The following is a 72089-nucleotide window of genomic DNA, read 5'->3' as shown; positions in this document are numbered from 1 at the left end:
TTTTTATAGTGGTCAAAATGTTGAAGAAGCATTTCTCGAAACTGCACGTAAAATATATCAAAATATACAAGAGGGCCGTCTCGATTTGAATGCTTCCGAATCGGGCGTACAACATCGACCTTCACAACCGGGACGAACTTCGCTAACAAACGAAGCACCCAATACGAAAGATCAATGTTCATGTTAAATTCGCATTTTTTTCATTCACTTTACTTTCCTCTTTTTTGTGTATTATTATATTTTCCCCTTTCTAATATTAAGTTTAATTATTACGAGGCAAAATGATGTGTAAAAACAAAACAATTGCTATTATCTAAGTAAAAAATTATATATACACATAAATGATAATTATTACAAAAATATATATACATATATATATATATACAGACGTTTATTAATTAGTAAACGTAATATCGAACAATTTGTAGCGAATTATAAACAGTTGGCAATGCTGAGTATGTAATGTGAAAATTAGTATTGTTTAAAACAAAAACATATTAAAGCGTGTATGCGCATTATAGAAAACTTTGTGTATTTCAATATACCTACAAACATACAACTGTGTGCGTGTATAGAAAAATAATTAAGAAATTCCCAAATTCACTTTTAGCCAATATGCAATTTAATTGATTTCTTTTTTTTTTTGTTAAGTGTAGGAACTTTTGGAAAAGAAGTTTTTCTATATTTTAAAATCATTAGCATAGTGTGTACAAGCAAATGAAACAATATCGCAATATGCGTAAGTTAGTTCAAACAAAACGATCGATCTAGATATATTAGTGTGTGAGTTAAATAAAGTAATTAAATCTGCAATTAAGCATAATTAGATAATATCATTGATATATACATATTCACATTTTAAAATATTGAGTTGAGTATAAAATTGCAAGGAAATTTTGAAAATTTGTAGGTACAAAAACGTAAATTTTAAACCTTTGCCGCAATTCAAATTCGTTAAATATGTTAATTAAAATATATGTGGATACTTATATTGCAATTAACTTGCAGAAAACATATTTAAGCTCGTTTATCAAGACCTGCGAGTGTTGCCGTGTATTGTGCTAATTAGAGTAATTAAAAATTGCAAATCGAATCTGTCTAAGAAAAAACATTCAGAAAGTTTTTCTCAAATTTTCACACGTACAACATTTTTTTAATATAGAATAAGAATATATTTCAGTATAATTCACCACACTCATTACTACCACTAAAAAATTATGAAAATGAATTTTCCAAAATTTCACCCCACCTTAAAGTAAACAAGTTCCGCCCAGAGAGTTTTCTACCTCTCCGTGTTGTTTAATTTTTAAGGCAAATTTAAAGCGTTACGTAATCAGCGTGGTTTTTTTAAGTTTCACTGGACACTTGCAGAGTGGTGAAAAATTTTTTTAAGTCTTCACACCCACATATGGATCAAATAAATTAGATTTTTGTCATCAAATATATTAGACTTTTTTCATATATCTGATTACTCCTGTTAAGATTTTTGGAAAAATTTCCTGCTTATATTTTTCACTTTCCATCCTTTCCGTCGTTTTTATTTATAAGATGTTTAAAATTCCATAAAAATATCAGGTGTTTTATTGGAAAATAATATAAATCTAACCTTCATTTGTTCGTTTTTTGGTCTTCTAAATAAATTCCTTGGCTCTTCAGATTTGTCGTTTTCATGTTTTCCATTTGCTTGCATGATACATAATAGAAAAATTTAATAAAAAACAAACGTGTGGCGCTACGCCCAACCGTATTTAAAAGAAATACTATGTATAGTATATATATATAGAGGTTTTATGAAGAAAATACATTTTTAGTACATACAAACCAAACGTAAAAAAGACACGCAATAAAATGGTATTCTTAAATCACATAAAAATAACTTCTTTAATTATTACTCGTTTTATATGTATGTATTGAAACTTACATAATCTGTTTACATATTTTATGGAATACAATCTATGTTTGTCTTTTTAAATTTTCACTCTACACTTATGAACATATAAAAATAATAATTATTAAAAATATGTAGCGTTTGAAGCGAATTACATTCGTTACTCTAAACGACTTATTACGGTGTACATACAGCATAAGCTTAATTAACTGGGCTTAAACGATTACAAGTAAGTATATGAAATAAAATGTCTTTACACTCATTTTAAAATTAAGAAAAGTTAGCAGACTCCTGTTAATACATATAAATAAAGATTTTAGAGAGCACTTGTAGCCTTCAATAAGCATTAAATTTTTTGTGTGCTTCGAATTTGTCAAATTTAATTTTTTAACTGGCAAACATTTTTTTTACAAGTTTGCTACAGCTGCCAAATATTTGTTCTCATGTATTGACTTTATGTTTTGTTTACACAGATTTTATCCTATAAATATGGTTGTATAATAACTATATTGCTGCAGTAATATCAGTCTATAATTACGGTTTGCACAACTTATGGCGCCTGACATGTTTTTGTTCGTGTTTTCGCACATCACTCTCAGTGTCGCAATTCATTTATTTTCCATTTAGGCATATCTCACGACGCCTCTTCCACTTTAACAATATCCCATGCACTGGCGTCATCCTTAGAGCATAAATCTAATCCAATACGTGCACCGATGCTTGCACTTTTGGCGCGCATACAGGTTCCCGCGGCCATATTGTAAATGGGACTGTGTTCGGTGCGCGTATGACGCCACTGCTGATCTCCTAGCATTTCATGACATTTGTTAATGTGCACTTGAGCATCACCATACGATTCCAGACACAACAGTTTATCCAATACTATTTCAGCTTTATCTGTTTCGAACCAAATTTGATTGCGTGTACGCATGCATGCTTGTAAAATTAGTGGACTGCCTTTCTTAAGGAAACCTTTTACTTTGGGTGCCACCACCGAGGCACATAAGTTAGTGCCGCTTAAACGTATCATGTACGTAGCGATATAATTACGTTTTCTAGAGTGCCATGGCTGGTAAACACTTGCAGATGCTGATTTTTTAGTTTCCTGTCCTGGTAGCTGCAATTCAGGGTACACATTTTTCATGTACCAGGAGAAGTCGTGGCATTTCAAACGGTTCCGCAACTCCACACGTGTTGATATGTCACCATAATCCATATCACGCGCAGAATTTGTTTCTTTCAGGAAGTACTCCTTAAATTCATCCATCCATACGTGGGCTGCACGCAGTGAGTTCCGCTTCATTGTATCCTTGCCATCAGGCGCCGAATAAGGACGTCGTTTGCGAAAGATATGTCCTATGCGTGAGCAAGGATATATCTTAATGGCACCATGGCATTGCCAGACACGGAAGGAAATTTCGATATTCTCACCACCCCAGATATCCATTCCCTCATCATACTCGCCGATGTGTTTGAAATATTGCCGATTAATTGCAAATAAACCACCGGCCATTGTGGGTGTTTTGAATGGACCTTTAAAATCTTCGTCTTTCTTTAAAGTGCCTTTCGGCAATGTTATCCATTTATAATGTAATCCCCAATTGAAACCTCCACGCACTAATGGACTGGAAGTGTATTCAAAAGTATCAGGACTAATAAGATCCATAACTGGCACAGCGATAGTTGAATTTTCTTGCTTAACAGCACGCACAAGTGGTTCTGCCCACTGTTGATTAACTTCAATGTGTGAGTCCAGGAAGACGAGTACATCACCTTCTGCAGCATGAGCGCCTGCGACGCGAGATCTTATAAGACCCTCACGCTTCTCATTACGTATATAATGTAGTCGGTCATAATGCAGTTGCGCGTGCAAATCACTTAACAAATGAAATTCCAATTCGGGAAGATCGCTAAAATCGTCCACAAGAATAATTTCTTTTAGGACATGTTGAGGCGTGCGTTTAATTACGGAATTTATAGAACGTATTAGCGTCATTTTGTGTTCATTATAAAAGCACATAATAACTGAAATTGTCGGCAAATTTTCTTTTGGATCGGTGGGTTCACGAGAGCAAACCTTATGCCGTGTGTCAGGTACCTCACGATAAGGTCCAATATTGTTTGAAATAAGTGCGTTGAAGGCATGATTTTTAAAGCCAATGTCACGTATGTATTTATCCTTCTTATCTCGTAGAACTCCCAGCATTTTTAAAGGATCTGTGTCTTCTTGGGTTACGCCTCCCTTCAATTCTTCCTTACAACAATCCTCTACGCGATTTTTAAACAAAAATTGAGGGTTTGGCGTATGTGTCTCATTTGAACTGGGCATCTTCCATCCACCTTCAATAATTGAATTGTGTTGGTAGTACATGTAGTATGTAAACGCTAAAGATGCAAGCAATGTGAAGAATATTGTGCTCGAGGTAAATCGCCGGAGGTGACATCTTCTCAACATCATTTTGAACCCGTTTTGATACGATGGCAAACGTGGAATATTTTTTGTTGAAACTTGAGTTGCTTCGAGGTCACTGTTTACTCAATATGAGTAATAGAAGAAGTTATTAATTTATGCAAAAATGAGAACCTTCAACATTTTCTTGTTCATAGACCACTCTTTTTTGTTTATTAATTAAATGCAAGTCAAACAATTCTCAATAATACCAAATGTGTCCATTGTAGATGGGATAATTTGTATAGACAAATTAAATAAAAGTCTAAAAATTAGTTTGGTATTGGTTATTAGAAAATATGTAAATACAAATATTTGTATATTGTACTTCATTTCTGGATCATAAAGATGATTAACTTATAAATTAAATTAAATAAATTTTACTGAAAATCTGCCAGTCAATGTCATTGTGATTGTCATATTGCCTTTAGAAAAAAAAGAAGAATTTGCTCAAGGCGCGCGAATATTGCAAAATAAATTATTTTCAAACATCACAGAAATATTGTAAAAATGGAAGTTATAAATGCTAATAGACAGGAGCCACAGTTAAATCTTGGTAGGTAAATTAAGAAAAGAATTATGTTTTCAATTAATAGTAATTTTTTTAGATATTAATGGACAACGTAACTTCATCAAGTACTATGCAAAATTGGAGGAAGTAAGATTCTAAAAATATATATAACATATATGTATATGTTTATTTTTAATAAATTAATTACAAAATAACTTTCATAGAAACCCGCGACCACTGTGCGCTTCTTCGATCGCATTGATTTTTATTCTGTGCACGGCACTGACGACTGCGAACTCATTGCAAAGCTTGTCTACAAGTCGACCGCTTTTGTGCATCACCTTTTGCCAGATGAACCCGAAAAACTCAGTTATGTTACGCTATCAAAGGCCAACTTTAATATGGCTGTGCGAGAGTTATTGCTAGTGCGCAATTTCCGCGTAGAAGTTTATGTACGGCCGCCTGGAGCTTCAGCTGTCAACAATAATTGGAGCCTTGAATACCGTGGTTCACCTGGCAATTTGCTACAATTCGAGGAAATTTTGTTCGGCAATAAAGAGATACTTGTAAGCAATAATTTGTTGTCATTGCAAGTACGCTTAGTTGAGGGTAACCAACGGCGCTTAGGTGTTGCTTTTGTGGAGCAGAACGATTGCCAGTTTCATGTATTGGAGTTTGTTGACAATGATTTCTTCACCGAACTGGAAGCAATGGTCGTGCTGTTGGGACCAAAAGAATGTTTGTTGCCTGCAGGTGACGGGGAGGTATGTTTTTATTATAATTTGCGTCAATTAGCAACACACTTTTTATTTAGTTTTATTTACGGATTGTAGTATGTAGCCGTCAAACAACTACTAGAGCGCAACAATGTGGGCGTTACTGTACCGAAGCGTTCTGCTTCTACACCCGCTGAGAAAAACGACTTGCTGCAGGACTTGAATCGGTTGATACGTTTTGCGAAGGGACAACAGGAAGATGCATTAACGTTGCCGGAAATGCAACTTACTATGGCCATGGAAGCATTGCGTGTGGCTATTAAATATTTAAATCTCGTTAATGACGCCAGCAATTTAGGTCATTACAAAATGATGCAGCTGAATCTTAAGCGGTAAGCTCATAAATTAAACAATGCCATTTTTTATTGTTTTCGGTCCTATGTCTTACAGTTTTGTACACTTGGATTCAGCAGCTGTTGCAGCGCTCAACATTTTACCCAAACCCGGTACGCAACCCAACTCTCCCGGCTATCACTGGCAGAGCATATTGGGTGTCCTCGATCATTGTCGCACTCCACAAGGACATCGCCTTCTGGCTCAGTGGATAAAGCAACCGCTCCGTAGTATTGAAATTCTAAACGATCGCCATGACATTGTACAGTGCTTGCTCGAATCACCTAGCACACTAACTTCCCTTCACGATGACTACTTGAAACGCATACCTGATGTGCTAATGCTAACTAAACGTCTGCTACGCCAAAAAGCTACCATGCAGGACCTCTTTCGAGTCTACCAAGTTATTTTGCGTACTCCACGCATAGTAAACACGCTACTGAGTCTCGAAAATGCCACTGTGAAAAATGTGCTGTGTGTTACAATGAAATCGCTCTTAGAAGATCTGTCCGGTTTGAAGCAATTAGTTGAGCAAGTGGTGGATTTTGAAGCCATCGAAGCAGGAGATTACCTTGTGAAAGCTTCCTTTGATGAACAGCTGCAGGACATGAAGAATGATATGTCACGTATTTTAGCTAAAATGGAACGCTTACAGCAAAAAGCTGCAGATGACTTGAATATGGAGAAACCGCAAGTGCGTCTAGATAATGTTGCAAAAATTGGTTACCACTTCCGTGTGACTTTGAAAGATGATTCCGAGTTGCGTAAAAATAAGAATTATAAAATTTTGGACGTTGTGAAGGGTGGTGTGCGTTTCACCAACGATAAACTGTCCGAGTATAGTGAAGAGTATGGAAACTTGTGTGAGAAGTATGAAGAGCAGCAGAAATCAGTTGTGGAAGAGATTATCAAAGTGGCTATTGGGTACGCGGAGCCACTTAGCTCATTGAATGGCGAATTGGCGCAACTGGACTGTCTGGTCAGCTTTGCATTGGCCGCAATGAGAGCACCAACACCCTATGTACGACCGAAAATGTTAAAGGAGGGAGCTGGTGTGCTCTCCTTGAAGGACTTGCGACATCCTTGTTTGGAATTACAGGAACACGTAACATTCATCGCCAATCACGTGACATTCGAAAAAGGTGAGTGCAAGTGAATATATTGTGTGTATTTTTTTATATATACGTGAACTTTTAGATGTATGCAACATGTTCATAATAACGGGTCCTAATATGGGCGGAAAAAGTACATATATACGTTCTGTGGGCACGGCTGTCTTAATGGCGCATGTTGGTGCTTTTGTGCCATGTAGCGAGGCGATAATAACTATGGTTGACTCAATATTGGGACGTGTGGGTGCCAGTGACAATATAGTGAAAGGTTTAAGCACATTCATGGTTGAGATGATTGAGACTTCGGGCATTGTTCGGGTAGGTGAAAGTTTATTTTTAAATTATGTGTGGGACACATATTTGATAATTTATATTAATTCTACAGACTGCCACCGAGAATTCTTTGGTGATTATAGATGAACTTGGCCGCGGCACATCTACATATGAGGGTTGCGGTATAGCTTGGTCCATAGCTGAGTATGTGCTCAATTATTACATTTTAATGATTTAATTCAAACTTTTTTTATTATTGTTCTAGACATTTAGCGAAACAGACTAAATGCTTCACCCTCTTCGCAACACATTTCCATGAGATAACCAACCTAGCTGAGTCTGTAAAAACCGTTAAGAATTGCCATATGGCCGCCGTTGCAGATGCTGAAAATTTCACTCTGTTATATCAAGTACGTCCTGGAGTAATGGAGAAAAGTTTTGGCATACAAGTGGCACGTTTGGCCAACTTTCCCGAAGCTGTTGTACATACGGCTCAACGTATTTATAGCGAGTTTGAAGATGAATACACCGAAAAGCAAGTTCAAAGTGATAAGGAACTGTTGGATAAAATTGATGCAGCTGTAGAGCGGCTAACAACAACGGGTAATGACGTTGACATCGATGAAGCGGAATTAAGTGCATTGGTTGAAAATTTCGCTAGGGACATTAAACAACTAGATAGCGAGTATTTCCGTGCTGTACTATCGGTGGAAGGAAACTAAAACGTCTAGTATTTGTAAATTACATTGATTCAGTATTCTTCCTTTTTATATCGAGTTGTAATAAAAATGTTGCTAATTCTTTGTTAACAATTTTGTGTTTCTTCTTAATGGTTAGAGTTATAAATAACGGAATGCCTTTTAAAAGCTTGTATTTTGCGGATGTCTACTTAAATAACACATTTTTTTGAAAATATATAGTTAAAAACAAAATTTTTAAATAATAAAGTATATCATAAACCCGGTTACTTGTGAAACGGTTAACTGTTATGATTGAAACAGCTGATTTGGTTTATTGTGAAGTGTTGCTAAAAGAAGAAGTAGAATTCATTCCATTCTTGGTTTTTCGAAATGAAAACATATTATTTATCACAAAATAAATTAACATTATACGAATTTTTGTTTTGATTATTGGTTAAACACTGCACAAATTGCTAAGTGAAATGTGTGTATAGTAAAGTTTATAAATTGTATAGTGACAACCATAACATATAGACCCAATTGTAATTTTTCTTCAGATTTGCGCAACAATAAAACTAGGAGAAAATGTCCTTGTTACGACAGTGTGGCGCCAGTTTGCGGCGTCAGAATGGAGTGCAGCAGTTGCTGTTAAATTCCTTAACGACTGGTGGCGGCCAGCGAAACTTCAACCAGCTGCTACTTCAGCCCGCTCCTAGTACAACAAATAAGGTTGATTCGGTGCGCGGATATAAAAAATTTGGACACAAAGAGGAACCCACACCGCGGCTAACAAGATATTTTCATGTATTTGTGGGCACACTGTTCTTCATAACTATATTGGACTGGAAGAGGTATGTATGTGAACGCATAAATATATTATGCTTACTGGAAATAATTTTTTTTTAAAAGCATGTATTAATTATATATAGTATGTATTCTAAATTTAGGTTAAAGCGCGCATTAATGCCGAAAGTTGATGCCGACGCACCAAAGCCCAAAGATAATCCGCAGAAAAATAAAGTAAAGAATAATGATGATAGCGATGCGGAAGAATCGGATGGTAAAGATGAACCTGCTATTTGCAAGGAAAGGCGTTCTGTGAAGGAAAAAATGGGTTTTCGCGAACGCAAGGTATGGATATTTTGTAAAGGTGGAAGGTAGGCGTTTTATTGGCTTAATCTTAGTTTAAGCTTAATCTCTGAAAGGTCATTTTTATTTATTAAGTCAATTTATTTTACATTTTGTATATATAATATATTTCTTTTTTAGCTGTTCACTGTTGTAAATTAAATTAATTTTCTTTTAATTTCATGTTACATGTGTTTAAATTGCCTTTTTGTTAACCAAATATGCACAATATGCACAACCCATGCATTTGATTGCATACATTTTGTTCATATGCACTGTGTTCATATAAATAAATGAATGGATCGTGCAATTACCCTTGCCCTGGTTAAAGATCATTGAGTATGAAAACCGTATACGCGCCTATTCTACACCGGACAAAATCTTTCGCTATTTCGCCACAGTACGTCTTACCACAGCTACAAGTACCGAAGTCTGCATGACGCCTGATGACTTTCTGCGTTCGATTTATCCTGGCATGATGCAGCCCGAGGGTATGTTTCATTCGACTATAACAAAATTAGGGCAAACGTACAAAAAGTTGTCTACGGTTAAATATACAACGTCCGTTTAAATGTTAAAAAACTGTATATATAATTTATGTGATTATTTATTTTTAAATTCCGTTAATTATTTTCACTTTTCCTGCTTAATTTCACTATGTTCTTATGCGAAAATGTTTTTCTTTTAAATTCCAATATGTGTTTGACATATCATTATGTATTACGCGCATAAATAATATTCTGCATTTCATGTCTGGCCAGATTATCGAATACGAAAATCGTATACGTCAATTTTCGACACCTGATAAGGTGTTCCGTTATTTTGCCACTATACAAGTACCGACATCAGATGATCGCTATGAAATCTTTATGACTCCACAAGACTTTCTAACTAGCATGACGCCAGGCATGAAGCAACCAGAGGGTATGTCGAATTAACAAAAAAATAAGTAATCTTATACAAAGAAAAAGAAAAATAATTTGACAAATCATTTTTTGTACATTTTTATCTAACATATATATTTTTATATTATTGAAAATTAATGTCAGTCTCTCTAATAAAACTTATTTTTGCTTATAGGTTTGGGACTTGACCAATATCGCCGTTACGATCCGAAGGTATATATTTTTCGTATATAATACATTTAAGGATTGGGATCTAAAAATTGAAATTTTGAAAATTTAAAGTGAAAATTACAAAAAAAAAAAAAAATAAAATAACTTTAATATATAATAATATAAAATATAAATATGACAAAATATTAAACGAAATAACCTAAATAATAAAAATATATACATATTTGTATATAAAAAAACTTAAACAATTAAAATGAAAATAATTAGAAACAAGAAGAAATGTTAACTGCGGCTGTATCGAAGTTGTCATTCTCTTAACAAGCATTTATTATAGCATAAAAGTGTATAAAATGATCTTGATCTAAGTTTTGAGCGGCCAGTTTGTATGGCGGTATAGAGATCCAATTTAAACAATTTTTGCGGATTGTTGTGTGGCCTTGGAAAATAATCTATGTCGAGTTTTGTGAAGATTATTTGTGAAATTAAAAAGTTTTTCATACAAAAAGTTGATTTTGAGCGATCGGTTTCTAAGGCAGCTATATGATATAGTTATTTAATCTAAACAATTTCTTCCGAGAGAGTCGCGTTGCATTGGAAAATGCTCTGTGTCAAATTACGAGAAGATTATTTGTGAAATTAAAAAGTGTTTCATACAAAAAGTTGATTTTGATCGTTCAGTTTGTATGACAGCTATACGCTATAGTGGTTCGATCTGAACCATTTAATTTTATATTGTGTTGTTGTTTTGGACAGTGTTCTTTGCCAAATTCCGTTAAGATTATTTGTGAAATAAAAAAGTTTTCCACACAAAAGTTGTTTGAAGCGGTCGATTTTTATGGCAGCTATATGCTATAGTGATTCGATATCGATGATTCCGACATAAGAGCATTTTCGCGGAGAGAAAATACGGTGTGCAAAATTTCAGAAAGTTATTTAATAAAATGATGGACTAGTTTGTGTATATACAGGCAGACATCGCTAAATCGACTCAGCGCGTCACGTTGATAATTTATCTTTATCAACTATTAAAACAATCATATAAAAAAATTATATGAAAATTAAACTAAAACTTAATATATTAATCCCATAAAAAATAAATTTATTAATTCTAATAAAATAGATAATGTTAACAAAAAAAATTAAATAACACATAAATAATATGTTTGTGCAATGGGTAAATAAATCTGAATTACCACGTAAACTATTTTTAAGCCACTTACAGCATCATTTTTCAAAACACCAGCCCAAATTTCCTCCCTGTATCTAATATCACAAAAACCTTTTTTCTCCTCACCACCTATAAAACATGCTCTCTACTTACAGGTTGCAGGCGAGGTATTTGTGACAAAAAGTCATTAATAAAGAAATAACAGTAACCATAAAAAATCGGCTGTAATTGTATGAATAAACGAATGCTATGTGTACCCCCCACTAGTCTATGTTTATAAAGATTCTATATACACCGTTATAATACGAATTAACTTATTTTGCATGTAGCACTAGTATGAATGTGCGTGCAAGGCAAGCACGTCTATTTAGCTTGGCTTGCAAAAATTTTACTGACCCAAAAACTTGTGCTTAACAAGAAATATTATAGATTTATAGACATAAATGTTCTTGCACTAATTTAGCTGCTTTCGACACTTAACTTTTTCCAAACTCTTTGTATGCCAAACTATGCCCTTTATTGTTTAACCCGTTTTGTTGAATACATAACAAAGAAAAATAAAAAAAAAATTAAAAAAAAGCAGTACCGTTAACCATTTCACATGTTTGATTTTCGTGTTTTTGAATTTTGTCTTTGTTTCTATTAGAAGAAGTCAGCTAATTAATATTTATTTTGTGCAGGATGTTGCTGAGTGTTTGAAGCTGCATTTGGCGAAGGACAGTATTTTCTACAAATTGGGCTCCTTTGGTTTAATTACCTTTTCGGACTACATATTCTTACTAACAGTGCTCTCAAGTGAGTTTACGATACTGCAAAAAAAAAAAAAAAATAATAAAAAAAAAATAAATAATTAAAAAATTAAAATTACAACAAGAATGCAATAACTTATAACAATTGTTCAATTCACAACCTGTCGTAAAGCATCGTAAACTCGTAAAATTATAAATTTTTACACTTTTTTTTTTATAATTTTACGATTTTACGATGCTTTACGACAGGTTGTGAGTTGCTCAATTATAAAAAATTTTCGTTTAATAAATTTATTAATTTTTTTTTCATTTTCATTAAATTTTTTTATTTTTATTATTTTTTTTTATTTTTATTATTTTTTTTTATTTTTATTATTTTTTTTTATTTTTATTATTTTTTTTATTTTTATTATTTTTTTTATTTCAGCTTCTCGTCGTCATTTTGAAATCGCTTTCCAAATGTTCGACTTGAACGGCGATGGTGATGTGGATAGTGAAGAGTTTGAAATGGTCGCCGATTTGGTGCGCCAACAATCCACCATCGGCATCAGGCATCGTGATCATGCAGCTACCGGCAATACATTTAAGGTATGAGCGTATTTCCTAAATATTTTATTTTTTCTATTTTGCTTGAAAAATACATATGTATGAGTAGATTAGTGTTCCTCGTTGCCACAAATATCTGTCCTTATTATATTTTATTATTGTATATTTGTATTGCCTATATGTGTAAATATGTATGTATGTATTTGTCATACTTTACCACTTAAGTCTACTAAATGATCTCCTAATTGTAAAATGTATTTTCTATATCTTTGCTCTTTTGCATATCTTTTGTAAATAATGACTAATGCAAAACTGTCACAAAACCACCACCACCACCACCACTGTAACCACAACTGCCATAACTAACAAATGCCTAATCACAAAAATCAATAATTAATATTTTACCTACTAAACCAAAGCCCATGAAGGTATATACTACTTTGGGTAACTGTATAAGTATTTTGCTTCACTAATTCGAAATTCACCTTTTTCACCATACGCCTACTTTTTGTTAATGCTCATTTTCGCTTACTGTTAAAATTAACTTTTGGTTTAAAACCATAGACCCGACTAACATTTTATTAATTTGTTTATTTAATTAGAAATTGACCACCTTTTATTTCTCACGATTCCTTTTCACTAATCATTACTTACTCACCAACTTGCATTTTCGTTTTGGTTTAATGGAAGCTGAGTAACTGTGTAATTATTTTCATACATTCATATTCTCTTTGTGTTATTAACGGTACTATTTTGTTTACCTAATTTAAAATTCACCACCTTACATTACCACTTTCCATCAGCTGCATTTTTACTCACCAATTCACATTTTCGTTTTGAGTTATTGGTAACTGGGTAACGTAACTAATTCGAAGTTCACCTTTTTCACCATAAGCCTACTTTTTGTTATCGTTCATTTTCGCTCATTGTTAAAATTAAATTTTTGCCTAAAAATATTGGCCCGACTAATATTGTACTTTTTCACTTAATTAGAAACTCACTACTTTTCGTTTCCATTAATTTTTATTTGTCGCTTTCTGCAAAAATCAGCTACATTGTCACTCACTGACATTTTTTCTTTGTGTTAATAACGGTACTATTTTGCTTATCTAATTTGAAATTCACCACATTACATTACCGCTCTTCAATCAGCTGCATTTTTACTCCACAACTCACATTTTCGTTTTCGTTTATTTGTGACTGGGGAATTAAAACGAAATTCACCTTTTTCACCATGCCCCTACTTTTTGTTAACATTAATTTTCGCGTACTGTTAAAATTAATTTTTGTCCTAAACATTATATATACCCCGACTAACATTGTACTATTTTGCTAACATTTTTTGAAATTCACCACTTTAATTTTCACTATTAATTTGCACTAATAATGATTTACTTACCATTTCATATTTTCGTTTTGGATTAATGGAAACTGGATAACTGTAAAATTATTTTCCTCAGCTAATTCGAAATTCACGTTTTTCCCCATAACCATACTTTATTTATTTTCGCTTACTATGAAAATTAACTATCAAATAGTTTCATAATTGCTAAAAAATATGTTACTCGACTAACATTTTGTTTACCTAATTTGAGATTCACCACATCTCATCTCCACCTCACATCACCACTTTTCATTTCCATTTATGTTTATTTGTCGCTTTGTGTAAAAATCAGCTACATTCTCACTCACTAATCCATATTTTCGTTTTGTGTTACGGTACTTTTGAGTTCCCATTTGCACGCATTAAAGTGTCGCCCATTTTCACTCATTAAATTGGCTAAGCGGCTTAAGTTGACCACTTGGTTGCCAAATTACTGATATACTTGAATGTAGAGTTTTTGAAACTTCAACTTTCACAGGGTGTGAACTCGGCGCTCACTCACTACTTCTTCGGCCCGAATTTGGACCAGAAATTGACCATACAAAAGTTCATTCAATTCCAAGCTCAACTGCAACGTGAAATCCTAACGCTGGAATTCGAGCGTAAAACTCCAAACAGTGAAGGTCTGATTACTGAGGTGGACTTCGCTGAGCTACTGGTGGCCTACGCTGGTTATTCGCATAAGAAGAAGTCGCGCAAGTTGAAGCGTGTCAAGCGTAAATTCAAGGATAATAATTTGGGTATCTCCAAAAAAGATTATCTCGATTTCTTTCACTTCTTGAATAATATTAACGACGTGGACACCGCACTGACGTTCTATCACATTGCGGGCGCATCGATTGACCAGGCTACACTCAAACATGTGGCCAAAACTGTGGCTATGGTGGATCTAAGAGATCATGTGATCGATGTTATATTCACGATTTTCGACGAAGACAGTGAGTATAGATGGCATTTTGTGTGTTTTTATTATTTTTTGAACTCTTTCAATATCTTCGTGCGTAATTCGCAGACGATAATCAGCTGAGTAATCGCGAGTTCGTGGCTGTAATGAAGAATCGCTTACAGCGTGGTTTGGAGAAGTCGAAGGACACCGGTTTCATCAAAATGATGCGTTCGATGTTGAAATGTGCCAAGGAAACAAAGCCGGTGCTTTTGGATCTTTAAACGAAGAAAAAAGATTTAGTGAATTATTCAACGACTGTGCTTTTTAAAAGCTCGCCACTTTTAGATAATTATGAATATTTACCATTTGTGTACACTTCCTATTTACTAAACCTGTTTCTATAAATAGTTAATTTTAACATAACCTAGAATTATACTTTTTTATTTAGTTTGTTTGTTCGATAATAAATATGCAATGCAATCGCGTTAACCTCTTCTTCTTGACACTTTTCTTTCTTTAATTGATGGGATCTCCGATCGAAAGTCTCTACAGAGGTCTGGTAGATGCAAAGGAATTTTGATATCGAATTTTGTTGAAACGACACCACCTCCCACTCGAATATCTAGTTTGGACCCATCTGTATAGAGTCCTATCCCTGCGTCCCTGAGAACATTCCTTCTTATCCACTCTTCTCTGCAACGACAGAAAATATTGAGGACCGAACTTAAGTTCAACTCTATAGGAAACTCTATAGGAAAGACCATGGTATTGGGTAGAAATGGTAATCTACTAAGTGTCTTACTAAAGCGTGATCCATTTCGAGGATTCCTAATTTTTTTTTAAGAAAAAACAAAGAAACTTAAAATTTAATTGGGAGTGGTTTTTATTATTCGAAAAAACATTATTGGCATTTATTTTTTGGAGATTTATCTTTCTCAAATCTTGGCCGCATTTCGTCTCAGATGCTCCATCCGTTGAGTCTAATTATCGATGACTCGTTCGAGTATTTCGACCGGTAACTGGCGAATGACACGCGTGATGTTTTGCTCTAAAGCATGAATCGAAGCGGAATTGCCCGCATAGATTTTAGATTTTATATATCCGCACAGGAGAAAGTCTAACGGTGTGATATCCCACGATCTTGGTGGCCATTTGCTCACCAAAGTGTTCTCTCAATAAATTCATTGATTGACGCGATGTGTGGGAAGTGACGCCGTCTTGTTGAAACCAAATGTCGCCGGGATCACGAGCTTCAATTTCAGGTATCAAACAGTCGGTTATCATCCCGCGATAACGGCCGCCATTGACGGTTAGGAGATGTTCGAGTCTCAATCACTGCGGCAGTATCGGAAAGTATCATATTCGACGCAAAAATGTTGCAATATAAGTATGAGCTGAGTATCTGCAGAAAAGCAACACTGTCGCAATATTGCTGCAGTTATTTGCTTGCTCGAACATCCCCTTACGTTCTCACCGTCATCGTTTTTGAAGAAATATGCACCGATGATTCCATCGGCACACAACCCAAATCATCCGTTGTTTTTTCTGGATGCAATGGTAGCTCTTTAGGTTGCGTTTCATCCCAAATGGTAAAATTTTGTTTGTTTATTGGGTTCTCATCACTGAACAAAATTTGCTTAGAAGCCGTGGGATCTACTCGGAACTTTTCAAGATAGCCCGAAGCGTTGTCGCTTGGTAAGGTCGAGCGGCTTCAGTTCTTCCACAAACTGTATTTTGTACATTTTTAAGACCTCGACGTAAAATACGCCAAGCCGTTCCAAATCTCAGTCCGAGTTGCTGCGAACGGCGCCGAATCGACTCTCCACGGTCTTCGTGTACACTCTCAGTTACGGCTGCTATATTTTCATCACTGCGTGCTGGAAGTGGTCGAATATTATTCAATAATGAATGATGGGTCTCAAGATGGGATGATATTGCGAATATTACGCTCAGTATGCCGATTATGTTGATCATAGGTAGAGCGAAGCAGGCGAAACACATTCTTTATAGAACGTGAATTTTCATAAGAAAGTTGAACGATTTTTAAACGTTGTTCAGGCATTAGTCTTTCCATGATAAAATGCCAAACAATACTAAACAATATTAACATGACAGCTTGGCACGACTCACTCGTGATCTGTCAAAAAAAGCCTATTGAAAAAGTACCTTTACTGGCATCATCCGTTATGTTCTTTATTAGTGGTGACTAATGCGGAGGTTTCCCTTTTCCAGTTAAAAAATAAATAAATTGCCCCACTCAGCAAGTTGCAAGAACTTTTTTAAAATTGAAAAATATATGTATTTCTTTTTTATTTTCTTTTTGTTCTTTATTTATATATTTAAAAACGGTTCAATCGGTTTATGCTGTCGCAGTTGACAGAAGTTCTCTGTGTTCTTTTATTATGCTTAGAAATTATTAAAAAAAAACTTTTTTTTAAATAAAACTCAATATTATTTTACATATTTAGTGTACATTGATGAGTTTGGTTTAAAATAAAATTTATGATTTTTTACATAAATTATTTTTATACAAACTATTCCCACTTGCATTTTACTAATTAGTTAACAGTGTTGGTCAAATAATTTTTTGATCTTCATTTTAATATTCAAAAAATTGATTTATTAATTATCTCTCTCTCATATACATAACTATATATTTACTTAGTTTGCTTGTTTTTTAAATAAATATTTCTTTCTCATTTTACTACGCTTAATGATCGTAAGAAATTCATATAAATATAATTTACGATTTTAAAAATTTACTTTTAAATTTAAAGGCAATCTGTTGAATTAATTCATCATAAATTTCTCTCATCTCAGTTAATATTATATATATATATATATTTTTTTTAATTTTTTCTTTTTTTATATTTCAATTAAGTTTTGTAGGACGACAATGTTGCTGCGAGAATTAGAACCTTCAACGCTTAGCGTTAAGGTTGTTTCTTTTGTGTTTGCATTTGCATTATCTTACATAATTAGATTTTTGTGTGGCTGTTTATGAAACTAGTGACTAGTGTTTGTCAGTTTCATAAAATTTACAAAAAATTCTTTTTAAAAATTCATTAAAATAAACTTTTTCGTGTTCTTGACAACTTAGTGTCAATAATGTAAACCTTTGTTTTTCTTTATATATTTTTATATACATATACTTTGAGATATTTACTTTAATAATGTGTAAATAATGTAAACGGAAGAATAGCTATAATGTTGTTAGCCTTTCAAGTAATTTGTGCTTAACTTGGTTGAGAATTGCAATTGGATATGCGAGATTATTTGTGTCTGTTAGATATCTACCCTTCAGCACTATACTCAATGGCGTTTTATTGCTGATGAAATTAACTGTTAAAATTACTGGATATCGGTTGTGGACGTCAGAGTATTGGAAAAGTTCATTTATTCAGAAATTCGGATATCCGTGAAGTGGTCTTTTACTTACCTCATGCCCAAACTTAAAATAGGCCCAAAAATTTGGCGTAAAATAGTTTTCTTGATTGACAGACGAACATAAATTGTTATTCGAGGTCTCTAGCTTTCAGTGCAAGAGATGAATTATGGATCTCTTCGGAGTCCTTTGCGATATCATTATTTAAGCTCTCTAGCAGCGACTTTCAGAGCAAGAGATACATTTTTGGATTTGTTAGTGTCTTTTGCGATATTGTTATCCAAATATTCTAGTAGCGACTTTCAGAGCAAGAGATACATTTTTGGATCTGTCAGAAGCCCAAAGTTAGACCCGTATGTCTTTTCCGATGGTGTACGAAATTATTGTTCTTGATTCTTTGACATATATTGTTATTCAAGGTCTCTCAGGAGCCCAATGTTGGAGCCGTATCTCTTTTCCGAAGGCGCTGCGAACGAAATAAATCGGCTTAGCAGATTTGTGATGGGCTCAAATCGGTTTGTCAATAGATAAGTTTAGATCCATCTTCAGAAGCCTTTGGCAAGGATTTATAGATTATGAAGCATAAGCCTCAAAGCCTACCATAATTGATTTAGCCTTGCAAAAAATTATGGAAATCAATCAAGATGAAGCTGTGGCATTGTCTCTGACATTTTAAATTTTGTTGTGGTATGATTTGAGGTACACCAAGAATCGCAGTATCATATAGATAGAAGCAATTACCAACTTGGTTTAGATCTTTGGCTAACTTCGTACTCTTTGAGGATCTGACTCACAAAATAGTACGGTTTTCCATTGAAGCTATTGCTAATTTATGTTAGATCACAAAGTAGTTCGTTTTTTCGTGAAGCTATTGTAAAATGAATCCTTTTATTTTAGGTTAGATAAAAAAATTGTTCGTTTTTTTCGCAGAAGCTATTGCTAAAAGCCTCATTACCAATTTAGGTTAGATCTTCGGCTATGTTCGCAGGGATATGTCTCGTTCTATTGCGGAACTGGTCCTCCTGCTCAATTCACGAATCAGTTCATTATTTCATAGAAGCTATAGTTAAGAAGCCTAGTTAAGGAATTATTGCTTGCCGTTGTATAAATCCTTGTGTACTGTTGCTTTGCATATAAGGAAGCTCTAATTCTAAGCTCTATCTAAAGGAAGCTTTTGAGCGAATTCTAAGAAGTTCTGAACTCTTTTCTACTTTATATCTAAACTGCTACCGTAAACTAAAGGTGCGCGCAAAAGTTTTAGAGATCTACAACCTAGCTTCAAATACTCAAGCTCGATCTGGCAACAGATGTGATAGATTATTGCTGGATTGCCGAGCTATGAAAGCTGAAGGATTGAAGTTGGCTGCTGACTTTTAGTTAAAAGGAGACAGAAAAGGAGAAACGAGTATGAAATTTCGATATTCTTTAGTTGTTTGCTATTCAATTTCTGTTTAGATCAGTCTCTGAAACTGTACAAAAATCGACGGATTTGCAGGCCCGATTGAATTTAGCTAGACTTTATGTATTTTTAAATATTAGAAATCTCAAAACGTGATCGCTTAGTACGAAAGGTTTTCAAGAACTTTTCACATTAGAGTGCTTTATGGCTTTCTTGGCATATGCCTTGCTTTACTTGCTTGCTAGTCAATTTCTGTTTAGATCACTCTCTGAAACTGTACAAAAATCGACGGATTTGCAGGCCCGATTGAATTTAGCTAGACTTTATGTATTTTTAAATATTAGAAATCTCAAAACGTGATCGCTTAGTACGAAAAGTTTTCAAGAACTTTTCACATTAGAGTGCTTTATGGCTTTCTTGGCATATGCCTTGCTTTACTTGCTTGCTAGTCAATTTCTGTTTAGATCAGTCTCTGAAACTGTACAAAAATCGACGGATTTGCAGGCCCGATTGAATTTAGCTATACTTTATGTATTTTTAAATATTAGAAATCTCAAAACGTGATCGCTTAGTACGAAAGGTTTTCAAGAACTTTTCACATTAGAGTGCTTTATGGCTTTCTTGGCATATGCCTTGCTTTACTTGCTTGCTAGTCAATTTCTGTTTAGATCAGTCTCTGAAACTGTACAAAAATCGACGGATTTGCAGGCCCGATTGAATTTAGCTAGACTTTATGTATTTTTAAATATTGGAAGTCTCAAAACGTGATCGCTTAGTACGAAAGAATTTCAAGAACTCTCCGCAATAGATTTCTTTATAGTTTTCTTAGCATATAAATTCCAATGAATTTACCAAAAACGGCCTGACTGTCAACTTCCGAAAGCTGAGGGAATGAATTGAGCGAAGGCTATTAACATTTACTCGAAAGGAGTGGAAGAATACTTGTTTGATAACCAAAAGGTGCAGGGGTCACTGTCTAATGCTTCATAAAAAGAGTACACAAATCCGGTCAGATTGGATTTTGATTCAACTCGTGTATTTTAAAATATCAAAAGTCTCGAAATGTCATCGCTGAGTGATCTCGGAGGGAGCCGACGACCTAACAGTCTTCAAGAGCTCTTCGCATTAAATTTCTTTATGGTTTTTTTACGAGTAGCATATGCCGTTCAAATTTCAATGGATTTACTGAAAACTGCCTAATTGTCAACGTCCGCAAACTGAAGGGTTGAATTGGGCGAAGGCTGTTAACATTTATTCTAAAGTAGTGGAAGAATACTTCTTTGATAGCCAATACAAACTGCTGGGATCACTACCTAGAGCTTCATAAAATTAGTCTGATTGGCTTTTGCTGCAATTTGTGTATTTTAAAATATCAGTAGCCTCGAAATGTTTTCGCTAAGTAATCTCAGAGAATCTATCTAACAGAAGCATTAACAATTTCCAAAAATTCCTCGCATAACTTTTCTTTATGGCTTTCCTGGCATATATCTAACTTTCAAAATCAGCACATAACCACAAATTGCAATTCTCAGCGCTTTGCCTGCTAACAAATGCGAGCTAATGTGCGTCTCAATGCTCTATTATGTTTAAAATTATAATGGATGCAAAATAGGCAGGTCTCGGTTTGGTTGTTTGGTGGTACTAGACACATGTTTCGTTTTACATACACATACATATACAATATATAAATTATAAATCATTTGCTTTTGTTTTTTGGTTTACATTTCAAATATAGTACATACAAATATATATAAGTAGTACATAAGGTAGTGTACATTAACATATAAAGATACACAAATATAGGCACATATGCATACATACTTATGTATATACACATGCATATGCGTGTAGGCAAGTATTTACGCTATAAATTAACAGTAACAAAGTAATAAGTATTTTAGCTTGCACTTAACTATGCGCTTAGTCGTCGCCATTCATTTACCACCATTTAACTAATTAATTTTAACATTTTTGTTTTTGTTTTGATTTTAGCTGTTAACTTGAAGGCTAAGCCTCATTAATCAACGAATTCGACTAGGGGGTACGTACATAACGGTTATAAAATTCTATCAAAATTTAACCAAGTAGATTTCTTTATCTAATTTCATTAGTTTTTTGTGTTTTCTTATGTATTTTTATTTTGTTATAATTTATAATAATTTTTTGGGTTTTTTGGCAAATACGTTTTACTCATTGTCTCAAACAAAATGTTGTGTACTTGTTGTTGTTGCTATTGCAAAGCACATAACATGCAACAATTCCATATGTGATTTGCATTATGTTACATGTATACATTTCACGTGTGTGCGTGTGTGTGTTTGTTCTTCAAAAAAATATCCTAAAATTGTTTTTGTTGTTGTTTTTTAAGTGTTTCTTTTTACATTTTATTTTGTGTTGTTGGTTTTTCGTCAGTTAAAAACTTGATTATCGTCGGAAAGCAGAAGATGAAAAGTTAACTTCGGTTTCAAGTATTTAGTCCTACAGTCATACATACATACAATACATAAGTACAAGACAAGTGTATACAGTAAAAAAAATTAAACAGTTCCGCTAGTTTTGCTAGTCATTTTTTGTTTTAAATTTTCTAACCATTATTTTCGTTTTAGTAATGTCTTTGTTTTCTTTGGCGTTTCCGTTTAAGTCTACATGGTATTTCACATAAGAGAGAACGCTAGGAGCATTTATAGTCAATACAGTAAAGAGGATTGTGCTAAATTATTTTTGGTGACAATGCAAATTTTTCTTCTTAATTTTTACTGTTGCCATTGTGGTTGTTGTTTTTGGTTTTTTCATAAAAAAATTTGTATTTAGTTACATACTTTCGTTCGATAGGGTAAAAAATAAGTAAATGTTTACAAACATTTAAGTGCGTAAATAGCGCGTTAATAAAAATATAAATACGGTCATCAATAAATTTACAATGTCCAATCGCAGCGCTGTCGCATCGCCACAATATGTATATTTCTCCTCCTGAAAAGATATTAAAAAATATATATATAAATAAAAAATGAAACATAAACGAGTAAGGAAGGAAAATAGGGGAAACTCTCCTACTTTTGTTACTGCAGGCGAGGAGAAGGTTCTTAACCTTACCCTGACCTCAAACGGAATTGGCCTATTGATCTCAAACTGGAGGATCCTTGACGATCACTTCTTCTCTAATCATAGGTTTATAGGGTTCAGTCTAGTCGAAGAATGTCCGCCTAGAAAGTCTTTTAGAAATCCTAGGAATACAAACTGGGAAATGAACTGTAAGAGGCTCCGACGTAGTCTCCCATGCGCGTCGGGGGTAGACTCATTGGTCACCAACGACACGGTAGTCGTGGGTCGAAATCTTCAGCTCGGCATTTAAAACTACACAGGAGAGCTCCTATCCATTGAAAACACCGAAAGACAGGCATAAAGCTCTCTGGTGGACTATAGAACTTTCGGAAATCAGAGCGTCCTCCAGACGCTTATTCTATAAGGTCCGTGTGTGTGGTTCAATTGACAACTGGACGATGTAAAAAATGGAACTGACAATATACAACTCTGAGTTAAGGAAGGCAAAGAGGAATTCATGGAAAAGCTTCTGCGAAAAAGTGGAAGGCTGTCATGAGCCCGCTAGATTCAGGCGTATTCGTGCAAAGAACCCCATCTCCCCGGGTTATCTTACGGATGCAAATCGGATGTAGGCGCAAGACGATTGCGCGGTCTGTGTCGATCTTCTGGATGATCGGCACTTGACATGGGCGATCAATTCATTCAAGCCTTTCAAGTCCCGGAGCCGGATGGTATCATAACAGCGCATATTCAACAGGCTTTTAAGGTGTCATGAAACTGGTTGACATCTATCCATGCGAACTAAATAAGACTGGGTTATATCCCGGAAGCCTGGAGACGAATAAGAGTCACGTTCATCCCGATCGCTGGCAGGGTCTCCACAACACGGCCAAAGACTTCAGACTCATCAGCCTCTCCTCCTAGAGCCTCTGGTCAAGCTTATTATGATCTATGGAGTCTTTATGTGATGGAAAAGGGAAAGACCAAACTTGTGAAGAATCTGGAGAGCGTTCAACGAACGGCGTTAATCAGCATGACTACAAGACTGTACAGCTGCTGCTCATATGTATTATATATAGATCGATATTTGCGGTAATAAGTCAACAATAGGTACTGGGGTGCAAATATTCGGTGCCTAAACACTTTAACAGTTTTTGTTGGACTTAGATAATCTTTTATAGTGCAAAGTTTTATCTCGTTATATTAATAATTTCTTGATTTGTGTACTGGATAGCGAAAGAATCTAATTATATGGGAGCAATGGGAGTGGTAGCAGGCCGATTTCGCTCTTTTTCTAACTATTACATAGAAATGTGAAAAGAAGGTCACATACCAAGTTTGGTTCTAATCAAAGTATTTGTCCTGATTAGATATGTCTATCTCTCTGCTACCAAATGTTAGGGTCCTTAAGACCGGCAGGAATCTTCTTTTGGTAAAAGTAACGATAGTTGTTTTGGATAGAATAATATTTAACACAACCGTATTGCACCATCCCTTTGCAGTGCTAAGCCTCTTTTTACTATATCGTAGAGATTGTTCTCGGATTTTTATTCTTGTCATTAAGCCACTTTGCTGTATCCTTGATACTAAATCTCATTGTTTTTAAGCAGCTTAAGTAGTCATCTACTAAGAGGCTCTATAATAATGTGGCCAGAAGAATCTTTCTCTCTCCTACAATGGTTTCAGCTTTCCTAGTACGCAGTAGAGCTTTTATTCATCTGCGTTTTGGAGCTGGTTCGTGAACAAATTTCGTCAAATAAATAACGATACAAGGACACGACAAATGAACACCTTCTTGGAGAGAACAGGACGTGTGCAAAATTTTAGTTTAATATCTCAAAGACTGAGGGACTAGTTCGAGTTTATATAGACATACCGACGGATATGGCTAAATCATCTCAGCTTGTCACAATGATGATTTATATACATATGTACGTACTTACCGACGCCTTCTTCTGGGTATTACAAACTTCACGTATATATTCACTTCCTTCCTCTAACATACCTTACATTAGCACATAAATTTACCTCTGGGTGCTGGGTGAAACATTCCTCCAGACGCCGTCGCTCGTAGAAGCTCATATTTAATTTATAGCATGGAAACTCTATATCATATTCTAAACGTTCGGGTTCCGTGGTCAAACGCATACCTTTCGATGGCATCAAAACATTTACCACCACCAACAAAAGATTGGTATTCGGTATTTTCTTTAAATAAAACGGTCGTGAATATGGCACTTTTATATAGTCGCTTATATCTTCGAGCGAATTCGGTTGTAAGACATAGAGTGTTGAACGTGTATCGCATGGATTATAGACCGGATCGGGTTTCTTCATCTCAAATAATAATTTGCCATCGTCACTCATGTCTTTGTCTTTTTGCGGTTGACGTGGAAACGCATCCGGCGCCGCTTCGTAGTCGTCGTCGATCTCGTCCGAATATTCCAAGACTGGAAATGTGTAATGAATAAGTATAAATAATATATAAAGTATGTAGGCGAGGCTACTTACATGGTGCGCCGTCCGCCCACCATTTGATGCGCGCATATTGCCAGAAGAGCTGCGCGATCAACCAGCGCCAGCCTATGCTCAACAATCTGATTGGCTGTATTTGGGAAAATTGGAAATTATAATAGACTTCTTTACTTCTTGCCGTTGGGGACTTACGTGCAGTAGAGCTTGCGCGTCGCTGGAATCGTCGACTTCCTCGCGACATAGCGCTTGATAATCGTAAACATTGATGGCTTGGAAGAAGCCCTTCTCCACCATTGCCGCCATAACGTCACCTTGGTGGTCGCCGAAGAATTTTCCAGTATGATTGACATTTTGCGCTATCACAATGTATGCATTATTGTCTATGACGTAGCAATCTATCTCGTCGCTCGTACAGGTCTTTATGCAACCATTGCACTGGAGAACATTTTCGAAAGAAAGATGCATTGAACAATTCGAAAATTAATTTGTAAACAAAACAAGTTGACGAACTTCCACTTACATTATCTATCGAAGTGATATTGAAGAATCGGTCCATCATACGTGCATGTGAAAATTGAAAGCCGACAACACATGCAGGAGCCTCTCTACCGCCATCGCGTGGAAATATCGCATGCGAAGCGGTAACCATCAATTCGTTATCCTCCATTGGATCGCTGGCATGCTTCACCATGTACACGAAGCTTTCAGTGCGCTCTTGATGATGCTGCAATATGGCACTCTTGTACCAAGTCTCGTCGATCGCTGTCGTATGATAGTCGCCAAATTCACGATCATTTTCCACTTCAACCTCACCGTAAATGAATTGCCAACGTGTCAAGCCGCTCATGGTGGCCGCAAAACGCAACGAACCGCCAAAGCCTTCTATCAGCCTACGTTCCTCATCATTTGCGAATTTCCACTCACCGTAACTGGAGTTTGTTACCTTGGCATCGAAGATGAGCAGTTGCACGAGCTCCTTGTTGCAGTAGTAGGCATCCTCGTCGAGCGTTATGCGGCCGCAATTTACTACAGTGGAAAGGGTGCACAAGTTACATTGATTTCAAGTAATAACATAAGAAGACTATTAGTACAATCTAGAACACTTACTTTCATCCGTGTCATCACGGTCTGAATCATCTTCTTCATACTGTTCGGACCATTTCCAGTCGTTTTGTAACATCTTTGCAAGAAAATGGCGCAACTCAGCTTCAGGTGTTTTGAATTCGTGGCCTTCCAGGTAATGGTACTTACAATAAACCCTAAAAAGTGTTGATAAAAAACTTTAGAGTTGTTCACACTTTATATTTCTGCCACCGAACTTACCAAGCGGGATGCACTTTCCAGTTGTCACCGACAAAATAGTCCGATATATTCACTTTCATATGCTTGTTCTTCATCACCTCTTCACCCACCTTAATCCAGGTCTTACCATATTCACTTGGCAATACAATGCCTAACGAAAAGGGTGTGTTCGGTAGTGGCGCAAAGAAATAATCTTGTTTCTCCTCGGATACTCGACGCATATTGTCATAGTGAAACTTTACGCTTATATCCTTGACTTCACCTGATTGATATTGGACCATGGCACTACGCAGCTGCAGTATGGACTCACCCGGTTGGCGTGGTTCCGAATCCTCGTAAAGGTGCTCCACTTCCGTGAAATCTATACTGTTGTAATTGGGATTGAGCATACCAGTTTTCTAGTGAGAGGAGAGAGTATTTTATTTCATCAATTTGTGGTGCTAAGCTGTGTTAACTTACCGAAATCGGACGTAAATCGGGATGCAGCAGCATGTAACCGTTATTGGAAACCACATACGAGTAGCCATTTACACCAAGCTGCAAGTAGAGTAGTGGAAATTCTTAAAGTCTGATTAACATTTACTATTTTCAAGAAGATTTTTTTTCTTCCTAAAATTCTGAATTTCTGGACTAGATTGGAAATTAAATAAAAAGGGTTCACATCGCCGCAAGGTAAGCTGTTCTAACTGACTAACTTGCTCTTCTACTGTCCACCTTAAGGCAATGGTTGAAGCATCTCATTCGCCATAGTTACTTTCTACGAACCTGGGGAATTGGAGGGAATGGAAACCGCTTCATTAAATTTGTTCCAGGCTCTGGGTGGATTGTCGATAAGCGACTGACAAAGCCAAAAGCTCTGTCAGAATCGGGAAGAACCTCTCCAAGCCGTACGATACCAAACGAGACTTCAGAAAAAGCAACTCCCTTTCGTGAGACTTCTTCAATCTACTGCTGTAGAAAATAATTCGAGCTGTAGAACTTAATCGAGCATGTACTATCCTTTATAAAAGTGTACAACTGCTACGCCGATGACATCGATAACATTGGCCTCAACAACCGCGCCGTTAGTTCTGTTTTCTCTAGAATGGGTAAAGAAGCGAAGTAAATGGATCTCGTAGTGAAGACGAAATATGTATCTCCTGTCATCAAAGAAACAGTCATCGAACTCGCGACAGGCACCCAAGTTACTGTTGACAATAACTGTTGTAACGTTGTGATTTACGTGAGTACCTGCCGACGACGGCCTTACCTTTCTAGAAGCACATAGATCAGTACAATGCGTTGATCAGCGCCCCAAAGTATAAATGCATTTTGCACGTATATTTTGGTTCCAACTGGTTCAGGTAGATAGGGACACCTCAGCAGCCTTGGTCGGGTACGAGGCCGATCTAAAACCTCTGCCGTACTTTGGGTCCGGCACTCGGCCGCAATACGACTCCACATTGGATTGAATTTTTCAACCCTGCCTGCCTTTAAGTTTCAACCACAGCCACCACGAATCTCCACAAAGGGCCAAACCCAATGAGCAGATTCGAGTAAACTCCAAGGGCTAACTGCTCTACGTGGTACCAAGTTAAAGTCTCTGTAAATACCTTGTAGCTTTTGATTCTACCAGTTGAGCCCCCAAAACTCAATGACTGGTGACATTTGTCGCTTGAACAACAAATATCCTTATACTAGGAACAAATATAAAGCCTATAATATCATTTCAAGCTGAGTATTATAGCACTATTTCTGACATAGACTATGCTGACATTACAAGGCAAGCTCAGAAAGAAAGGCATAGTGCATATGGATTTCAGTCGTCTCTTACGACAGGCATGCCTTTCCACGGGTAAATTCTAACCCCTACCCGCAAGGGGAAGTTACTGTTGACAGTTATAACGAAGTCGTAGATAATTTCGTCTATCTTGGAACCCGCATCAACACCAACAACAACGTCAGCCTCGAAATCCAACGCAGAATACCTCTTGTCAACAGGTGCTACTTCGTACTGAGTAGGCAATTGTAAAGTCCTCTCTCGACGAACAAAAACCAAACTCTATAAGTCACTCATTATTTCCGTTCTGCTTTATAGTACAGAGGCTTGGATAATGATTATATCTGATGAGTCGCCGTTACGAGTTTTCGAGAGAAAGGTTCTGCGCAAGATTTATTGTCCTTTACGCATTGGCAACGGCGAATAACGAATTCGCTGGAACGACGAGCTGTACGAGTTATATAACGATATAGTTCATTGAATTAAGAGACAACGGCTACGCTGGATAGGTCATGTTGTCCGAATGGACGAAAAGACTTCTGCTCTGAAAGTATTCGACACAGTACCTGCCTGACAAAGCTGAGGAGGAGGAAGACTGATGGAGAAGGACCTGGCTTCGTTTGGAATCTGCAATTGGCGTCTCATAACAAATAGGAGAAACGACTGGCGTGCTGTTTTAACTCGCCTATAACCGCGTAAACGGTGTGTACACCTGTTAAGAAGAAGAAAGACCTAAGACATAATTTTGAAACTATCTAACTATAAAGGTAATATGATTTAGAAGAGAGCACTTAATCTACAGATCTAGTTTAGAATTCCAATATTGGCGGATACTAAACTGAATCCGAAGCTGCCGTGTACCTCAAATTGGTTACTGAAAATAATATGTAGGAGTGGGATTCGAAAAAAAACACTTTTATTTTTGTAAATCATCAAACTACTTAAGGTTTCGCCACACTAGTTCTCGATTGGCCGATGGAATTCAGACGGAATTTAAATCAGACGGACATACCATAATCCAGGTTACATTGCAATGTTGAAGATATTTAAAAAGTCCATCTCTCTAAAGTTTCAATGATATCCTTCACTTACCTTATAAGGCAGCGTTAGTTTATCGATATCTTCCACCGGCACATCGGTGCCAGCTACACCAAGCAGACGTGCCCGCTTCGAAGAGTTCTCATTACGGTAGGAACGATCAAAGGCTGGAACGCCCACAGCGATCATAAGCCGTGTGCCAGTATCGTTAGCGCGCGGCTCATACTGCAATGAAATCAAGTTGGAATATGTGTGGGGTTAAAACTTTGAATAATTTGTATGGCTTACATACCGTTCGATCCGTAAACGAATGCGTCCATGTCGGCGGATGTTCCTCATTTTGCAGCACCAACGGCGTGGCTATCACATCTACATACTTCAACACCTCCTCGTGCACCTCATCCAATGTCTGCACATGCGAATAGTAGCCACGATTCAAGCAGGCCATCCATTGTATCTCGCGGACCTTGGTCACTTCCTTGCCCAGCAGATAAGTGAATATGCGTATATTCATATTCATGGTGCCGTTCTCACCATTGCCCCAATTATATTTTTCGAAAATTTCGGTGGTATTGCCAGCAACGCCATCGGTGACAACCATTATAGCTTGATTGCAAGTGGACGTCTCATTGCAACGGCGTTCGATATAGTATTTCTTCAATAGCTGAAATGCTTTCTCATACGCCAACGATAGGTTCGCATATCCCTCAGGCTTGATCTCTTCAATGGCATCATTAAACACATTGATATTCTCAGGTGTGGCCTGCACTAGGGCGTCCTTAAAGCATGGTATTATATCGTGAACCTCCGCGGAGTAATTGAAAACCGTAAAAAAATCATTATTCGAGAAAGAATCCAAAATACTGCGTATTGTAAATTTGGCAACATGATTGCGGAAACCGGTCATCGAACCCGAATTGTCCAATAGTATGACAATATCCTTGGAGCAGGTGGCAGTCTCAATATACCACGAACGTTTGCGGCAATCATAGGTGTCGGCATTTTCCGGATTACCGCGCCGCTGCCATTGTAGGCCGGGATAATGGCGCAGTATGCCCGTGTCGGAGCCGAAATATTGCCACGATAGTGCGGGATCTGATTTGTAGTTTTGTTTGAAAACTTCATCCAGCGTTTCGGACCACATAATAGTCTTCAACACTTCTTTATCTAAGTTATGAAGGAACGAAAATAAATTTACAGAATATTTTATTTAATGATATTTGTATTTGAACTTACCGCCATCAAATATATTAGATGGTACATGGACGGAACTGTGTTCTGTATCAACAGATATATTATAAAAGTGTGTATCCGGATTTAGCGTAAAATTTAGATATCTATCCTCGTATTCCATCATACCATCCAGCAGCTCCTCGGCGCGTTTGTCATCGAATTTTGAAAATTTACTCGAATAGTATTGGTAATTATCCTCCGCATATGTGTAATTAAATACGAATTCTTCGTTGACTGCCTCGGCTTTTTGTTGTATGCAACGTACCGCATCCATTTTGCGCGCAAACATGCGTCCCACATTCGCTGTGATGGATTTAATGAGTTCGGTGCCATTTTTCAATTCGACGCGTGCATTGTATTCTTTGTATTTCTATAAAGAGAATAATATACCGTTATCAGTCGGCTATTATTAGTTGCACGCTTATGGCTTGCTCACGCGTACTTACGGCTTTAATCTCTTGAGATTTGGTCATACGTTGCGCTAATTCCCACAATTCATCGCCAAACTGCATTGCCCATTTGCCAACGCTGGAAGGACAAGTAAAAATAATATTTGATTAATTATGAACTTTACTACGGACTTAAATAAAATACAACGGGTTTTTGGCTAAATTATCTAAATTTGTTCTTATATTACTAGAAATTGCTCCTCTGCTCTTGAGAGCACCCTAAATGAAGGCACCGTTTTCTTTATGGTTTGAGAACAGAATGGGTTCTCTATAAATCGTTGCCTATATTTGGCTTCAAAGTTGAGCATTACACGATTCATTCACTCTGTTAGGCATATAATGGGTTTTTTTATAGGAACTAGTAGAACTGATGTAGACATATAGAGACAGCAAACGACGCTATATTTTTCCCGCTCTTTTAACATTTCTCTTCAGTAATGTATGCCATTTTATATTGGAAAGATATACGATCCAAAAGTTGAAACTTTTAAAATTTACTAACGAAATTCGGATTCAGTGGCCTAAACTTTAAGAGTGCTACGTCCAATTTATGGTCGTTATAATCGTCCTGGCGGATCAACAATTGAGCGTCTAGTGGAAAAATTTGAATCCACAAGCACAGTACAATTTGTTACGGTGTCAGTGAGATAAAGGAATGTCTATAGTAATACAGAAAAAGGCTGCCGCTAGCACATCAATTAGGGAAGACCCAAATCAGTCCCTGTGAATGGGAATCGCTACCGTTCAATGATAACCGAATATTTTTGGCCCGAATCGGTGGATATGGACTTGGACAATGTGTTGCTCCAACAGGACGGCACCAAAAGACAGACAGCAAATGTAACAATCGATTTATTAAAAACCAAGTTCAGTGAACGTATTATCTCATGAAATGCCTCAATTGGCCGCCTGGGTGGTGCGATTTGATGCCGTTAGACTATATCCCGTGGGTCTACGTCAAGTCTATGGCCTATGCCAACAAGGCAGCGATGATTGATGAACTTAAATAAATGAACTCATGTTTCGATTATTATAACGAAACAGTGCTGTAATTTATATTTGGTTGCATTCAAGCAAATGGTCTTCTGATGATTAGAGATTCTTATCCAAGGGGAAGCGAAGCGCTCACATAGTTTTTTCTTTCCAAATGTTCATGAAAAATATTTTAGGTCTAGTGGACAAAAATTTAATGTGTATCTTTGATTTCAGATCTGAACTAAAAGACAGTTTTGAGGTTGCCTGACTCAGTGTTTTTGAACACGCGTTTTGAAAAACGGGCAACAGCGAGGAGAAAGTAGGTTAAATTTTGTATTCCTTGATGCTGTTCCGAAAATTTTATTCAAAAATTCACCACACTGTGGACCGCCAATTGTTAATTGAAATCGGATAGGCCGAGCGTTTCGATTGTCTGGAAATAACCATTTCTCAATAAACCCTTTTAATTTTTAGTTTTTTTTTAGTTTTAGCCATTAAGAGGGGAATTGTGTTCAGGACAACGCCAGGTCGCTCACATCAATAGTGATTACAACGAAGCTACGTGCGCCCTTCTTATAGTTTGGACTTGGCATCTAAAGGTTAGTACTGGTCTATGGCAAAAAAAATAGTGGAAAATTCGCCTTAAGAGAAGCTAATGAAAATCGACTCTCGCAGTTTTTGTCCACAGAGACGACGGTTTCTGTGAGAGAGGCAATACGAAATTATTTTAATACCAGCAAGTTATCATACAAATTGATGTGTACCTAAATCAGTTAAGTCTAACTAGACCTTGTACCATATATGGAACCTTTTGTTAGGCTCACTGATTAAGTGCGGTGTTGATGTATCTAGCACTTGTGGCTTCCATTCATTATTCATAAAAAGGTATAAAGAAAGATGGAGTCATGTGTAAAAGTTCACGCAAGTGAGGAAAGTTCTCTGAGCGCCATTCACTTGGGAGTGGCCAGAAACGATTCTTTTACTTATGGCTAAAGCAGCGCTCGACTTCCGGCCTTAGACCAAGTATCCTCTGGGCAGCCAAAAAAGATCCGTTTGAACGCGAGCTAAAGTGAGAAGGCCAAAAATCCACTCCCCAGGGTTGTGGGTTTGGTACCCGCCACGTAATAAACAATACCAATGGGAAGAACAGAAAATCCTAGGATGAGAGACTACCCTTTTGATGACGACCCCTGCAAGCGTGCAATAATTCGAGTTGCAGATCTTTATCGAGCAGGTACAATCTTTTATAAGAGTGTACATCTGGGCTCGTATGCCGCTGATATTGAAATCATTTGCCTCAACATTCGAATAAGAAAGCGAAGCAAATGGGTCTGCTAGTGAACGAGGGCAAGGCGAAATATCTCCTGTCATCAAACAAACAGTCATCACTCTCGCGACTTGGCTCCCTTTTGACAGTCACAACTTCGAGGTCGTAGATAATTTCGTTTATCAATGTCAGTCTTGAAGTCCAACGCAGAATAACTCTTTCCAACAGGTGGTACTTCGGATTGAGTTGACAATTGAGAAGTAAAGCCCGCTCTCGACGAACAAATACCAAACTCTTTTTTCTTGTCGCGCTATATGGTACAGAGGCATGAACGATGAAAACATCTCATGAGTCGACGTTAGGAGTTTTCGAAAGAAAGGTTCTAAGGAAGATTTATGGTCCTTTGTGCATTGGCAACGGCGAATACCGCTGTCAAAGTTGAGGACGAGGAAAGACCAGGTGGAGAAAAACCTGGTACACTTGGAATCTCAAATTGGCGCCAAACAGCGAAAAGGAAGAACGACGCGAGAACGGCGCGTTGTTGTAAACTCGGCTATAACCGCATAAGCGGTATAAAAAGTCTTGATATCTTGAATTTGATGGGCTAGTTTGTATGACAACTATATATTATAGTAGTCCGATCTGAATCTAAGATTATAGTGTTGCTCTGGATAGTAATCCATGCCAAATTTTATGAAGATATCTCATCAAATAAAACAAGTTTCTTTATAGGGACTTGATTTTGATAGGTCTGTAAGTAGAAGAACTATATGTTATAGTGTTCCGATTTCAGTGGTTCCTATAAATAAGTGGGTTCTTGGAAAGAGGAGGATGTTAGTAAAATTGCAGATCGATATTTCAAAACCTAAGGACACTAGCTTTACAAGCTGATAATTATACCCTGAACTGGGTATATTAAGTTTGTCACGATGTTTGTAACACCCAGAAAGAAGTGTCGGAGACCCTATAAAGTATATATATAAATGATAAGTATGTTGAGCTGAGTCGACTTAACCATGTCCGTCTGTCTGTCCGTTCGTCCGTCCGTCCGTCTGTATATATACGAACTAGTCCTTCAGTTTTTAAGATATACTTTTGAAATTTTGCAAACGTCATTTTCTCTTCAAGAAGCTGCTCATTTGTCGGAACGGCTGATATCGGACCACTATAACATATAGCTGCCATATAAACTGAACAATCGGAATCAAGTTCTTGTATGGAAAACTTTCACATTTGACAAGATATAATAACGAAATTTGGTATAGATTATTTTCTAAGGCAATAATGTAATCTCCAAAGAAATTGGTCAGATCGGTTAACTATAGCATATAGCTCCCATATAAACGGAACGATCGGAATCAAGCTCCTGTATGGAAAACTTTCACATTTGACAATATATCTTCACCAAATTTGGTATAGATTATTTTCTAAGGCAACAATGTAATCTCCGAAAAAATTGTTCAGATCGGATGACTATAGCTTATAGTTTCCATACAAACTGAACACATAGTTACTAAAAGAAATGCACCTGTGAAGGGTATATTAGCTTCGGTGCAGCCGAAGTTAAAGTTTTTTCTTGTTTTTATTCTTTTTATGGTCTTCGTGGCACTCTGTTTAGGATATTATGAAGGGTATATGTGTATTAAACGGATGACGCTGTTCAATATATAGTATGCGATTTTATTTTAAAAATCTAGATCTAAATTGTAGATATAAGTCGAAAAGTTAAGACGACACTTGAGTACTAATTGCAATCTTGAATACTTTTTACCTTAAAGCACTGATTTCTTATCGCGAAATATAAGAAATATTACTCCATAATAAATAAAATGATAACTGATCTATATTATGCCTAATACCACCACTTGCATTAGCTTCAAAAGTGCCCAACAGTACTCTCAATAAGTGTGACTTCCTAATTAAATATGCATTGCTGTCAAATAAGAACGTCCACAAATGCTGCAGTGTCGAGCAATGTACTGACAACTTTCGACCGAGTGAAGATAATGAAAAGCCCAATATTATTACAAGTGGCAACAATACATTAGGCGGCTGGGGCAAGGAGAACGCAAAGTGCAAACAATTTACATGCACCGCAAAGCTAGTGCCATTATATGCCCCATGGGCACACACATACATACATAATTGAAGACAATTTGAGCATACATGTATGAGTGCATGTTTGGCTGTGTGTGACTGTGCCAACACCCGCACACAAAAGAGCACATGCAGACAGGTCTGCCGCAACAGCCGCGGGCAAGCAAACACGTCAAATAGGCACACAAAAGCCAGCTGCTCCGCAAGTCGGCAAGTCGGCAGCAACGTGGCAAACGCAAATAGCAGCCCCGCGGTGGGTATACGAGTACTATATGTATATACATTTGTATGTATGTGAGCACACGTTTGACGGGCAAATGTAAGTTGCATGCATATATAGTACATATGCACACACATACAAACCCATACAAATGCAGTGGAGCAAAGCAGAAAAAAGCTGATAATGAAAATATATATAGGTATATATAATATATATATATATATATGTATTTGTATTGTGGTGCTTATGAGCACACTGGGACATGCCGTTATGCTGCTGGCGTCGCACTGACGACATGTCCCAACCGCTGTGCAGAATAAATGTTGGTGCAGGCATTGTTGAGAAAATCAAGTTAGCAGTGGAGCGCAGAGTACCAGTCAGCTGATCACAGCCAACAGCTGTTATTTGTTTACAAACAAAAAATCCGTTAATAAAAAGTTGCTGATAAAATGGCGCATAAGCACAGTTGATGAATACGAAGGTAATCGCGAAAGCGTAAAGGCGAAAAATGAGGACTTAAAATGAGAGCGCGTTGGTGACAACTGTATAGAGAGTTTCAGATTGAGAGCGCGCACCAGCGACATATTGCTAGTGCGTGCGCAAATAAATGGCAATCAACAAGTGTGTTGTGTTGAGGTCATATTTGCGTGCTCTAAAGTGCTGCCATGCTGCTTTATTGCGTTATTGCCTTGCACATATTTTCGTTGCTTTTGCACATTTTCTTTGCAATCGTTTCGGCATACATTTTCGTGTTTTGATGCCCTCTCGTTGCGCGCTCACTCTCCAGTTTGCTCGCTCTGTCTGCTTTTTCTCTATGTCACTCTCTCTCTCTCTCTAAGTAACGAGCACACCGCTGCGTATACGCAACCTTAGTTATATGCTTTGTTTTAATTCCAACAATTTATCCGTTGTTCATTTAGGCCTTTCATTTGTATTTAACCTGACGTTTGCCACACAACAACAACAAAATAATACATACATTTAAACATAGTTGAAGCAAGCCACAAAAACAGAATAATATTTTTATGGCTATTCATAAATCGAGGAGGAAACAAACGTTGGTTATACATATATGTATGTATGTCTTAAGCGTATATGTATTTGTGAATATGTATTATACGTATTCATGATATATGTATATTTATATATATTCCGGCCATACATATGGCGTCAGCTTTTTTATGGGCAATACATACACATATGCAAATATGAATTTTATCAGCTGCTCGATTTTCTGACTTTATTATTGTGTACTTTCTTATCACCTGCCTATATATAATCAAGTAATAATTATGTTAATTTTTCTTGTGGCTAACGGTTTGTTTACAAGCAATATATAATTAACAACGTGGTAATTTATTTTCTAATATTTATTATATTCACCCTGATCAATAGAAAATTACAAAAATAATAAAGTGTGCGCTTTGTCTCAAATTCTTTGACTTATTTATTTAGGTTATATTATATTTTTAGATTTTGTTAGATACTTCCATAATTTATTATCATTTCGTTATTTTCAGCATAGTTTCTTGCCCACTAAATCAGACCCTTATCACTGCTGATACTTTATGCTGTTATTTTTGTGCATTTTTTTGTGTATCTTTTTTAGCATTTGACGTAGAAAGTGAAGCGTCTTCCACTTTTATGTATGTGGATTATCAAAACTCCACATCCGACAATTTTGTTTACTAACGTGCACTTTAAACCAAAAGTGAGTAAAATTTTCTTTTGAAAATCGGAAAATAATACAATGGTTGTACGGCTTCAATTCGAATTACATGTTATAAGCTCCCAAACTAAGATCCCTCCAAAAACTCTCACATAAAGTGGCTGGGCACAGCTCCAATTGTTACGTGCGATGGCGGATGGACTCATTCGGGTCGCCTTCGATAATCTGCTCCCGATTGGCAAAACCGTCTTCAGTCCGCATTGTACGGCATTCCTGAGGATTCGCATTATCCATTAAAGTAAACGTAGTGCTAAACGGATCTAAGGTTTCTCCAATTATCGACTCTGTTGGACAATTAATTCTACGGAATATTGGACTCAAAGTGCGGTGTGCATGTGAAACGAATCGCGATTTTGGTAATAAACGCTGTACCAGTCTGTTCACTTTGAAATCAAACTAAGTACAAATCAAGTTACAGCTATTAGAAAGACGAAATCTACGAAAAAAGTATTGCATTATTGAAAACCTATATAAACATCGACTGCAAAAACTGATCGATTCGGTAAGAAGGCTTTGTGTGTGGTAGGATCAGAAAGGTGTGGTATATCATGAGCTTCTAAAGCCTGGTGAAACTGTTAATACTAATCTCTACAGACAACAAATGATCAATTGGAACCACGCATTGATCGAAAAATGGCCAGTAAGGGCCAGTATACCTGCACACAAAGCAAAATCAGGTCAGAATACAATCAAAGCACTTTGTTGGGAACTACAGCCCTACCCGCCGTATTCATCAAACTTGAGTCAGGCCCCTTCCTCTTGCCATTTGTTTTCATCGATGAGACACGCATTGGCTGAGCAGCACTTCGATTCTTACACAGAAGTCGAAAATTGGTTATTTGATTGGTTTCCTTCAAGTGACGAAGATCGAAAACAGCATTTAGGAACTTTCTCCTGTTTTACTATCAAAAGGGTAAAAATGCAGTTCAAGCAAGGCGAAAATATTGTGATGTGGACGGTGAAGATGTGTTGACCGAACGCCATTGTAAAATTGGTTTACAAAATATTTTTCCGACAATTTCCATCTTGAGTATGCAACACGTCCAGGAAGGACTCTTCAAGCCGATGTGCCAGTCGTTGATAAATGAAAATCGTCGATTAACAGCTCGAGAGATAGTTGGCGCAGATTGTGGGGTCTCCCGTTTTATGAATTGGGCAGAGCAAACTTCAATTCCCACCGTTGGACATGCTTTCGTCCGAAATTCTTCATGGTTGGAGAATGGAACGTTTGCTCCATCGTCATCGGATAGGTGATCGGGCTCACCATCTCCAGATGTTATGCTTTTTCAGCAGACTGAAGAAACTAGATCACCTCTGAGTGTTCTACAGTCACTAGATCATAACTGAGGGTTCTACAAGAGTATTCTTCGGTATTGAAATTTCTGTTAGTGGCGGCATCTTTTCATGGAATTTTCGGGCACTACACCCGTCGACCAGCTTGTGAAGCTCTTCGTGGTCACGGATTTCGGCACCTCTCTTTTTTTGTCTGCAAATGCGTCTCGCTTCCCTCTCCAACTCTCGGTATCTATCCCATCCCACACGAGGTAGGCAGACTGTTTTCTCTACGGAACTCCTCATCGTACCAGCTGTTTTTATGCATTTTCCGAAAAGTAATGATTTCGTTTTAAGCGGTACGTAAGGAGCTTGAAATGCCGCCCCACAGTTTCCTTTTACCGAGTTGTTGACGATTGCTCTCATAGAGTAGGAGTGCAAGTCTAGTAGAAAATCGCTCGCCTGTCTGTTGTGATTGCAGCTTCTCGACGTCGAACCTTCTCTGTGGTTGTTGACGTGCGTTTTTTGCTGCACAGAGGCGAGTGCATATCTTCGTTGCAAGAAGATAGTGGTCCAAGTCAATGCTAGGACCTCGGAGCGTACGCACGTCTAAAACACTGGAGACGTATTTTCCGTCTATCACAACATGATCGATCTGGTTGGTGGATTTTCTATGCTGGAATGTAGTACCACAGATAACAACATTCCGGGCCCCAGCGAAGTCTATCAGCTTCAACCCATTTGGGAATGTTTCATCATGGAGTCTGAATTTACTGACCGTTGTGCCACAGATATCTACTTTGCCCACCCTGGCGTTAAAGTCGTCAAGCACGATTTTGATATCGTGGCGGGAGCAGCTCTCATAGATGCGCTCCAAGCGCTCTTAGAAGAATATCATAGAAGTATGTATATCAATTCAGATTCGTGGACTGCCAATTTCCTAATAAAACTATATTTCATTTATTGTCTTCTTTTCTTAAGCTTCTGTCGTAAAAAGTTATTTTTAATCTAGTCTTTACAATAACACGCACTGCTCCTTCAATACAATCGCATAAATTGCTTGTATAGGAGTGCAATCATTCGAGCAATCGCACTTTGCCACACACTTTAAACACAAAGTACTTGAATCGAATAAAGAATCCATTTAATTACATACTTGTGTTTGTTGAATAAAATTCACTTTCATTTTTAAAATCATTCAATTTTGAAGATATTAATTTTCAAATTCTCAGAAATGAGGAAGCCATACAATTCAATCATAAATCTTTCGAAGACAAAAACAAATATTTTAATCGACAAACGTTTAACAATGCCACTAAAAATAGAACACACTGCCAACGGACAGCTACCGAAATAAGTGCAAACAAGCAACTTTATATATCTATTTAGGAACATTAGTGCGGGTCGATTTTTGAGGGGCATGCAAAATTTAAAAAAAAAATAAATAGTTTCATAGTTGATATAGATTTTAAGAATTTTATTACTTTACGACTGTAATTATAGATAATTAATTAATATATACTTATTTACAAAATTAAGCAAATCGAGGAGAAAACATTTTAACCCTAGCGCCAGTGGTGTAACCCCTTAAAGGGTAAAGTCCACTTGTGAATTCCATTTTGGTCTTGCATATATATCGAATTTACATTAATTTGAGAATATACTCCAAAAATTAATAATATACATATAATAATTTCGGAGATATGTATGTGTGTAAGAATTTTTTACCTTCGTGTAATCGGCTGTCGAAACCTTCAAAGACTTTTCGACGAGCTTTTTTGATATATTTGTCTGGTAGTAATGGAAGGAATAAGATTTTAGAAAATATTCGGTAGTCGAAAAAGTCTTTTCGTATTTCTGCTTTGCCATTTTTCCACAAGATACATTATTCCAACAGTCTAAAACTTCTCTGGTTTCTCGGCGAAAACCAGCAACAAGTAATCTTCACAGGCTTCTTTTGAAGCCAAATTTACTGCATTAAGGGAGCTCTTCATTGACCGAAACAAGTGGAAGTCCGATGGTGCAAGGTCAGGGCTATATGGTGGATGCATCAAAACTTCCAAGCCAAGCTCTCCCAGTTTTTGCGAGTTATCAAAGATGTATGTGGTCTAACGTTCTTCTGATGGAAGACGAATGCCTTTCTGTTTATCAGTTCTGGCCGTTTTTTTCGATTGCTTGCTGCAATCTCATCAGTTCTTGACAGTAAAATGTAGAATCAACCGTTCGACCAGGCTGGAGCAGCTAATAATGGATGATTTATTTTCAATCCCACCAAAAACTCAGCTTAAACTTTCGAGGCATCAATCCTTGATTTGCGACCATTTGTTGAGCTTCACCACGCTTGGACCATAATCTTTTTCGCACATTATTGTCATATTTGATCTACTTTTCGTCTTCTGTTACCATTCGCTTTAGAAATGGTTCGATTTCATTTCGTTTTAGCAAAGAATCGGAGATTTTAATTTGGTCCATTAAATTTTTCCGAGTCAATACATGTGGTACCCAAACATCGAGCTTCTTTTTGTAGCCATCCTTTTTTAAGTGTTTTAAGATCATTTGACGATGAATGTTAAGATTCTTAGGGATGTCATGACTGCTTATGTGACGGTCATCGATATATGATGGGTTGACCAGAGCGAGGTGCATCTTTCACATCGAAATTTCCAGAACGGAAGCGAGCGAACCACTGTTGTGCTACACGAACTGATACAACATCGTGTCCGTAAGCTTTACAAATTTCATTGGTCGCTTGCGTGGCATTCTTCCCTTTTTATACTAAAATTTCAAAATATAGCGAATTTCTTCATTACTTTTACTCATTTTTGAACAGCTGTAACTTTTTTAACTTCCCCGAATTTAGTTTTTTCTGGTTAAATGACACAATGTTATTGGTAGATTTGGAGATATACGACTGCAAAGACATCTATTGACAAAATACGAAAAGACTTTTTCGACTAGCAATATTTGTTTTAAACTTATTTATCATATTTCTGAAGCTTAAAAATGATATAAAAAATGCAAAAATGTGACTTCCTCTCCTCAAGGTTTGACCTCTGAAGATTCCGCAGGACTGGTTTACTGCCTTTTATTTGATTGACTGTAGTTTAGCACGAATGTATGCCAGATAAACCCTTTTTAAACACGCGTCTAACAAAGCACATTCATAACTCATCTTCAACAATTTATCTACAACACATACATACATACAGACACATGACAGCGCAACAAAATTGCATTTTGCAAAATGGTGCACATTTAATTGAATTTCAATTGAAATCAAATAACTAAAGTGGTAATGGTTACTCATACGCCACACACCACCCCACACACTTATGTACACTCGAACACACGCACACACAAGCGAACTCAATTAGCGTTATTACCAACACTGGCAGACAAGTCAAGAGTTGTCAGCGTTGTATGACAGTCGTGATGCATTCTGTTGGCAGTTGCGATATTTTATATTTCTACAATTGATGACACCTCCTTCATTCATTTAAGTGCACAAATGGAGCAGAGCAGAGCGAAACTCGTATGCGAGATACTGAAAGCGATTGTTTGGCGGCACACCTGCTCCACAAGCACAGAAACCAACATATATGGCATGCAGCACTCGCACAAAATATATAACGGAATAAATTACTGTATGTCAAGCGGATAGCGCGGCACTGGTCGTTTGTGTTTATGTCTGTAAGTGTGACGTCATAGCGGTAACCCTTTTCACTGTTTTTGTATAATAAATAAATTAAATTCTTTTTTGATTCATATTCAAGCATTTCGCTTGAAGCCACATCAATCACTCATGCATTCAATGAATCAATGATGATTATTTACACTTGAGTGTGCAAAGTTTGTCAGCTTGTTAGTTTGTTAGGTTCTCAATGTGTGCGCTACACTATGCTTATATACTTGTTATATGTCGTACGCCGGCAATTTTGTCACTGGCAAAATGCGATTTGTCTATAAAAATAGAAGATAATTGTCTTTTATCGACCCATGATGCCCGTTTTAAGTTATTTTGGAAATGAAGAAATACTAGAGAAAAGAGCATAACTCGTAAAATGCATGTTTTATACTTATTTATTGAACTAGTTTTTCTAAGAAGTATTGTTCCTAGAAAGAATATTTACGCAAGAATTGCTACAAGGAGCTTAAATAGAGGCTGCAAAAAAAACAATATAAATAATAAAATAAAATTCCTAATCAATTTCGATGGAAAATCGTCAAAATTATGGTAATCGAGGTCAACGGGACCATCATCGAGAACTAAGACCTCGTAAAGAGCTCACCAAATGTGAAAGTCGAAAAAAGTGAGTTTTGAGAGCGACGTGATATTTATTCCCACTCCTTTGGCATTTCTCTCAGTTGAGGTAAGAATATTGTTGCCGCTAGCGCATCAATTGAGGAAGACCCAAATCAGTCTCTCGCACGTCGTTCTCAAGCGTTGGGTATCTCTATGACGTCGTTGTGGCGAATTTTACGAAAAGATCTTGGCCTACATCCTTGCAAGATCAAACTGACGCAAGAACTGAAGCCGCTTGACTACCAGAATCGTCGTAGATTGGTGAATTGGGCTGAGCAACAAATTGAAAATGATCCGGATTTTCATCGAAAAATCATCTTCTGCGATGAATAAACCAAATATGTGTTATTGGTCAGGCAGCAATCCAAATGTACTCGTACTCCATGAGTCTCGAAAAAATTATAGTTTGGTGCGATATAAGGGCCGGCGTCATAAGACCGTACTTCTTCCGTTATGATCAAGACCGGCACGTTACCGTGAATGGGAATCGCTACCGCGCGATGATAACCAAATATTTTTGACCCGAATTGGCTGATATGGACTGGGACAATATGTGGTTCCAGCAGGACGGCGCCACAAGCCACACAGCGATTACTGAAAACCCATTTTGGTGAACGCATCGAATGTACTTTCACAGGAAAAACTTCATCTCAAAAATCGACTTCTCGAAACCGGTTTTAGATCCTTAATCTCTTAGGCAAAGTTGTTCAGAATGAACCACAGCTCTTTTCTTAAAAGGTAAATGGACTCTTCAAATAGAAAACTCACCTTATTGGCCCGGAATCTACTATAAGCAGTAATGTTTTTTAAATAAATTGAAGCTAACCAGAGTCCTTAGGGGTTGTCGTGTTATCTGTGGTAGGCTTACTGGATGAATATTATCCTCGAATAAGCTTTATAGTAGAATATGACTTGGAACAAAAAATTTAGGTTATCTACAAAACAAAAATGTCTAATGTCCCTTCTGGTTCGAAACTCTCAGTCAGTTGTATATGGATGAAAAGCTTTAAAAAGTCCAATATTCGAAATCTGAACCAATACACTGCCTATCACGGAAGTCCCTAATAAAAGTTATCTTAAATATTGTTAGTAAGACCACATAGACTGTTAAATTAGCGGCAACCGTAGGCTTCCTGAAGAATAACTCCTTCATGAACTTTGAAACGGAACGCCTCCAGGTATCGCAAAGATACGAAACTGGTCTATGACCTTTAACAATACTAACTTAACCTAACCTTTTGATAAAGTTTTTATAAACTGTGCAAGTGGTCCTGGAAATAGCTGGTTCATCGAACTATTGGAAGCCGCTAGCAGCGTTTCGGTATTGAGAAAATACAAGTTAAATATCATGTCCTTCACGAGCCACCAACATTGACCCGTACCCAAGCTTGAACATTTTATATATCGTGCATTGTGGCATGCAGCAAGTCATTCACAAATTTTATCCTTTTAGTTTTATTGGTGCTTTTGTGTAAACATGCAATCTAAAGTAGATTCCAGCGATAAAATTTATGTACTGGTTGAAGAACATGCCCTGCCACTGTTGTTGGAAAAGCTGCAAATTAAGTTTTCAGCTGAAAGTAATTCACGTTAAGTGAGAGTGAAAATTTGACATGGTCTGTTAAATTTGAGCGTAACTACAGTTGTGATACACAAAAATGCATAAATATGAGTGCCTTGTATACGAAATTTAATTTATTATAGTTAAACAACCCTTGTTGGAAGGAATCTATAAAGAAGCTGAGAAGTTCTGAGCTTTTTTGCGACTTGCAGAACGTTTGAAGTCATAAAAAGACTTATATATAATGTCATCTCAGAAGAATGAATAGTTTCGGTTTTTTGAATGTGTCAGTATAGTGTTGATTGTTATACTATATAATATTACATATATATTCCAGAACAAATAAAAATTAAAACAAATTTCTAGTAATAGATACTTAAAAATTATCTTTCGTTCTAATGTGAATGAGCTTAGTGGAATGTGTCTCAACAGTGCAGAATTTTATAAAACTTCGAAAATTAATTAGGAAACTTTATTTTGAATGAAAAAGTTTCATTGGATTTTATCTTTGTTCCTCTTTGTGTTTACATTGTCTTCACCACATTCAATTTCATATAAAGTTTATTGATTTTTGAGTTGATATTCCATTTACCGCCCTCATGCCAATCTAAAACTTTTAAATAAGATATTGTTTTAAAGTTGAGAGCTTAGACTATATGACCAAAATAATGTTATTGACTTCTCTTTACACCTTTTTTAAGAACACTGTTTTGATAACTCCCTATTTCAAACATAGCTTCGTTATAGCTTTGTGTTCGGATCCTTCTTTCCGGTCTAAGACTGATCCGAAATCCCTATATAAGGTATGGTTTTAAAGCTGAGAGCTTAAGTTTATGACAATCATAGAAAAAAAATCAGAACTCAGAAAAAAATTCGTTTTAACCGGTGATTCTACTAGATGTACTTTTCCAACAGTTTTTTTTGACAGGTCACGCGTGAGTCTTGTCAAGTTGTCTTGTTAAGTTTGTTCCGTATTGTATGGCATTTTCAACTTTTAGGAAAATTCAGGTTCTGTACAGATTGTGATACTGTACTATTCGGAACACCATCACCCATCTTGAGACCCAGCATTGATTATTGAACAATATTCGACCAAGCGTACATGAAGACCGTGCTAAGTAGATTCGGCGCCGTTCGCAGCAACTCGGACTGACGTATGGTACGACTTGGCGCATTTTACGTCCATATCTTAAATTCAAAGCGCGGTACAGCTTGTGAACGAACTAAAAACGCTCGGCCATTCCCAAGAACATCGCTTCGCTCTATGAGCTCTTGAAAAGTTCCAAAAATATCTGACGTTTTCGAGTCAAATTTTGTTCAGCGATGAGATCCATTTCTGGCGCAATGGGTATGTAAGCAAGCATTTGAGATGAAGAGCAGCCTAAAGAGATTCAAGAGTTGTCGTTTTATTCAGAAAAAACAAATGGTTTGTGGGACGATGTAATCATCGGTCAATATCGCCATGATAACCGACTATTTGATACCTGAAATTGAAGCTCGTGATCCCGGCGACATTCGGTTTTAACAAGACTGTGCCATGGGAAGTGGGATCAATCAATGCAGATAATTTCACGGTTTTGGGCCGATCGATTGATCACTAAGATCGTGCAACATCGCACCGTTAGACTTTTTCGTATGGGGATATATAAAGTCTATGCGGACAATCCGGGTTCGATTCAGGCCTTGTAGCTGTAGATTACGCGTTTCATGCGCCACTTGAAATGTTTGAACGAGTCATTGAAAACTGGACTCAACGGCTGGAACATCTGAGACGTAGAAGCGTTTGAAAGAGATAATCTTCAAAAAATAAATGCCAAAGAATGTTCTTTCGAATGAGGATAAACATTTCCCATTAACTTTGAAGTTCCTGTGTTTTTTTTTTATGTAGAAAACCTCGAAATGAATCACCCTTTACATATATATGGCAGTATTCTGAATGTAACATTGAAATTTATATTGACTATACGGATATTACAGATAACCGAAATTCAAGATGAACAATCTGAACATATTATGTGCCAGGAGACACCCTTTGCATCCCTACCGGAAAGTATAAGCCCAAAGAGAATATTGAATTTATACAAACAAAGCCGCATGACGAAATTATAAATAATTAATCGAAAATATTATATAATTACAATATCATTGCCGTTATTTTTGTTTAAGAATATAACAGAAAACCTAAAAAATGTCATACTCTGTTATATATTCCGTTAAAAATAACACAGTAGAATAATATTGATCATAACATTTTTTATCAAGAACTGTTTCGGACAGTATAAAAGTAAAAATTTTGTGTTAAAGTTCTAAACTGGTCAATAAAATATCACAAGTGGTCTCTTAGACAAGTTTTGACTTAAAAGATAACAACAACATTTAATAATATGTATGAAAATAGCAACATCATCATATAAATTACCTCAGTAAATTTTTCTCATCCTCTTGAATGACTTTGTACTCGCCAGAAAACTTAAGGACAACTCTACAATGACACGTCAGGCATTTCTTTCAGTCAAACCCAATATTCGTTTCAGCTTATCTCTAAATATTTTTCCCCTCACTTGCGTAAATTCCATTAGAATATTTTCCTTAAGAGCATACATACATACATATAAAATAAGTTCAAGTGCTGGTATGTACATTTTTGCCACATTCCGTCGCATAAATTTAAAATCCTTTCGGCTGAAATGTTTTATACATTTTTGTTGTTATTGATTTTCTGGCGCACTTTATCGATGCGAATGTCTTTTGGCATTTTAAGGTGAACGTACACATACACGCCGACAGATGCCAGCATGTGTATCTATGAATTTGTCAGCACATAGCTGTATGCAGGCATACATATATACATGGAGACATAAATGCATATATACATAAATACATGAATTCATACATACAAACATACATGTATACATATATACCCATACAAAGAAAACCTTATGCACGTGTTACAATTTGAACGAGCACCAATGTGAATGCTGTGCGCGCGGCGAAGGTGTTGCGAGAAGGTAATTTGACGGATTTGTGTCGTTAAATCTTGTTTTGTGGCCAGTCAAGCGTTTACGGCAATAATTTCTTTGCGGCTACGATTTCGTAAAAGGCACTTATACCCAATTGGGTTTTGAACTCTTACCCGCAAACGTGCGCGTAAGCTTAGAAAGCGTTCGTTTTCATCGGCATAAAAATTCAAATACTTCAAAAAAAATTGGCTGTCATAGAATCGGCAAAAGGCAGAACAAAAGGGCTTATGGTAGGGGTTCCAAATATAAAACGTGACAGATAAAAACGCAATAAAGCGAAGCTTTGCGTTGCCGAACAAGAAAGGAAAAATGAAAAGCATTTCGTTATAAGTCTTAAATAAATGATATGTACATATATATATATTTACTCGCTTATATACATATATATTTATAGAATTCAGTATAAAAGGAATTTTTCTAAAATCTCCAAGCTTTTTATTGCCAACTTTCTGCATAAATTCTTAACTGTTTTAAACCCTTTTGGTTGGGTCCAAATAATAATGATTTCATGGGTTAATAAACTCGCTTCAGTGATCCCTAATAAATTTTTCTGTTTAAAAAAAGATTTTGTAGGAATGTGTTAAGCCCTTAACTGTTTTTTAACGCAGTTAATTTAAAATTCCTTGTTAAAGAAAACAATAAAAGAAGGTTTGTGCGGAAAGTAAGTTTTCTTTCGCCGCGACTGTACTTCGAATCGTGCGCGCACCGACTGAATTCGATAGAGGGCGTTTCTAGCTAATTGTCTCCGAGCACCTAGAGAGTCAGAACAAACCTTTTCACGCGTCGTGTTTCGGTGAGTGGTGGAAGCCGAAAATGTAGCGTTCGTTAGAGCAGAGGTACGCGATTAAATTCTGTGTGAAACTCGGTAAATCTGCGGTAGAGATGTTTGATGATCAAGCAGCCTTACCCAGATGTTGCTTTAGCAAGAAGTGATGTGAAAAGGGAAGAATGACCAAATCCAAAGTGAAAACGATGCTCATTGTCTTTTTTGTTCCTGCTGGGCAAACCGTCAACGCCAAGTTTACGTGGAAGTCCGCAAAAGGCTCAGACGAAGGGTCCAACAAGACATCGCAGCCGATTGGAAGTTGCACCATGACAACGTCCCGGCTCACATCGCCTTTCTTGTGAACAGCTACCTAACCAAGGCCGGCATCCCAACGCTTTCGCAGCTGCCCTACAGTCCAGATGTGGCACCCTGGACTTCTTTTTTGATTCCTTGCCTGAAAAGGTCGATGAAAGGCAAGCATTTTAGGACAACAGAGGAGATCCAAGCAGCATGCACCTCGCCTCTCAAGACTATTCCGTAGAATGCTTTCTGTGACGCCTTCAATACTTGAAAATCGCGCTGGTAGCGCTGCATCGACGCAGAAGAAGCCTATTTTGAAAGTTTTTAAAGAATTGAACCGATTGGTTCAATACATTTTTTTAAATCGACTCAGTCTTATTACTTTCCGGACAAATCCTGTTGATTAAACATAAATACTGCTATGAGCAAAAAATAGTAAGACTTTGGTCATAATTCTAAAATTCTTAATTTATTCTTCAAAATCAATTTTCGGAATAGCCTTCAAAGTGCGCAGCGAGTCACGTTTAATATCTTCAATTAACTCAAAACGGTCTGCCCGGAACGACCAAATAGTTTCCTGAATAGGCAGAAGTCACACGGAGCTAAATTAAGCGAATACGGTGGTTGCGGCGTGATATTGTGGAGTATTTGGCGAAAAATCACAAAGAATCAGTGCAGCATGCGACGGTACATTAGCGTGGTGCAAAAACAAAGAGTTGACGGCCCATAATTCCGGTATCTTCTTACGAATAGCTATGCGCAAATGAGGCACAATACTATATTTTGGCTAGTCGGAAGTAATTTGGAGGGCACCACACCACGATAATCGAAGAAAACTGTCAACATAACCTGGATTTTTTACCCGCTTTGACGTGTTTTTTCGGCTTCTGCTCACCTTTACCACGATATTTGCCGATTAAACGTCTGTTTCCAAGTCGTAACCATAGATCCAGGACTAATTTGTATGGAACTTCTTTGTAGATTAATTTCACTCATCGAAAAAATCGTCGAATGCACTTTTTGCAAAATGTTATGTACTACTAAACAGCAATGATTATTTTGCTGTGAAATTTGGTAGAGATGCTATTGACAGTTATACTAACCTAGAAAAAAATTATTTCGTCGAACGGGTTTTTCGCGCGCAATTTTAATTAAAATTTTAACAATTATGCCCACAGTACTTTGCGAAGAATTTATTTTAATATTCTTAAAGCACTCATGCCCGCAAATTATGTATTTCAAACGGAGATATTTTCTAGTATACTTTAAATAAAGTTTTCACGATATTGTTCTAAATTATCTCTGATTTCCTACTTTTCCTTATACTTCTGTTATTGAATCTGCCGTCCAGGCACGTATATTGCATCGGAGCTAAAGTATCTGATATCTGATTTCTTACTTCCTTTTCAAGTCTTTAGCTTCAGCTTTCCAAGATCTTGATGTGAGATTTCCATTAACAGAGCCGAAAATAGACCTTCTGCAGGTATTAGTGTTTGTCTTTTGGCTTCCTTCTTTTTGATCACTCATTGTTGGTCTAATATCAAGCCTGATGTACTATTAATTGAATATCTCGTAAGTGCTATTGGATCCATTTTAACTTCTGTTATTGTATTTGGCAACCAGATACGATTTTTTTTCATATTTTAATGGGTGATCTACGTAGGGGTAGTTTATATTTCGACCTTCTCGACCTTCCCAAACGACATCGCTTCGCTCTATGGGTTCTTAAAAAGTTCTAAAGAGGTCAGACATTCTCGAGCCAAATTTTGTTCAATCATGAGGCCCATTTGTGACTCAATGGGTATGTAAACAAGCAAAAATTGTCATATTTGTCACGAAAAGCAACCTGAGGAAATTCAAGAGCTGCCATTTCATCCAGAGTCATCGGTTGACATTTCTTCTAAAATGATGCCGGTGAGAACGTTACCGTCAATGACGACCGCTATCGCGCTATGATAACCGTATATTTGATGCCTGAAATTGAAGCTCGTGATCTCGGCGACACTTGGTTTCAACAAGATAGCTCCACTTTCCGCACATCGCATCAATCAATTAATTTATTGAAAGAATACTTCGGTGAGCAGATAATTTCACGTTTTCGGACGGTCGATTGGTCACCAAGTTAGTGTGATATCATACCGTTATACTTATTCCTGTGGGGATATGTAAAGTCTAAAGTCCTGCTTTGATTCAATTCTTGGAGCAAAGCATCACGAGTGTCATTCGTTCGAAATGTTCGAACGAGTCAATATAGTCGAAAATAGGAGACGTAACCGCGGCCAACATTTGAAAGATATAATCCTCCAAAAATTAACCCCAAAGAATATTCTTTCGTATGATAATAAACATTTCCCATTAAATTTGAAGATTCTGTGTTTTTTTAGTAGAGAACCTCGAAATGGAGGACCCTTTAAAACGATAATAGCAATTACGTGCGTTATTTAATAGGTATACTAAAGAGCATACTAATATCAGTGACCCCCTTTTCCTTATTAAAAAGTTCAAACTATTATAAATAACAAACAAAAAAAGAAATTTACTTTGTTTGTAGTGTTTGTAGAAAGTCACACAATTTTAAGGGTATAATTATACATATTTTGGAAGGGCAAAATTAAATATTTTTTGAGGTACACATGATCTTTAACGCCTCAAAAGGTCCTAAGCTGCTGCAGTGATTCGGCTTTCTTCTAACATAAAAACTCTTTGTTGAAAATATTGCCATAGGTTCGAAAAAAATAAAAACAAGAAAAAACGTTAACTTCGGCTGCACGAAGCTAATAAACCCTTCACAGGTGCATTTATTTTTAGTAACTATGTGTTCAGTTTGCCTTCTATGAGCGCTTGGAACGCGCTTATGAGAGCTGCCCCCGCCACGATGTCAAAATCGTGCTTGGCGACTTTAACGCCTGGGTGGGCAAAGAAGGTATCTTTGGCACTACCGTCGGTAAATTTAGCCTCCCCAAATGGGTTGAGGCTGATTGACTTCGCAGGGGCCCGAAATATGGTTATCTGTAGTACTAGATTCCAGCACAAGAAGATACATCAAGCTACCTGGCTGTCTCCGGATCGAAAAGCCACCAACCAGATCGAACTTGTTGTGATAGACGAAAGACACGTCTACAGTGTTCTAGACGTGCGTACGCTCCGAGGTCCTAACATCGACTCAGACCACTATCTTGCTTCAGCCAAGATTCGCACCCGCCTCTGTGCACAAGGAAGGTTCGACGTCGAGAAGCTGCAATCACAACAGACAGCCGAACGATTTACTACTCGGCTTGCACTCCTGCTCTCTAAGAGCACTCGTCAACAACTCGATATAAGGGAACTGTGGGACGGCATTTCAAACTCCTTACGTACAGCTGCAACCGAAACCATTGGTTTTCGGAAAGTGCAAAGGAACAGCTGGTACGACGAGGAGTGCCGTGTCGCAGCGGAGAGAAAACAGATTGCCTACTTCGCAACGTTACGATCGACCAGAACACGTGCGGGATGGGATAGATACCGAGAGTTGAAGAGGGAAGCGAGACGCATTTGCAGACAGAAAAAAAAAGAGGCCGAAATGCGTGAGTACGAAGAGCTTGATAAGCTGGTCGACAGAGATAATGCTCGAAAATTCTACGAAAAAATGCGGCGGCTTACAGAAGGTTTCAAAACCGGAGCATACTCTTGTAGAACTCCCAAAGGTGATCTAGTCACCGATGCCCAGAGCATACTTAAATTATGGAGGGAACACTTCTCCAGCCTGCTGAATGGCAGTGAAAGTACAACGCCGGGAGAAGGCGAACCCGATTCCCCAATCGATGACGATAAAACAGACGTTCTATTGCCCGACCATGAAGAAGTTCGAATAGCAATTGACCGCCCGAAGAACAACAAAGCGGCGGGGGCCGACGGATTGCCGGCCGAGCTATTCAAACACGGCGGCGAAGAACTGATCAGGAGCATGCATCAGCTTCTTTGTAAAATATGGTCGGACGAAAGCATGCCCAACGATTGGAATTTAATTGTGCTATGCCCAATACATAAAAAAGGAGACCCCATAAGCTGACGTTGAGCAACACCAAAAGCTCCGTCAGGATCGGGAAGGACCTCTCTCAGCCGCTCGATACCAAACGAGGTTTCAGACAAGGGGACTCCCTATCGTGCGACTTTTTCAACCTGCTTCTGGAGAAAATAGTTCGAACTGCAGAACTATATAGAGAAGGTACCATCTTCTACAAGAGTGTACAGCTGCTGGCGTATGCCGATGATATTGATATCATCGGCCTCTTCACCCGCGCTGTTAGTTCTGCTTTCTCCAGGCTGGACAAGGAAGCAAAAGAAAAGGGTCTGGCAGTGAACGAGGGCAAGACGAAATATCTCCTGTCATCAAACAAACAGTCGTCGCACTCGCGACTTGGCACTCACGTCACTGTTGACAGTCATAACTTTCAAGTCGTAGATAATTTCGTCTATCTTGGAACCAGCGTAAACACCACCAACAATGTCAGCCTAGAAATCCAACGCAGGATAACTCTTGCCAACAGGTGCTACTTCGGACTGAGTAGGCAATTGTTCTCTCTCGACAAACAAAAACCAAACTCTATAAGTCACTCATAATTCCCGCCCTGCTGTATGGTGCAGAGTCTTGGACGATGTCAACAAAGGATGAGTCGACGTTGCGAGTTTTCGAGAGAAAAGTTCTGCGAAAGATTTATGGTCCTTTGCGCGTTAGCCACGGCGAATACCGCATTCGATGGAACGATGAGCTGTACAAAATATACGACGACATTGACATAGTTCAGCGAATTAAAAGACAGCGACTACGCTGGCTAGGTCATGTTGTCCGGATGGACGGAAACACTCCAGCTCTGAAAGTATTGGACGCAGTACCCGCCGGGGGAAGCAGAGGAAGAGGAAGACCTCCACTCCGTTGGAAGGACCAAGTGGAGAAGGACCTGGCTTCGCTTGGAATATCCAATTGGCGCCACGTAGCGAAAGGAAGAAACGACTGGCGCGCTGTTGTTAACTCGGCTATAATCGCGTAAGCGGTGTCCACGCCAATTAAGAAGAAGAAGATATGTTATTTTTAAATGTACTTATATTCTAACGAAATATGTAAAAATCCAGAAATTATTTTTTTTTAATATTTCACATTAGATGAGCTCTTCAAAGTGACTAGTAGCCTAGATCTTAGCACACATTACTACTTGTAGTTATATCATAATATATTTCAGTGTACATACATACATAGTTTTAAGTAAAAACACTGCTCAAATGGCTTTTGCTGCCGCGCAAAATGTTGCTGATCACTTTATTCATACGAAAGCACATGTGTACATATCTTAAGTAAAAGCTGTTTATTGCATTCTTTAATTTATTCGCATTTTATACGCGACTGCAAGCAATTTTCCCAGAATTTTCGGCAATATTGACAATGACGCTGTCATTACAGAAATGAAAGGCACGTAATTTAAGTGAATTTCATGCATATGAACATATACATATGTACATACATACATACACATGATTTTATTACTGTTGATTTATTAATTGCAATTAAAATTAAGATTTTTGCAAATTTTTGGAAGCGAACTCTTTCAAAATTAAAGGAGGAAAAATATAATTAAAATAAAAAAAATTCATTCTAATGTATTACTATAATATTTTTGAAAATTTCTCCTGACCCAAAACCACCTTTTACGCTCATTTACATTTAAGCTAAGTTTTCTAATTGTTAACTACATAATTTCCTCTCTACTAATCCTCTCATTAGCACATAACAAAAATATATGTAAATATGTCTCACCCATTTTGATATGCAAATGCTTAGTGTAAACTTGGCTTAAGGCAACATAAAAAGTCTGCTTTAGCGGCCTATGCCATTTTACTACGAATTTTATTACTGAAGTTACACTGTTATGTTAATTTAATGAGAATAATAAAATCCGCCATAATGCCACTTAATATTGTGTGTGTGTGTGTGTAAATAGGCAAATTAGTGTCAAAGTACATACATCGACACACACATAGCTTTATGTATGAGGGTGGGTCAGCTGCAGTGAAATCAACTAGTTATAAATTGCTTTATTTTACAACTAGTGTGAACCGCAAGCCGAAGTAGTCAGCCAATCGCCCTCTACCTCACAGTCTCTTGGGTATTTCTGTTATTAATGTTCTACTACCCTGAAGAGCTAATTTGTGATCAGATATGTACTAGTTACAGACTGGTTACAAACAAGTTCAAAACGGATGCATTACTCTAGTGTAATATATTTTTAAGCAACAATTTTAACGTGGATATTGTTGAAATTCAAATCCAAATTCAAATGAAAAAAAATTTAAAAACGTAAAAAATTAATATTGAAATAAAGTTTTTTTGTTAATTATTTCAACTTTTTAAAAAAATTTCAAATATTTTTTGAAAAAAAAAAACATTTATTAAAAAAATAACTACAAATTTTTTAAAAACACAAAAAATTAATATTAAAAAATGTGCATTGTTACTCATTTTTACATTTAAAAAAAATTAGATTTTGCTTGAAAAAATTTTTTACTAAAATAAAAATTTAAAAAACACTAAAAACAATTATTTTAAGTTTATTCCTATTTGTTTTTGCTTTTAAAAAAAATGTTTGATTTTGCTTGAAACAATTTTTACTAAAAAAAATCTTTAAAAACACAAAAAGTAATTATTAAAAATGTTTCTTGTTACTTATTTTTAATAAAAAAATTTTAAATTTTTCTTGAAAAAAAATTTAGTACAAAAATTGCCCTATAAATTTTAAAAAAACATAAAAAGAAAATATTGAAAAAAAATTTTTGTACTTTTTTTGTACTTATTTTTACTTTTTTAAAAATTTTAATTGTTTGAATATTTTTTTTTACTAAAAAAATCTCAGTAAATTTTTTAAAAACACCAAAAATAATTATCAAAAAAAATGTTTTTGTTACTTATTAAAAAAAATTTAAATATTGATTGAAAAAAATTTCCTAAAAAATTTCTATAATTTTTTTAAAAACAAAATAAAATGATTAAAATACAACTTTTTTGGTTTCCTTTAAAAAAAATTTAGATTTTTTTAAAAACAAAAGGTTATTATTAAAATATGTTTTTTTTACTCATTTCTACTTAAAAAAATGTGGATTTCGCTTGAAATAAATTTTTACTAAAGAAAATTTCAAAACATTTTCTTTGTTACTTATTTTAACTTTTTAAAAAAATTTCAGATTTTGCTTGACAAATTATTTTTGCTAATTTAACAAAATTTTTTTCATTAAAATGAAAATTTTATTATTTAGAAATATTAGCTTCACTTTCTTTAATCTTAACATCCCTTCATTTCACTCGCAGCGTAATTTTCTGCCAGTCAAAAATATGCTCTGCCCTAACACATACATACACACATGCTTATACAACGATTTCCTCAGTAATGCGCTATCCAAAAGGCTATTTAGCATTAACGCCAATACCACAAAACTCATCAGCGTTGCATGAAAACCTCGTCTACATTGCAAACCGCCTTAAGGCTCTGCCATGCCGTTAATCAGGATGTGGTGGTGGTCAACAGTTTTGCCGCCCACACACTCTATTAAGCAAACACTAAACACCAACAACGCCAACACCACAGCCTGCTGTGCTGTCGTCAGGGCACGCGAGTCCACGGTCTGTAGCTGACAATTCAATTTTCTTTGATTTTATTCAACGACACAAACTACTTGTAGCGAATACACATAAAAAGCGAGCAAAAAAAAACTGAAAAATAAAAATAATAAAAGCAAAGTAGCTCTTATAATCACACTTGCACAAACGTACGAACAAATATGAGCACCCCATTTTAATAGAAATGACAAATTACAAGTGGAAATACATGCATATCGAGGAGGCCGCTGCTACAAATGCTCGGCCAGAAGACTACAAAGCGTAGAGGAAATGAAAGCAGAAATGAAAACGTGCAATTAATAGCGAATTACTTAGCATAAAAGCATGCTAATTATTAGTGTGTGCGTGTGGGCTGATTCATGTAAGAGTGAGAGTAGGGGTAGGGTAAGTGAGAAGGGGCGTGCTTAAATGCTTTTAAATGGAAATAGGCTATTCGAAATTGTGAATATCCTTTTTTAACAAAGACCAGCTTTTGAAAGTAGGTCAATGGCAGTTAGCCGCACCTATTCGCTCTCCATCTCCACCAGCGGTCTTTTTCCATGCCGCTGAACTGCAAATTTGATTTATATCTTCTTCTTCCTCGACATTAAAGTATTTTCACAAGTATTTCATTCATTCTTTCACAATCATAAACCATAAAGGTGCTTCTTCTTGAGTACTCTCATGCTGAGGGTTCACACAATGGCTCAAAACATGCTTTCAGAAATAGATGCGGTATACTTGTATAATGTACACATTATTTCTGCTTTCCTTGCACTGGTTAAAGGCAGGACGAAATATCTCTTGTCATCAAACGAGCAGCCGTCGCAACTCGCGACTTCGAAGTCGTAGATAATTTCGCTTATCTTGGAACCAGCATTAACCCCATCAATAACATCAGCCTCGAAATCCAACGCAGAATAACTATTGCCAACATGTGCTACTTCAGACTGAGTAGGCAATTGAGAAGTAAAGCCTCTCTCTTGACGAACAAAGTCACTCATCATTCTCGTCCTGCTATATGGTTCAGAGGCGTGGACGATGACAACATCTTATAAGTCGGCGTTACGAATTTTCGAGAGAAAGGTTCTGCGAAAGATTTATGGTCCTTTGAGCATTGGCAACGGCGAATACCGTAGTCTATGAAACGATGAGCTATACGAGATATACGACGACATTGACATACATAGTTCAGCGAATTAAGAGGCAGCGACTACGCTGGCTAGGTCTTGTCTTCCGACCGCTCCAGCTCTGAAGCAGAGGAAGAGAAAGACCTGCACTCCGTTGGAAAGACCAAGTGAAGAAGGATCTGCCTACGCTTGGAGTCCCCAATTAGTTTGGAATAAATTAATATAAGGATTGCAGACTTTCTAAAGTATATCTCTTCCAATATATTTTCATAAAATTATTTGATAATACTACCGGTATCAATGTAAGGAATTAAGTTTTATCAAACATGGGAGATATACTTACTCAAATTACAGACACTTTCGATCCGATATTCATATACGGTTTTTATGCCCTATAAGTTTTGCCATAACCACAAGTTCGAATTTTGAATACCATTGCCTAATATAGGACACTTAAAGAGAGATGCCCATGCAACCCTGAGAAATTTAAAACACGTTATTCTGACATTAGTGACGATATCGGTAATTAGTTCCCCTCATTAGGTTGTAGGTGAACTACATATGATGTTCAAAGGTTGATTATAGTCAAATACTTGTAGATAAGGTATAAAATCATATTCTCTAAAATATGGTAGGTAGGTGTCAAAACTGTTTCATATCTATTAAAGAAGGCTTCAAATATGACGTCGTGTAGAGAAAACCATAAAACACATTAACTGCGATTGCATCAAATATTACCCATCAAAAAGCTTTCCATGTAAGAACTTCATTTTGATCTATCAGATTGTAAGGTAGTTATATGTAATATATAATAGATATAGATGTTATAGAGGTGCCAACTAAAGAATTTGCTCGGAGATTATGGCATTGGCTTGGATAATAAGCGCCAAATTTCTTGAAGATGTCTTTCAAATAAAAAATGTTTCTAACAAAAGTTTTTCCCGCAAATGGGCTTGGGGGAAATAAGGGCGTATGAAAAATTTCCGGTTTGATTTCTTAAAAATTAAGAGACAGGACATATACAGACGGATGTGGCTAAATCGAGTCAGTCCTCGCGCTGATAATTTAACATATATACTTGTATAGTGTGTAACGGTTTTTCCAATAAGAGCGTTACAAAAGTATATCTAACACCCAATAGACGTCTTCTTCTCGACATTGCAAACTTCGTGGCAAACATAATATATCCTGTGCCGGGTAAAATAAGTCAAGATGTAAGTATTAATCACTTAGGTATTTTTTGATGTGCGGAGTTCTGCCTTCGCTAGATTTCATCAACGAGCGTCTTATGTTATTACAGAATAAAGAGAAGTTAAGTCGAATTGGCTTTTGACTTTACCTGCACAAATCGATAAGGCCAATAGTTTTATCCAACTCGGATAACTAGGAAATGACGAAATCTAACATAAAATCGCATATAAGATTCTAATTACACCAATCTTATAAAATGAGGATCCAGTAGTGTATACGATTAGAATATTCGCTGAGGCGGCTTTTGGCGTGATCGACGTTCTGCTAAAAGTGAATGAACCTGTATGCAGTGGGAAGCACTAATATCGCACCAGACGGTACAAAAATCTGTATGAACAGTTCAAGGGCGTCAATATGTAAAGGCCTGGCATGAAATAGTACATACTGATCAAATTGAAAGGTGAATTTTGTCCGCTTCATCTCCTTCAAAGTAATCCCTTCCATTGCAATATACTTATGCCAACGATATTCCAGTCATCATAGCACTTTGAAAAATCCTCGTCGTGATGGCCATCAGAGCCTTCTTCGGTTCAGCTTTTTTATCCTCAATTAAGTCAAAACGGTGTCCTCGGAGTGGTCATGTGAATTTGCTGAATAGCCAGAAGTTACACGAAAGTAAATCTGGCGAATGCAATGCGATATTAGTTGAAAATATGGCGAAATGATCACAAATAACCAATGCAATATGAGATGGTGCATTATCGACCTTCTTTGTTCAATAAATTTAGATATATGTACTAAAAATCGATCACAGTAGTATGTACATATGTATATATTATTAGCCGTAAACAAACTAAAACGCATCAAAACGAATTTATCAGCAGCAGATAAGAACAGATAACATGCATTATCGCGAAATGCAATGGACAAACGCTGGAACAATAGAAATGCACCCTCAAATAATAAACAGACCAAATAGATATCTACTATCTACCTATCAAAAGAACTAAACAACTAGCAACGGAATAACCCACTGCGATAACAACCAACGTATCTCAATAGTATAAATAACATTAAGTTCAATTTTTTCCGTTGATTGGTACAATGCTTCATCATGTTTGTGTAAAGCATGGTCTCCTCACCACCCCAAAGGTGTTCTAGTGACTCATGCCCAGAGCATACTGAAATTATGGAGGGAACACTTCTTAAGCCTGCTGAATGACAGTGAAAGTATAACACCAGAAGATGGTGAACTCGATTCCCCAACAGATGACGATGGAGTAGATGTTTCATTGCCCGACCATGAAGAGGTTTGAATAGCAAATACCCGTCTGAAGAACAACAAAGTAACAATGGCCGATGGATTACCGACCGAGCTATTCAAAAACGGCGGCGAAGAACTATTAAGAAGCATGTATCAGCATCTTTGTAGTGTGCTCTGCTCAATCCACAAAAAGCGAGTACTCACAATCTGCGCCAACTACTATTAAGACTACTCAACTTCCCATATAAGGTTCTATTGAGCGTATTGTGTGAAAGATTAAAGCCCACCGCCTTCAGGCCTGGAAAGTCAACACAAAAAGAAGCTAATTTATGCCCCTACGTCTAAAGTTGGTAACCTTGCAAAACTAAGACGGGTGTGTAAACAGACGTTGCGCAATACCAGAACCTCCGTCACCATCGGGAAGGATCTCTCCGAGGCGTTCGATACAAAGCAATTCAGACAAAGAGACTCTCTATCGTGTGAATTTTTCAATCTATTGCTGGAGAAAATAATACGAGCTGCAGATCTGAATAGAGAAAGAACAATCTTCTACAAAAGTGTACAACTGCTAGCCTACGTCGATGACTACGATATAATAGTCTCAAAAGCCGCGCTATTAGTTCTGGTTTCTCCAGGTTGAACAAAGAAGTGAAAAAATGGGTCTGGTGGTGAAGGAGCATAAGACGAAATATCTCCAGTAATCAAACAAACAGTCGCACTCGCGACTAGGCTCCCACGTCAATGTCGACAGTCATAACTTCGAAGTCGTAAATAATTTCGTCTATCTTGGAACCAGTATTAACAGCAACAACATTGTCAGCCCCGAAATCCAACCCAGAATAACTTTTGTCAGCAGTTGCTACTTCGGACTGAGTAGGTAATTGAGAAGTGAAGTGCTCTCTTGACGAACAAAGACCAAACTCTAATAAGTCATTCATTATTCCCGTCCTGATGAGTCAACGTTACGAGTTTTCGAGAGAAAGGTCCTATGGAAGATTTATGGCTTTTTTTGCAACGGCGAATACCGCAGTCGATGGAAGCTATGTGAAACATACGACGACATTGACATAGTTCTGCGAATTAAAAGACAGCGGCTCCGCTGATTAGGTCATGTCGTGTTGGAGAAGGACTTGGCTTCGCTTGGAATCTCCAATTCTCCAAGCAGCGAAAAGGAACTTGGCTATAACCGCGTAAGCGGTGTCTACGCCAATAAAGAAGAAAAATATTAATTCGCGGAATAAAAACACGAAAAGATTTCCTTGCAAAACTGCAAAAGTCATTTGTAAAATGATATATCGGACATATGCAAATGGGACTCGATAAAAGGTTATGTTGACATTTTTTTCGCATACGAGGTGTGGTGGACTTCGAATTCCTTCCGCTTGGCCAAACTGTCAACAAGGAATACTACCCGCATTGAAGGTTATACCGGAAATTGATTTTAACAACTGTTTCGGTGACAGGAAAAAACATTGGCAGAAGTGCATAGTGGCAGGGGGATAACTTTGAAGAGGCGACATAGATTTTGAAGAATGAAATAAATGCTTTAAAATGATGAATATAGTCTAACTATTTATGCTCATTGTAGTAGGAACAGACACTATACTCAATGAAAACAAGAAAACTACATTTTTAGATTGGCTATCACAGTCACCAGACGCCAATTCAGTAACAATGATTGGTATTTAATAAAACAGAAAACATCTAGAAAACATGTAACTTCAACAATAGATTTTATTCGGCGCAACCTGGACGTCGCTGCTGGTGGAATATGCAGAAAATTATTTGCAAGTTGCCATCAAAGTTTTCAGACTATATAAGACCACGCGGTAGATAGGAGGAAGTATTAAATAAACGTCAGCTATAACAAAACCAGTGCATCTTCTATAATTACAACATTTTTTGCAAATTTTTCCACACTTTGAAAAGCGAAAACGTTATTTTTGAAAGCACTATGCCTAGATACGTATGTATCGGGTGATTTTTTAAGAGCTTGATAACTTTTTTTTAAAAAAAAACGCATAAAATTTGCAAAATCTCATCGGTTCTTTATTTGAAACGTTAGATTGGTGCATGACATTTACTTTTTGAAGATAATTTCATTTAAATGTTGACCGCGGCTGCGTCTTAGGTGGTCCATTCGGAAAGTCCAATTTTGGGCAACTTTTTCGAGCATTTCGGCCGGAATAGCCCGAATTTCTTCGGAAATGTTGTCTTCCAAAGCTGGAATAGTTGCTGGCTTATTTCTGTAGACTTTAGACTTGACGTAGCCCCACAAAAAATAGTCTAAAGGCGTTAAATCGCATGATTTTGGTGGCCAACTTACGGGTCCATTTCTTGAGATGAATTGTTCTCCGAAGTTTTTCCTCAAAATGGCCATAGAATCGCGAGCTGTGTGGCATGTAGCGCCATCTTGTTGAAACCACATGAGTCAACATTTAAATGAAATTATCTTCAAAAAGTAAATGTCATGAACCAATCTAACGTTTCAAATAAAGAACCGATGAGATTTTGCAAATTTTATGCGTTTTTTTTTAAAAAAAAGTTATCAAGCTCTTAAAAAATCACCCGATATGTATGTATATGACTATAAATGCTTAATAGTTATACACGTTTCACTAAACTGCTTGCTATAGACACTTCAGCAAAAGTTTTACAATAATCGGGGGTGATAAGCAATAAATATTGCCAACAGGGCGATCTGAAGACGCCGCAGTGTGCACAAGTCATGCTATTTATTTTTTCTTTGTAACGCAAGAATTTTGCTACACATTGTACATGTATGTATGTATATGTGTGTGTAAAATTTTGTAATGTCAAAGCAGCTAAGGCTGCAGAAACGCGCTTGTTTTTTGTGTTTTTGTTTTTGCTATTGTTTTGACTAAACTTTTATTATTATTTTTGTAATTTTATTTTATTTGCTGTACTACGAACTTACGCTTCATCCTCGGGAGTGGCCTCAACGGCGCGCAACGTTTGCGGCATAAACGGTGAAAAACCAATGCAATGGAGTAGCAGGAATGCGGTCACAATGACAGTAAAATGTGTCATCAACTTGTCGCATGTAAGCATCTTGGGCATTTTTCTAGCATTTTCCCTGCTATTGCGAGCGCTGCGGGGCGTCGCGAACGGCGCGGCTACACAAGTTCAAACGACACGACACTCTATTTATTTATATATATATATATTTGTATATATTTTATATATGCTACACTTATGTACGCCGTTGCTATGTATATATAGATACTTATATATATTTTTATAATTTGTTGTATGTGTGTATGTATGTAAGTACACTTTTTTTTCTGGCAATCAAACGAAGGAGTTTGATCGTAGCAAATATTTACTGGCTTCTTTAAGATTTTCTTCAACACTAAGCTCATTAACTGCTCAAAGCATACACACTCACACGCGCACTAAAACACGAACGACACAGCGACGTTTTGGGCTTATAGCAAACTATACATATGTATGTGGGCACATATATATGTGTATGCATGTGTGTATTTATGGCCTCATTAGCCCTTTTAGCCAGACGCAATGTGTTTGCTTATGCTTTCTTAAGTTCTCCTGATGCTGATGCTGATTCTGATTCTGTTTCTGCTGCTTCTTCTACTTATTCTGCTTCTACGCCAGTGTCTGCTTGATTTTCCTATTTTGTATGCGTTTTCGTTGACCACGAAACTGGGTGGAGTCCCGAAAAATGAAGTGTTGACGAGACGAACGACGATGGATTACAGCAACAGCAGCAGCAGCAGCAACAACAGCAGCGGGAGCAGGAACGGGCGCAGGCACAGCAGCTACATTTAAACTTTGACATACCCAGATTTTTCAACACAACGCACTTTGCCACATCGCTATATGCGCATATATGCAAGCAATAGATATTTACTTTCTATATTTCTATATACACTTTGCCACTTTTCCGACTTTTGCGACTTTTCGTCTGCTATTGCACAATTTTAAGAATTATAAGCGCTCAGGCGATTTTCCAACAGCGAAATTCACAATGAAAATTTCGCCTCGATACGTGAACATATGAAAAACCGCACCGAAATTCACCGTTCGCCGTTTCACTAAAAACGAAATTTTTCAGCTGTGCGTAAATTTTCTATATATAAAACACGGCGTATGGCTGTGTGCGCGCGCTGCTCTATACGTACATGTATAAGGTAGCTGAATGTATGTATGTGTATGTGTGTGTGTGCGTGTGTTTGTCGTTCGTTTCGTGTGTACCGTACTGTATGTTGTTGCTGTTGTGCTATGATAGCGGCTCGTCGTCGGCAATATTGTTGTTGTTCGGCGTTTAATATTGTTATTATTGTTGTAGTTGTTGTTGCTAGTGTCTAATAGTCGCGCACCGGGCCACAGTTGGTCGCGTATACCCCCGTACTCGCGTGTGTGTTTATAAGATTTTCCCCGTTGCCGTACCGTCGCCACTGAGTAGCCAAGAAAAACTGAATATGAAAATTTACAGGCAACTAAGTGGAGCACTCGTTGTCGTGCCGCTCGTTGTCGCTTCGGCTGAGATTTTCATGGCACGAGAGCGCTTAGTTAGCTGTTCGTCACTTTTGTGTGCCATTTCATTTTCGTACATTTCCTTTTCGGAGCGCTTTCCGTGAGCGCCAATTATGCGCTAAACTCTTTGTGGCGGTGGCGGCGGCGAAGGCGTTTATTTCCGACCGCAATTGCTAATGTCAGAGCCGCTCAACAGGATGCGCTGTGGTGTTTTTGTGGTCTCCATTTTGTGCTGGCATTTTCAAATGTCAAAGCGCGCTGCAAATAAAGGCAATAAAAACAAAAAAAAGCAATAACAAGAAAAAAACAAAGACAATAAAAACAAAAACAAACCAAAAGCATAGCGAAAATAAAAGCAAATACTTTGCTTGCTTTGTTTTTGCATGAAGTTTATCTCAATGAGCGCGAGGCAATTGGTTGGCTGCTCATTTGCCAGCTGTTCGTATTGATTTTTCCTTTACATTTTGCTCGTGTGTTCATTTGCCGCTTTCGTTGAATGAAAGAAAATCTTGTTTTCGCTTTTCAATAATTTTCACTTTGTTTTCCTCTGGCGGTTTCTTTTGTTGGAGGCGCGTGTTAGCTTCGTGTGCGCTTCATTTCACTTTCGTAACAGAGCAAGAGAGTGAGTGCATGCATGTACGGTTGTATGTATGTATGCAAATGACTGCTGCTCCGACGTAATAGGAATTCCTTTAGTGGGTTATTCCCGAATGCTTGATTAAATGGCATTATTACCATCATCAGGGTTGGGTCAGCGAGGCTCATACTATATATTTCTTATGTGTATGTTTTTAGTGTATTTGTTTCTTTGAAAGCTGAGAAAATTTCTTCGGAAAACTAGCGGGGCTCTAATATAAGCTTCTAAAAGAGTTGTTGTAGTGTCAGTAATTGCTGAATCTTCGGAGTATTTTAATACATATATTTGCAATATTTTATCTCATTGCATCGGTTGGCACTCTATTAATTTATATATGTGACCTGATCTACGAAAAGGGAGCCAACGTGCGAAAACTAGTTTTCTGGGAAAAGCTATTAAAAATAATCGTCAGTTTCTCGTTATCTCATTAATTGTTCTCCTTTTTTTGACACCTAAGCCCCCTTTCCGTAGACCAGGTCACATATAGTCATTTTAAAATCTGTTTAGTTAGTTACAAGTCCTCTTTCGACGAACAAACACCAATTTCTACAAGTCACATTTCATCCCCGTACTGCTATATGATGCAGAGGCACGGACGTTGACAACATCTGATGTGTAGTCGAGGGAATGATGAGCTGTACGAGATATACGATGAGATACGACGGGTACGCTGGCTAGGTCAAGTCGTCCGAATGGATGAAAACAATCCAGTTCTGAGAGTATTCGACGCAGAACCCGCCGGGGGAAGCAGAGAAAGAAGAAACTGAGACCATGTAAGTTATAATGACAAATTACATTAGTTGTAATGGAATGAGCGAAAGAAACCGGCTCCTAGGTTGAGTTTTAGATGGAAAGATCTTATAAGATAATGAGATAGAAAATAAGCATCTTATCAGATAGAGAAAAAGAAAGACAAATAAAGATTTTATGCGAGAGAGAGAGAGAGTGAAAGATCGATATGCTTGGCATATACCCGCGATCCAGTTCATTTAAATATGTAAAATAAATCATACCTCAAAAGATGAAAAGGTTTGAGGCTTAGACTTTGAAGTCTATGTATGAAAACGAGATTCTACCAGACCAAGCCAGAGTGGTTCACTATCTAGGATTTTCACCAAATGCAATTCATATCATAGAACAAGTTTCCCTTCTTGAAGTAGGAGTTTCTTTAATTTTTAATTACTTTTACGTGACTTATTTGTCGCTCTAAGCCTCTTGGAAGCTGGGAGCTAAGCATGAAGAGATTCAAACAGGGACAAGCTGAAATTCTATCCTCCTTCAACTGTATTTCTCAAAACTTAGGCCATTATGACGTAGAGGCTAAACATGGCGGCATTTTTTCAGTTCACACACCGAAGAGGGATATGTGGACGTGGAAAGGACGTTAGAGTAAGTATAGTAGTAAGCTATTTCACGTATGAGTCGAAGGTTTGAGGAGGAGTTTTCTGTAAGGAGCTCTTCTTCAAACTTAATAGACGTACTGCTCCCAAGTTTAGCCTTTTTCATGAAAGTATGAATTCACATAGGCAGCAAAGCGGCTAATACTGGTAACTGCAAAGCCGGTAAGCTAATAAGAGGAAGCATCCTTGCAGCGCTTATATCGGAGTGGGAATGGGTTGGATCATCTTGAGCTCTTGTATGGAAATGCGGACGGACCCCACTTGAGTTTACTAGGCGTTGGTCGACTACCAGCTTCTGTGAGACTACGAGATCCCTCTGGCCTAGAGTAGAACGCAGGATATCTAATATTGATGCACAACTGAGTTCCCGTTGTTTGTCAATAGATGGCTACAGCAGTTAGTAGTTATCGATTTTGATGTAATGAAAACATGATTAACTTAATCTAGACATTTGTAAAAGAAACTTTGTTTCCACATTAGTGACTCTGTTTATGTGTCATATACTTTTGGTTGTGCGAATATGTCCGGTTTTTTACCAAATAATCTTCATTTTCGGAAAATTTTGTTTTTTTCTTACTGTTAAAGAAATCGGCGGCTGATGCATATCGGGAGCTCCGAAAAGTTACGGAGGTTTCAAATAACGTGCTGTGATTAGTTTCATCGCTTCGAAAACGGCGATTTCAATATTAACGACCGTTCGCGTGAAGGAAGGCCAAAAACCTTCGAAGACGGTAGACTGAAGGCATTACTCAATGAGAAACCGTATCAAATGAAAGCAGAGCTTGCTTGAGCAACAGGGAGTCACCCGCCATGGCATTTCAAAGCGACTAAATGCGCAGGGAATAATGCAAAAACAAGGAACTTGAGTTGCCGATGACTTTAATGCCAGGAGAAGAAGTGATGCTGATGCTTGATAACGCTCGGCCTCACATTGTCGAACCACCTACTTGGAAACGTTTAAATCGAAAGTCAAAGTTGTATAGCTTGTCTGGGTTAATAATATATCGGTAGTCATAACTTCGGCAAATCAGGGCACTAAGTCGCGATATCAGGTTCTATCGAGCGCACTGTGCGGAAAGTTAAAGCCCACCATCAACAAACTGATGGAATTTAACAGTGTGGCTTCAGGCCAGGAAAACCAATAACTGACCAGATATTCAACATGCGCCAAATCTTGGAAAAGATCCGTCGATTTCAAAGCTGATTTCGACAGCATGAAAAGGAGCTGCCTTTATGCCGCGATGTCTGAATTTTATTTCCCCGCAAAACTAATACGGCTATGTAAACAGACCTTGAGCAATACCGAAAGCTCCGTCATGATCGGGAAAGATCTCCGAGCCGTTCGATACGAAACGAGGTTTCAGATAAGCCGACTCTCAATCGAGCGACTTCAACAATCTACTGTTGGAGAAATTAATATGAGCTGCAGATCTGTGTAGAGAAGGTACAATCTTCTACAAGAGCATACAACTGCTGGCGTATGCCGATGACAGCGTTGGATAAAGAAGCAAAGCAAATGGATCTAGTAGTGAACGAACGGAAGACGAAATATTACTTGTCATCAAACAAACGGTCGCCAATTCGCGATTTGGCTCCCATGTTCACGTCGACAGAAGTCGTAGATAATTTCGTCTATCTTGGAGCCGTCACTAATACCAAAAACAACGTCAGCTTCGAAATCCAACGCAGATTAACTCTTGCCAACAGGTGCTACTTCGGACTAATGGCAATTGAGAAGTAAAGTCCACTCTCGACGAACAAAGACCAAATTCTAAAAGGTACTCGTCCTGCAGTGCAGAGGCATGGACAATGGCAACATCTGATGAGTCGACGTAGAATAAGAAGACTGTAGTTACTTTGACGGGCTCGGCCATGTTGTCCGTATGGATGAAAACACTCCAGCTTTGAGAATTTTCGACGCAGTACCCGCCGGGGGAAGCAGAGGAAGACCTCAACTCCGTTGGAAAGACCAGGCGGAGAAGGACCTAGCTGCACTTGGAATCGCCAATTGGCGCCAAACAGAGAAAAGTATGACGTCATTGTTGGATTTTTTTTTTGTCACTGTGAAAAGATTCTGCTTTAGTCACTTTCCTGTTTGAAATTTATGAAAACTACTAGTACAAGCAATTTAAAATTAATTTGAGAACCCTCAAGCATTTGTTTTTGAACTTTTCAGTGAAATGTTTGTTGCATTTTAATAAAGCCAATTACCACCTAAATATGCCTTAAAACGGATTTATTTATGCAAATATATGTATATGTATATACTCACATGCACACGCACACACAAACATATTTCTTTATGAGTTCGTAAACCATGCTCTGTTAAATGTGCATTAGCAACTAGTCTGCGCTGGACACCCCCCTTACATGCGCTCCCTTCCAATGCACGCTTAATATGAAACCACCGACACGCTTTTGTCATATGTAACGGTAGTGTTGCGCCACAGCAACAACGGTGATGACGACGTCAACATCAACACCAACACCAACAACAGGGCTTAGAACAGTTGACAGCTGTTGCCACACCAAGTGTGAGTCAACTTGTTCGAGTCTAAGCTAAAGGACTACAAAGTCCTGCATAAAGTTTTTACACAAACAAACACAAGCATAAAATTAAGTGCGCACTTGCCGACTTACACAAATACTTAGCGACATACCGCTATAGTGCCATGCATGCCCACATACTTGCAAACCAAACTGTTGTATACACATACATACAACAACAACAAGTAGCAACAAAAAGTGTTTCGGCGTTCACTACCAACCGCAATAGCCAACAATCACGAAGGACATTTGCATGTTACCCCTTAACTAAGTGTCCTGCTTATTGTTTTCCAGTTTATTTTACTGCATACTCTTACACAGACACACTTATACGTGTTGTATATTGCTTTGTAAGTATATGTATTTATAATAAGTATGTCGTTTGCTGTTCGTGTTGCATGCGTTGCATTAGTTCACTACCCCAGCCCTTTAAGGGGCAAATAATTGCACGAGCTGGTGCATTGACTACCAGGAACATGTTCAAAAGTACACGTATACACACACACAAAACAACAAAAATAATAATAATAAGCAACAACACAAGTAAGGCAACTATAATACCCTTCACATGCTCATTTCTTATAGCATAAAAGGGCATAAAAATAAATTTTTTTTGATTTCGATAGTTCAGTTTGTATGGCAGCTATATGCTATAGTGGTCCGATCTGAACAATTTCTTCGGAGATTATACCATTATCTTTGGCAATACTCTATGTCCAATTTCATAAAGATATATTGCCGAATAAAAAAATTCTCTATACAAGGACTTGATTTTTATCGTTCGGCTTGTATGGCAGCTATATGCGATAGTGGTCCGATTTTAATAATTTCTTCGGAGGTTCTAGCCCTATATTAAAGAACATTCTAAGCTAAATTTGGTGAATATATTTTGTGAAATAAAAAAGTTATCCAAACAAGGACTACATTTCGACGTTCGGTTTATATGGCAGCTATATGCGATAGTGGTCCGATTTTAATAATTTCTTCGGAGATTCTAACCATACCTCAAATAACGTCTTATGCCAAATTTTGTGTATATATCTTCTCAAATAAAATAGCTTTCTATATAAGGCCTTTATTTTGAAAGCATAGTTTGTATGGCAGCTATATGATATAGTGATCCGATATGAAATATTTGTTCGGAGATTTGCAGCGCTGTCTTTGACAGTACTCTATGCCGAATATCGTAAATACGAGTATATCTTGTTAAATAAAAAAGTTTTCCATACAAAGACTTTATTGTGAAGGTTCAGTTTGTATGCCACCTATATACTACATTATAATGGTCCGATATCAACGATTCTAACAAATGAGTAGCCCTTTGAGAAGAAAATGACGTGTACTAAATTTCAGGTTGATATCTCAATAACTAAGGAACTAGATCGTGTATATACAGACAGACAGTCATGGTTAAATAAACTCAGCTCATCATTCTGATAATTTATATATAGGGGCTTCGACTTTTTTGGATCTTACAAATGTCGAGAGAAACTTAATAGACCTTGTTTAGGGTATAACAAAGTTTAAAGATTAATATGTATGTGTGTGCGCTTGCAACAAAATAATATAGTGCATAGTGCGCAAGTTTCTCCGTTAGTTACCTTTATCTACGCTTTTGTGTGAACTTTGCTTACATGCATGTATGCTCCTTGCCCTTATATAAATTTGTGCATATATTTATAGGCGCATATGTCTCATGTGTGCCGTGTGGCATGCAACCACAAGCAATAAAGTGCAATTAGTCTTAAATTTCAATATATGCCGGCAGACTGTTGTCACTCGAGTGTAGGCTTTAAGGCATATTTATGAGCCGAATATTTAAGTGAGAACAATGTGACAGTTTATATTGATGTTTGCCTCCTGGTAAATTAATAGGCGGATATGTTGTAGAATAAACGGTTTCCTTGCAAAATAATGTTTAGCAAATTGAGGGTTATTGACAATTTTCATTTACTTAATTGTGAGCTCGATTTTAGCCTCAGTATCATTCTTAATCTTATTCTCAAAAGTTGAAACTGAATTTAAGTTATAGTCCACATTTAAACCTCACTTTAATTTCAAATTTGATGTACTATTTAAATATCTAATTTAAAAACAGGTCTTAAGTTAAAAACCTAATGTAAAATTATATAGAGGTCGATAGTTTATACTTTTAAAAATGACAAACTAAAATTTTAAATCGATATATCGAATAGTTTTTGAGTAAGAAGATTTAAAAGTGTAGCCGTTGGGTTCAGTTAGCTCAATTATTATAAGTTTTCATACAATGTCTCACCAAATTTTTGATATGACCAGGCAAATCAAAACCGACCATAGTTTGGTTGAAATTCAACTCAACTCAACTCAACTCAGCTCAGCTTAGCTCAACTCAACTCAGCTCAACTCAACTCAACTCAACTCAACTCAACTCAACTCAACTCAACTCAACTCAACTCAACTCAACTCAACTCAACTCAACTCAACTCAACTCAACTCAACTCAACTCAACCTCAACTCAACTCAACTCAGCTCAGCTTAGCTCAACTCAACTCAGCTCAACTCAACTCAACTCAACTCAACTCAACTCAACTCAACTCAACTCAACTCAACTCAACTCAACTCAACTCAACTCAACTCAACTCAACTCTACTCAACTCAACTCAACTCAATTCAACCCAATTCAACTCAAGCCTGCTTTTAGTCTTCTTCAGAGCTTTGAATGGCTTAATCAATGCCATTCTTTTTCTTACTGAATTGTCATTTATAATATCAAAAACCTGAAAATAAGATTTAATTCCAGTTTCCTATTCCAATTTAAATTCAGTCTCAGTTTAAATATTGGTATTGGTCAAAAATTCTGAACTAAATTCGATGTAGCATCAATCTCAATACCTGGGTGATTTGTCCTTATCATTGTCATTGTCTTTGTTGTTGTAACAGGCACCGTTAGGATGGTAAGGATTAGCTAAATTGTCGTCGACGTCATCCAGCGGAAGGCCCAAGAAATGCGCCGTTAAAAAGAGAGGGGTTGTCAGATGAGTGGGCTTAGTGGGGCATGAAAAGAGGTGGCCAGCGTCATTGCGCGGGACATATATTAGATATGTCGGCGTCTATTCTGAATAAGTATGAGTTCAACCTGCTACAGTATCCAGAGCGAAGCTGCGCCAGTCTTCCCACAACACCCGGTTCTATGCACCGGTTTTTTTTTGTCAATGGGCTGTTATTTCGGAGATCTAACCCCGTTTAGATCG

At 37.2% G+C, this 72089-nt stretch overlaps 5 protein-coding genes across 12 annotated transcripts in view; 3 read left to right on the top strand and 2 right to left on the bottom strand.

Moving 5' to 3' along the window:
* LOC120767854 (ras-related protein Rab-14) overlaps positions 1 to 525 on the top strand; it is a 3349-nt gene extending 2824 nt beyond the window's left edge. The window contains exon 5 of the mRNA XM_040094158.1: positions 10 to 525. Coding sequence (XP_039950092.1) covers positions 10 to 187 — 178 coding nt within the window. The 3' untranslated portion in view covers positions 188 to 525. The remainder of the gene's footprint in view (positions 1 to 9) is intronic.
* Positions 526 to 1770: 1245 nt separating this feature from the next.
* On the bottom strand, positions 1771 to 4511 carry LOC120767853 (polypeptide N-acetylgalactosaminyltransferase 35A). Its single transcript, XM_040094157.1, has one exon. The coding sequence runs from the start codon at positions 4344 to 4346 to the stop codon at positions 2523 to 2525; it is 1824 nt and encodes a 607-aa protein (XP_039950091.1). The 5' UTR covers positions 4347 to 4511; the 3' UTR covers positions 1771 to 2522.
* A 272-nt stretch (positions 4512 to 4783) lies between these two features.
* On the top strand, positions 4784 to 8154 carry LOC120769006 (DNA mismatch repair protein spellchecker 1). The gene is made up of 8 exons (XM_040095845.1): positions 4784 to 4893; positions 4946 to 4995; positions 5073 to 5612; positions 5682 to 5956; positions 6015 to 7099; positions 7155 to 7387; positions 7455 to 7546; positions 7608 to 8154. Exons 1-8 carry the CDS (start codon positions 4848 to 4850, stop codon positions 8062 to 8064), a joined length of 2778 nt encoding a protein of 925 aa, XP_039951779.1. The 5' UTR covers positions 4784 to 4847; the 3' UTR covers positions 8065 to 8154.
* Positions 8155 to 8388: 234 nt separating this feature from the next.
* LOC120768226 (calcium uptake protein 1 homolog, mitochondrial) lies at positions 8389 to 15455 on the top strand. Of its 8 annotated transcripts, none has more exons than XM_040094805.1 (11): positions 8389 to 8506; positions 8557 to 8873; positions 8970 to 9153; positions 9912 to 10074; positions 10231 to 10268; positions 11550 to 11561; positions 12075 to 12189; positions 12571 to 12731; positions 13109 to 13117; positions 14552 to 15011; positions 15086 to 15240. In XM_040094805.1, the coding sequence occupies exons 2-11, from the start codon at positions 8608 to 8610 to the stop codon at positions 15238 to 15240; spliced, it is 1563 nt and encodes a 520-aa protein (XP_039950739.1). In that variant the 5' UTR covers positions 8389 to 8506; positions 8557 to 8607. The 8 variants fall into 8 exon arrangements, with proteins under 8 accessions (XP_039950739.1, XP_039950738.1, XP_039950740.1 ...); XM_040094804.1 differs by having other exon boundaries at positions 8390 to 8506; positions 8580 to 8873; positions 15086 to 15455; XM_040094806.1 differs by lacking the exon at positions 9912 to 10074 and adding an exon at positions 9482 to 9641 and having other exon boundaries at positions 8391 to 8506; positions 8580 to 8873; positions 15086 to 15455.
* A 6841-nt stretch (positions 15456 to 22296) lies between these two features.
* Positions 22297 to 62976, bottom strand: LOC120767741 (voltage-dependent calcium channel subunit alpha-2/delta-3). Its single transcript, XM_040093952.1, has 13 exons — positions 62696 to 62976; positions 31039 to 31120; positions 30596 to 30962; positions 29652 to 30526; positions 29414 to 29584; positions 27022 to 27099; positions 26584 to 26960; positions 26368 to 26519; positions 25781 to 26286; positions 25453 to 25695; positions 25297 to 25390; positions 24814 to 25235; positions 22297 to 22713 (listed from the first exon to the last, which is right to left on the bottom strand). The coding sequence occupies exons 1-13, from the start codon at positions 62836 to 62838 to the stop codon at positions 22606 to 22608; spliced, it is 3618 nt and encodes a 1205-aa protein (XP_039949886.1). The 5' UTR covers positions 62839 to 62976; the 3' UTR covers positions 22297 to 22605.
* Between the last annotated feature and the right edge of the window lie 9113 nt (positions 62977 to 72089).

Source organism: Bactrocera tryoni, chromosome 2 (genome assembly GCF_016617805.1).
Source record: "Bactrocera tryoni isolate S06 chromosome 2, CSIRO_BtryS06_freeze2, whole genome shotgun sequence".
Classification (NCBI taxonomy): domain Eukaryota; kingdom Metazoa; phylum Arthropoda; class Insecta; order Diptera; family Tephritidae; genus Bactrocera; species Bactrocera tryoni.
The sequence above is the reverse complement of the archived record's forward strand: the minus strand, read 5'-3'. Positions and strand labels throughout refer to the sequence as shown.

Coding starts and splice junctions, on each gene's coding strand:
- LOC120768226 (XM_040094804.1), top strand. CDS start 8,608: ATGTCCTTGTTACGACAGTGTGGCGCCAGTTTGCGGCGTCAGAATGGA. Junction 10,075..10,230: donor AGGCATGAAGCAACCAGAGG/GTATGTCGAATT, acceptor TTTTGCTTATAG/GTTTGGGACTTGACCAATAT. Junction 15,012..15,085: donor CACGATTTTCGACGAAGACA/GTGAGTATAGAT, acceptor CGTAATTCGCAG/ACGATAATCAGCTGAGTAAT.
- LOC120767853 (XM_040094157.1), bottom strand. CDS start 4,346: ATGATGTTGAGAAGATGTCACCTCCGGCGATTTACCTCGAGCACAATA.
- LOC120767741 (XM_040093952.1), bottom strand. CDS start 62,838: ATGCCCAAGATGCTTACATGCGACAAGTTGATGACACATTTTACTGTC. Junction 26,520..26,583: donor TGGAAAGTGCATCCCGCTTG/GTAAGTTCGGTG, acceptor AACACTTTTTAG/GGTTTATTGTAAGTACCATT. Junction 25,696..25,780: donor ATATCACTTCGATAGATAAT/GTAAGTGGAAGT, acceptor AATGTTCTCCAG/TGCAATGGTTGCATAAAGAC.
- LOC120769006 (XM_040095845.1), top strand. CDS start 4,848: ATGGAAGTTATAAATGCTAATAGACAGGAGCCACAGTTAAATCTTG. Junction 5,957..6,014: donor ATGCAGCTGAATCTTAAGCG/GTAAGCTCATAA, acceptor TATGTCTTACAG/TTTTGTACACTTGGATTCAG. Junction 7,547..7,607: donor ATAGCTTGGTCCATAGCTGA/GTATGTGCTCAA, acceptor TTATTGTTCTAG/ACATTTAGCGAAACAGACTA.